General features: G+C 35.7%; 1 pseudogene; it reads left to right on the forward strand.

Annotated features, from left to right (window-relative positions):
- Positions 1-48180: 48180 nt before the first annotated feature.
- On the forward strand, positions 48181-49649 carry LOC118529514 (tubulin alpha-1A chain-like; annotated as a pseudogene).
- Positions 49650-72089: the final 22440 nt, after the last annotated feature.

Here is a 72089-nt window from a genome sequence, read left to right on the forward strand (position 1 = left end):
GACTACTATTATTAACTGACATTTAGGAAATATTGTTACACACTGAACGTTGTTTTGAGCTGAAATTTATGGACTGGATGTAAGAGAAAAAAATTCTGTTGTTTAAGACACTCAGTCAAGTTTGTGGAGATCAAGTTTTGAATAAAATTGGCTCTCAGTAAGAATAAGATGCCAGTTAATTCCCACACATTTAAAAGTGGATTTTCAGGTTCATTGGTAGCTTAGCAATGGTCATGAATAAATCAGGGAATTTAGAGCCAGGAAGTAGGTTACCTCCCTTCTCCAGAACCATGAGAGCTGAGACCATGCATTCTAGTTTTTAGTTTGGAAAGCATATTAAAAAACAAAAGTAAAAAGATATTAGGAAAGAGAAATGTATTATCAATACTATTAATTAAAAAAAAAACTTTTAAAACCTTATTTGAATGTGTTTACTTAATTTTGATAACATATCATTGGATTACAACTAACAATTATTTTATTACTTAGTAATTCTGTGTTGTTGTGACTGCTAAAATATTTGTTAAGTAGAGCCCTGGGGTGTGGGATGGTGAGCCTTGGTTCAACAAAAGAACACAGGGAATTGAAATAGAGAAGGTGCTGGAGGAAGTACATAGCAGGTCTCAAAGGGCCACTTGGGGAGGTCAAGGCAGGATGAAGGCAGAAACAGAGCAGGACCTGGATCACGTGCTTTTATTAGGGTCCGTGGGTAGAGTACTTTGGGGTTCTCAGGCTAAGGCTGAGTTGGTCAATTCAAACCACAAAAAGCAGGGTTTTGTAAGTTCTGAGACGGTCTTATCTAAGGAAGGTATGGGGGAAGGCCCTGGGAGCAAGGGGACAATGTTATGACAGGAGCAATTAGGAACTTAAATTTATGGCTCTGGGGGATGTTATCTAGAGCCTGAGTGCATGGTGGGGGCTCATGTCCAGTCAAGGCCCCTGCAGACTGCTTGGCCACACAAAACGAATGCCAAGGCAGCACTATTATGTAGTATTTCTGCTAAACTCTCAGCACGTGTGTATGTGTTTCTATTAGATACTGCACTTGGAAATAATATCTTAAAAGAATTACACTTGAAATTCAAAAACAATAAGCAGAGGACTTGAATACTATCCTAATAGAGATTAGTGAACTGGCTTTAGAACTAAAGCCAGTTATGTAAGTTAACACTAGGAAAGAAGATGGCGAAAGTGGTCATTTTATAAGATTAAAAGTTATTTTGTCAACTGAGTCCCAGAATCATACTTTAAAAATTATTGCAGGGTATAATTTTTATGCTAAAGCTTTAAATATGTAATATTTATATCTATATCATATGTAATATTTATGTCTTAAATAAAAAGTCAAAAGTGGAACCAACTTAGATTTTGAAAATGATATGAATTAAATTTCATGTAATGTTTTTAAGCTTGTTTTTCATTAAGTTTGTAGGAAATAGCATAATATATTACTTGATATTTGGACAGCAAATTTATTGGGCTTCTAACACCCCTTCAGAAGACAATATGACAAAGATAAATTGTTATGTAGAAAGAGTTAAATTGTTGATATAAAAGAAAGTCTAGGCATGTTTCCAAATGCCCATATCTGAGAATAACGTGAGGCAAAGAGGCAGAGATCTTGTTCTAGAGCCAGTATTGCCAGAAGAATCTATTCCATCAAGCCAGTGTCCCATATGGGACTCTGCTATATACATAAGCAACAGGAAAAGAGCACTCACTCAGGTGTTCCACTAAGCTGCACTTCATCCTAGTATATCCAACCCCAAAGCTGGAGCAAAGAATCTATGCCTTGTCTTGCCACCTGCTTCCATGTCCTTTAGGTTTGTTCTCCCCCAGGCATGTTCCAGGCTCTTTACTTACATTCTCACAAGACAATCCTATTTTATAAGTATTATTCTCCTATTTTATAAAGATGGAAACCATTCCTTTTTCCCTCCCTTCCCCTGTGGTCCTCCTCACTATTCCTTATGTTCCACATATGAGTGAAACCATATGATAACTGTCTTTCTCTGCTTGACTTATTTCACTTAGCATAATCTCCTCCAGTTCCATCCATGTCAATGCAAATGGTGGGTATTCACCTAAAACTGAATGGGAAGAAATCAGAGAGGGAGACAAACCATGAGAGACTCTGGAACCAAACTGAACCAAACTGAGAGTTACAAAAGGGAGGGGGGTAGGGGTATGGGGTGATCTGGTGATGGGTATTAAGGAGGGCACGTGTGGTGATGAGCACTGGGTATTATACGCAACTAATGAATCGTTGAACACTACATCAAAAACTAATGATGTACTATATGCTAGATAATTGAACATTAAAAAAAAAGATGGAAACCAAGGCTTAAGTTACTCATCCAAGGTCACAAAGAAAGTAAATGGCAAAAATGGAATTCAGAACTAATTCCCAAACCAATTCTCTATCTTTCATAAAAGAACAGCTAAGGGTATGCTAGTAAATCTCCACAGTGCCAAATACACACACACACACACACACACCTTTATCTCTATTTTCTCTGCTTGAGAATCTGTGCAGCTGTTTCAGATGTTCCTATGAGTCATCTTTACAGAATCTTAAACTGGGTAAGCCTTGAGCAAAATCATTAGATAAGGGAGTTTTCTGTTTTCTTATAAAGTCTCTAGCTTCTAATTTACTTCCCGTTCCTATCCATTAGTGATCCCTGATTTATACCTAAGCAACTTGTGTTGTGGTTTAGTTCTTGTCCTTTCTTTTTGTCCAACCATATTCTCAATTCAAGAATTAAAAATCAATATCAGACAATACAAATGACTAATATAAGCTTACTATCTTAACTTTGTGAGAAATATTTGCATTTAAAAGCTTTAAAACCACAAGATAAACAGTGAATTTGTAGGGGAATCACTCACTAAGCTTTGAATAAAAAAGATATTTTGTGATGGGAAATAACAGTCCCCTCAGGGAGGTCAGAACTGACATAATTCCATATAGCTTAATAGTCAAGCTCAAATTAAAACAAATAACTAAAAGTGGGCTACCCCTTTGGGTACTTCAACAGTGTGAAGGAAGGATATCAGTCAGTTTAAAAGTATTTATCTTTATGAAGTCCCAAAAGTTCATTTTTGCTTTTGTTTCCCTTGCCTTTGGAGACGTGTCTTGAAGGAAGTTGCTGTGGACGATGTCAAAGAGGTTACTGCCTATGTTCTCCTCTAGGATTTTGACGGATTCCTGTCTCACATTGAGGCCTTTCATCCATTTTGAGTTTATCTTTGTGTATGGTGTAAGAGAATGTCCAGTTTCATTCTTCTGTATGTAGCTGTCCAATTTTCCCAGCACCATTTATTGAAGAGACTGTCTTTTTTCCATTGGATATTTTTTTTCTGATTTGTCAAAGATTAGTTGACCATAGAGTTGAATATCCATTTCTGGAGACTCTATTCTATTCCATTGATCTAGGTGTCTGTTTTTGTGCCAATGCCATGCTGTCTTGATGATTACAGTTTTGTAATATAGCTTGAAATCGGGCAATGTGATGTCCCCAGCTTTGTTTTTCTTTTTCAACATTCCCTTGATGATTTTGGGTCTTTTCTGGTTCCATACAAATTTTAGGATTGTTTGTTCCAGCTCTTTGAAAAATGCCAATGATATTTTAATAGGGATGGCGTTGAAAGTATAGATTGCTCTGGGCAGCATAGACATTTTCACAATGTTTATTTTTCCAATCCATGAGCATGGAATGCTTTTCCATTTTTTTGTGTCTTCCTCAATTTCTTTCATAAGTGTTCTGTAGTTTATAGAGTATAGATCCTTTACCTCTTTGGTTAGGTTTATTCCTAGGTATCTTATGGTTTTTGGTGCTATTGTAAATGGAATTGATTCCCTAATTTCTCTTTCTACAGTTATGTTGTTAGTGTATAGAAAAGCAACTGATTTCTGTGCATTGATTTTGTATCCTGCCACATTACTGAATTGCTGTATGAGTTCTAGTAATTGGGGGGTGGAGTCTTGGGTTTTCCACATAAAGTATCATGTCATCTGCAAAGACAGAGAGTTTGACTTCTTCTTTGCCAGTTTTAATGCCTTTTATTTCTTTTTGTTGTCTGATTGCTCATGTTAGTACTTCTAGTACTATGTTGAACAATAATGGTGAGAGTGGGCATCCCTGTCCTGTTCCTGACCTTAAGGGAAAATCTCTCACCTTTTCCCCATTGAGAATGATATTCACTGTGGGCTTTTCATAGATGGTTTTTATGATATTGGGGAATGTTCCTTCTATCTCTACACTCTGAAGAGTTTTAATCAGGAAAGGATGCTGTATTTTGTCAAATGCTTTTTCTGCATCGATTGAGAGGATCACATGATTCTTGTCTTTTCTTTTATTAATGTGCTCTATCACATTGATTGTTTTGCAAATGTTGACCACCTTGCATCCCAGGAATAAATCCCACCTGGTCATGATGGATAATCCTTTTAATGTACTGTTGGATCCTATTGGCTAAGATCTTGTTGAGTATTTTGGCACCCATGTTCATCAGGGATATTGGTCTGTAATTATCATTTTTGATGGGATCTTTGCCAGATTTTGGGATCAGGATCATTCAAAAAACAAATAATCAAGTCAAAAAATGGGCAAAAGACATGAACAGACACTTATCCAAAGAAGACATGCAAATGGCTAACAGACACATGAACAAATGTTCAACATCATTAGCCATCAGGGAAATTCAAGTCAAAACCACACTGAGATACCACCTTACGCCAGTTAGAATGGCAAAAATTAACAAGGCAAGAAACAACAAATGTGGAGAAAGGGGAACCCTCTTACCCTGTTGGTGGGAATGCAAGCTGCTACAGCCACTCTGGAAAACAGTATGGAGGTTCCTCAAAAAGTTGGAAATAGAGCTACCCTATGACACAGCAATTGCACTACTAGGTATTTACCCCAAAGATAAAGATGTAGTGAAAAGAAGGGGCACATGCACCCCAATGTTCATAGAAGCAGTGTCCACAATAGCCAAACTGTGGAAGAAGCTGAGATGTCCTTCAACAGATGAATGGATAAAGAAGATGTGGTACATATATACAATGAAATATTACTCAGCCATCAGAAAGGATGAATACCCACCATTTGCATTGACATAGATGGAACTGGAGGGGATTATGCTAAGTGAAATAAGTCAAGCAGAGAAAGACAAGTATTGTATGGTTTCACTCATATGTGGAACATAAGGAATAGCATGAAGGACAATAGAGGAAGGAAAGGAAAACTGAAGGGGGGCGGGGATCAGAGAGGGAGATAAACCATGAGAGACTATGGACTCCAGGAAACAAACTGAGGGTTTCAGAGGGGATGGGGATGGGAGGATGGGGTAGCTGGGTGATGGCTATTAAGGAGGGCACATGTTGTGATGAGCACTGGGTGTTACACACAACTAATGAATCATTGAACACTTCATCAAAAACTAATGATGTACTGTATGGTGGCTAACTTAACATAATAAAAAAAAGTATTTAAAATCCTAAATATGTAGCTGATTTAAAAATTGATGTGAATAAGATCACCAAAATAATAACTGAGTACCCTAGGAATATAATAATAGGTTTTCTTCATATTTATCTCTCTTAAAGAATCCAATTTTGACATCAACATCATTTTATTATTTGAAATATAGAATAGTCTTTCTAATAACCATATAATACAATCCTGCCAGATTTACATAATAGAGCATAAGAGAGAAAAAAAATGTTAGTCAAGTAGACAGTTTCAAATATAAAATGCAAACAAAATCCTAAGACTATTCAATATCCTTGAAATTATTCTGCCAATCTTAAAGATGTTAGAGGTCAAGGTTATAAGCAGGAATGATACAAAATAGCATGCCAGTGTGATGCCACATACAAACTCAAATTACCATTGTAATACAAAAGAATCTTTAATATATGAATTGGAAGAATGATTAGATTCAAACAATGACTATGACACTAAAGAGATAGAGACATGGTATTGTAAGAATAAATGCATGTTATTGTTGGTTATGAAAATTTAGTATATATAAATATATTGAATTAATTTTCTTTTCAATTTATAATTTTATTAATGGTGTATCTTAAAACTGATGTTGATTTAGAAGCAAAGAACTCTCCCTTTTTGTTAGCAATTTTCAATGAGTTCTTGGGTTGTTTCTCTAAAGTTAAATAATTCCTCCAGCACAATTTCCATTAATTGGACTAGATGGACTTTTACTATATTTCAATGGAGTCTAGTACTGGTAAGAAGCAGCCCCAAAGTAATATCATTTCTTGGCCACTTTTAGCTTATTTATATTGGCTACATTTTATTCCAGCTAACTGACATTCTTTTGGCCACATAGCTAATTCTATAGCTCTGATCAGCAAAATCTTATCTATGTGTGTACATTGCTTTTTAATTCAATAATTAATGTTAGGTAGCCAAAATGATATTTGTGACTTTCTTAAAAGTCAAACAGCAGAAGCTTTGGAAATCAGAGTAGCCTTCACACTATGCCGGGCCTCCAAATAGAGTTTTTCTGATGACATATTAATGATGCCGTTATCCCTTCTAACTTCCACGTTTCTGAAATCACATACCGAGTATTTCACAATCCAATCATTCACGGCAATGACTGCAAAGAGAAGATTATAGGAATACCGCTATATGCTGTCTAACCAGTAATTAAATCTCTCTTTAAAATGAATAGTGCATTTTTAATAGTTTCACCGGTTTCATGAACAACATATGTTCTTTAAGCAAGGGCTCATCTTTCATCAACACCTAAATTCACACCAAAGCTCAGTGGCTTTTTTCAGTTGGACGCCTGCACATTATATCATTCATCATCCTGCCACAGCAACTGTAGTGGAAGAGAAGCATTAACCTGTCACAGTGTGATTCAGGAAGGAATGTGCTTTTCAAGGGAGCCTCAGCTTGGCTACCAGACCAGAGCTATAAAGTGTGGGGGGATATGTATGTATGTATACAAATAGGTCCTGAACAGGGCCTTAAAATTCACATTGACAAAAAGAATCTCAGACTATGGGAAAAACAGCTTGGAGCACAGATGAATGTTTAAGTAACTTAAACTTTTACTGACAAAGCTCATTCCCTATTCTGTAGTCTCTTCTTCTCTTGCTTAGCACATTTCTATGCACATGAGAGCCCTGGGCTAATTTCTACAGTTTATATGTGGACAAGGAAAATAGTCTCACAGATGAGTAATAACAGTTCGACAGACAAAGGCAGCCTAAGGTGTGCATGCAAAGGGGAAAACCATCCTTGGGACATGCAATAACAATATCCATTATTTCAACCCAGCTATGGGGCACTTTTGTTCTGTAACAATCTGAATGTGTAGTGAACTGTAGAAGGGTGTCAGGTGAAACCAGCTTTAATGTACTTGTTAACTAGTACAATTATTGATAGAAAGTGCTGAGTATTACTACTTTCTGGGGCCAAGAAATTGATCCATGAAGCAACTGCTTTGCTTAGAACCCTGGCCCTACCACTTCCTAATTATATGGCTTGGACAATGTACTTATGTTCTCTGTGCCTTTGTTTCCTTCTCATTAAATTAGGAATAATATCAGAACCTACCTCAGAGCTATGGAGAGGGTTATGTAGTTTTCTTTCTCGAACATAAGGCATACAATCCACTAAGCTCAAAATCACCAAATGGGAAGCAAAAATAGTTTCAGTGGCTTATTTTGTGTATAGTCTTTCCCTTTCCTGGTCACTGGATCCATGCATTTTAGCTATGGGGAAGTATTTAGGGTTGAGTTTTGTGCCCCAAAAAGTACGTTGAAATCCCAACCTTGAGGGGCGCCTAGGTGGCTCAGTCGTTAAGTATCTGCCTTTGGCTCAGGTCATGATCCCAGGGTCCTGGGATGTAGTCCCGCACCTGGCTCCTGCTCAGGGGAGGTTTGCTTCTCCTTCTCCCACTCCCCCTGCTTGTGCTCTCTCTCTCTCTCTCTGTCAAATAAATAAATGGAATCTTAAAAAAAAAAAAAGAAATCCCAACCTTGAGGACCTCAAAATATGATCTTTCTTGGAAATAGGATCTTTTCATATGTAATGAGTTAAGATGAAGTCATACTGGGGTAGAGCACACTTTAACTCAATATGACACACTTTGGTGTCCTTATAAGAAAAGAAGAGACACAAAAGGAAGGAAGAAGACCACATGAATCATGAGAGACTATGGACTCTGAGAAACAAACTGAGGGTTCTAGAGGGGAGGGGGGTGGGGGGATGGGTTAGCCTGGTGATGGGTATTAAAGAGGGCACGTACTGCATGGAGCACTGGGTGTTATACGCAAACAACGAATCATGGAACACTACATCAAAAACTAATGATGTAATGTATGGTGATATAACATAATAATAAACAATAAATAAAATAAAATATCATTGAGATATAAAAAAAAAAAGACCACATGAAGATGGGGTCAGAGATTGGAAGTATGCTGTCATAAGGTAAGGAATGTCTGGGGCTATCAGAAGCTGAAAGAGGCAAGGAAGGATTGTCCTCTAGAGGTTTCAGAGGGAGCTTGGCTTTGCCAACACCTCGAGTTCAAACTGTTAGTCTCTAGAACGGTGAGACAATAAATCTCTCTTGTGAAAAACCACCCAGTCTGTGGCACGTTGTTATGACAATCCTAGGAAACAAATACAGGAATTTTGCCATCTATTTGCTAGGGGTTTCAGGTTGTTTAAACCATCTTACAGCAATATGGTGGCTATATCAGCACTTAATTATATCTCAGTTCTGTGAGTGCTATCTTCTAACATAATGATGGAGTCAATTCGCTAGTAATCCATCAGTCTAAGTTTTCTACATCTTCCTGAAACATGTTCTGTTTTCCCAGAATACCATACAATTAATAGAGACATCAAAATGTATTAGCATAGAATTTTACATAGTGGTCTCTTTTAATTTATACATTTCTGGAAGACTGTGGCCTTTTTTTTTTGAATGTCATACCATTTTATATTTTTTCTTTTAATTTTTTTGATAGTAGTATTTCTTTTAAAAATATTTAATTGTGGTAAAAGACACATAATAGAAAATTCACCACTGTTAATCATTAACCAGTATACAGTTCAATAGTGATATATATATGTATAATATACATATATTATATATATATAGTATTTCTTTATATTTGGTTATTTATTTAGTTGAACTTCTCAAAAGTCTTGGGTATAGTTTTACATAGTACCTTATTTTTAAATTTTTTGGACATTTCTTTTTATTGAGGCAAAATTTACTTAAAATTTTTATTTTAAATATAGTGACTTTAGTTAAATATATGTCTTCTTCTTTCCAGAATTTGGAATTTTATGAATTTTTTTTTCCTTTAGGAATTCACTTGCATACATGTTTAAATGTTATAGACTTTGTGGGCATTTCCTAAATATATTTCATAGTTTATTGTCATTGATATTTGATATCCATCTAATAATAGCCCCAGTAATATTTCAAAATGGAGGATTTCTCTTTTAAGAAATTATGATGAATGTGAATTTTCAAACATAAGGTTACAAAATTTAATTTTATAGAAAGTCCTACTGAATTTTGAAATGTATTGACTTATTTGAAAATCATGAAAAAAATACATCCAGAACTAAAGAGAAAATGAATGAATTTGATTAAAAAAAAAAAAAAGAATAGAAAAGAAATTTAGACCTTAGAGGAGATGGCATTAATTGATAGAACTCCTGTTTGTTTTATTTTATCCCCAAGAATGTAATAGCCTTCATCTCTGCTCCTGTGGTATTTTTTGATGGTATTTTTCTTTGAAAACTGTTTTTGCCAAATAAATTAAAAATATTTGTATAATATATTCTGCTCTAGACTAACAGGACAAGTTTAAGAATGGCAATGTACAGATTTTTGCTATAATAATAATCAAAGCCATGCATATACATGTGATTCACTTAAGTAATGGATAAATAATCTTCTAAAATTCAATGACACTAAGGTAATTCCTCTTTTCTTTGCCTAAAACAAAATTAGTGTTTTTCATTTTTAACAAATTAATTGACAAATAGTTGACATACAATAAACAGCACATGACTTGTACAGTTTGATAAGCTGTGACATACGTATACAAATGTGAAAATGTCAAGATAATGAACATATATGTTATCTCAAAAGTTGATTTATCCTCCTTGATAATCCCCCCTCATACACCCCCCTGAATCTCCAGGAATATACTGAATTGCTTTAATAGCTTAATTTTCTAAAATTGTGTCTATATGTAATTATAGTATATAAGTTTTATGGTTTAGTTTCTTTCACCTACCATTATTATTTTAAGATTCATCCAATATGTTACATGTTTCAGTTGTTTGTTCCTTCTGATTTCTGAGTAGCATTTCATTTCATAGATATACCACAATTTGTTTTCCTATTCCTTTTTTAATGACCCTTTGTGTTAGTCCTTGTTTTTCTGGCAAGTACAAGTAAAGCTACATTTATTTATGAACATTCATTATGGACAAAACTTTTATTTCTCTTGAGAAAATACCTTGTAGTGGGATAGATGGTAAAATGGTAGAAACTGCTAAACTGTTTTTCAAGGTGTTTGTAAATTTTATTCTTCTACCACCAGAGTATGAGAGTTCTAGTTTGCACCACACCCTTGCCAGAACTTGGTATAGTGTATCTTCCAATTTTAAATTGTCTACTGGTCGTATAGAAGTATCACAATGTGACTTTACTCGCATTCCCCAAACATTGAATGATATCCATCTTCTTTCCATGTGCTTCTTTGACATCATTGTACCATCTATAGTGAATTTTTTGTTTGAATCTTTGTCAATTATTTATTGAATTTTTTTAAATTATTGTTATTAGGTGTGAGGGTTCTTTACATATGATAGGTACAAGCGCTTTAACATATATGTTATTTACAAACATTTTCTTTTACCCGTGGTTTGTCTTTTTATGTCCATAACCATGTCTTTCAAAGAGCAGAAGTTCTTAATTTTGTCGAAGCTCAATTTATTATTTTTTCCTTATATAGATCATGGTTTTTGTGCTTTATATGAGAAATCTCAGTCTAACACAGGGTCATAAAGATCTTTTCCTAGGTATTCTCTAGAAGTTTTATTTTAGGTTTTTACATTTAGGCCTATGATTCATTTTTTTTTAAAGATTTTATTTATTTATTTGACAGAGAGGGAGTGAGAGAGAGAGAGAGAGAGAGCACAAGAAGGCAGAGCAGCAGGCAGAAGGAGAGGGAGAGGCAGGCTCGCCACTGAGCAGGGAGCCCGATAAGGGGCGGCTCGATCCCAGGACCCTGGGATCAGGACCTGAGCGGAAGGCAGATGCTTACACAACTGAGCCAGCCAGCCGCCCCAGGCCTATGATGCATTTTGACTTAATTTTGGTATATGATGCAATGTATGGGTTGAGGTTTCATTTTGCTAATAATATCTGATTGATCTAGTATATTTTGTTGGAAAAAACTATCCTTTACTCATTGAATTATGTGTGCACCATTGTTGAAGATCAACTATGTACGTGTGCGTATGTGTGTATCTGGACTTTCTATTTTGTTTTGTTGGTATATTTGTATTTCTTGATGCCAATAACAAATTATTCTGACTACTGTATCTTTATAATAAATGTTGAAGGCAGATAATATAAATCCTCCAACTTTTTCTATTTCAAAGTTTTTCTGCCTATTATGACTTTTGCATTTTCATATGAAACTTAGGATCAGCTTGGTAATTTGTCCAAAAAGTTAAAAAGGCCTGATTTTGATTGCAATTATAGATCAGTTTGTGGAGAATTAAGATCTTAACAATGTTGACACTTTTGATCTGTAAGTAAGGTTTATATCTCCAGTTATTTAGGGATTCTTTAATTTCTCTTAGGAATGTTTTACAATATTAATGTATAAGCCTTGCAAGTCACTCCTTAGATTTACCCCTGTGTTTCATATTTTTGCACTACTTGATATATATTTTTTTCAATTTCTGATTGTGCCTTGCTAAATATAAAAATAAAATTGAGTTTTTGTATCATGCAAACTTGCTAAACTCACTAATTAGTTTTAGTAGATTTTTGGAGAATAAATATTTTTATGTAAGTGATTTATACAATCTGGAAATAACTGTAGTTTTCATTCTTTATTTCCAAAATGGATACCTTTTATTTCTTTTTATTTCCTACATTCAAACCTCCAGTAAAGTGGGAAATAGAAGTGGAAAAAGTTAATATCCTTCCTTTTTTATTAATATTAGTTGGAAAGTATTGTTTTTTTCATCAATTGTATCATTAGCTGTGGGTTCCCATAAATGCCTTTAATTACTGGAAGGAAACTTCTTTCTATTCCTCCTTTGTCAAAGGCTTTGTCATGAGTGGCTTTTTTTGGTCAAATGTCTTTTCTATATCTGTTAAAGTTGTTATGTGTTTATATTTTTTTTTCTGTGTATGGAAAATTACATTGTTTGATTTTTTTTTTAAGATTTTATTTATTTATTTGACAGAGAGAGACAGCGAGAGAGGGAACACAAGCAGGGGGAGTGGGAGAGGGAGAAGCAGGCCTCCCGCCGAGCAGGGAGCCCAATGCGGGGCTCAATCCCAGGACCCCAGGATCATGACCTGAGCCAAAGGCAGACGATTAATGACTGAGCCACCCAGGTGCCCCTACATTGTTTGATTTTTAAATGTTAAAACAACCTTGATTCCTGGCATAAACCCAATGTGGTCATGATTAATGATTCTTTTATATATGTTGGATTCAATTTACTAAATTTAAAAAAATTAGTTTGGCAACAATGTCTAAGAGACATATTGCTCTGCAGTTTTCTTTTAATGACTTTTTCTGGTTTGAGTAGTAGAGTAATGGAGACTTCATAAAATGAATTGGAAAATATTCTCTCCTCTTCAATTTCTTGAAAGATTTTGTGTAGAATTAGCATAATTTCTTCCACCAAAGTTTGTTGGGATTCACAAGGGAAAACACCTGAGCATGAATTTTTCTTTGTGGAAAGGTTCCTAACTAAATTTTATTGTAGTATTTATTTATTCACTTAGTGACAATGTATTCATAATTCATTACTATTATTTCCTGAGTGAGCTGGGGAATTTGTATCTTTTATAGAATGTATCCACTAAACCCAAATTGTCAAATTTGTTTACACAAAGGTTTTAATAGCATTACCTTATTATTCTTTTAATACTGGTGAATCTCCAGTGATATCTTCTCTCTCATTTCTGATATTGGTGATTTGTATTTTCTCCTTTCATCTACGGCAGTATAATTACATTATAATCAGAGAATATACTTGCATGATTTAAATTCTTTTAAATATATTGAGACTTGTTTATAGCCCAGAATATGATTTCCTTGGTAAATAATCCAGATAAGTATGTGTATTCTGATGGTGTTGATTGTAATGTTTTATACATGTGAATTAGGTCAAGCTGGTTGGTAGAGATTAAAAGGACTCTGTATACTTATTGATTTTCTGTCTACTTGCCTTATCAATTATTGACAGAGGTTGCTGAAATCTTCAATTCTAGTAGTCAATTTATATCTTCTTGCAGTTTTAACTAGTCTTCTTATCTTCCCCAGTATTCCAGATCCATCTCTACCAGTTTCTCTCTTTTTATAGCATTTCATAATTCTTTATTAGTTTTCCCTTGAGTTATTTCCTTGGTTGATACTTATAATTAGTAAGGAAGATCAGGGAGACAGGTCTATGCCACCTTTTTGACTGGAATTCAGAATCAATTCTGAAAATGAGTTCAGGTTAAGTGACCACAAAAGCACATCTGTTTCAGAATGATATTTGAAGAATGATTATTTCCATTACTCCTTACAGTAATGGAACAGAACAGAACAATATATTTCAAGAGTCAGATACACAAGCGAAAGTTAAAAAGGAATAATGAAAATAGATATTTGGGCAAAAAGAAAGGTGTAAAGTAGCAATGTATGTCAGAAAGGTGATTTACTTAATAGTGATCCTTGTGACAGAACCTTGGAACTCCCCAACCTTACCCCATAAAGGAAGCATGAATTTCTTGGCTTTAGTATAATTTTATCAAAGCTTGAGAAGACAGTATGCAACTCAGAGTTAGGACAGATAAATTTTTAAGTATGAAAATGCATTTGTTGCATGAAGAGAGTTTGCCAGAATCCTCTTATCAGTGGAGGTGGAAAAGTAAAACAAATTTTTTTTTGTTTTTCTTTTATACCACTTTGGTCAGTTTTCCAGAAAATTGAGTTACTCTCTTTGTCAAAATAAGGCTAACTGTGTACTCCCAGAATATCTTCAAATATTGACATTTTTTTCCTCTGAACTCTGGGCCTTTTCTCCTGGGAAGACTAGTTCAAAATCTAAGAATCCCAGGCCAAATCACCATTAACTGCTGGTCATGATCAAGTCTTTGCTATTTGGAAGGAAAAGTGATCCCACAGTTAATCCTCTCAAGCATTCTTTATTTATTCACATTTAACTAAAAATAGAACTTTTGTTAGCACCTTAGTTTGGATGTCAGAAGTAATAAAATGTTTAGGTATATTTCTGCTTTGCAGCTGTAAATAAATTAGTAAAACAAAATAATCAAATGAAGCTGATGATACATGACCTTAAACCAATGGAAAGCTGTGGTATTAAAATCAATATTTCAAAATTGCTGTAAACTAGAAATAATGACCGTTGGACTATCAGAAAGTTAATATTTAGTTGTTGAAGGCCAGATGCAGATACAAATTAAGAAATATCAGAACACTGTTCTTTTCATGTTAAGAATCTTTTGTGAAGTAGTTGAGCTTAGATAAAACTAAATAACTAAATGATGAGCTCCCTTCTTTGGAATCTTCCCAAGTACACTCCAAAGTACTTCTTATTCAAACATAATATGTTATGTGGCAAGACATCTATTCAAAGTTGGCATCAGAGAAAATGATGTATGAATAAGTATGCTAATTCATAAGCCACCCTCCCTGTTCTTGATGTAACAGTGGGCCCTGGGCTCAGTGAACAAGGTTTTTTTAACACCTAATTTCCTGAATTAGAGGGATCAGGATGGAAAATGAAGAATATTCTTACATTTCCACATGGTAGCTCCCAGTTGTGAAATTTTTCTTTCATTTCAAGAGTCAAAGCAGTTCACATGAAACAATGAGTGAGGCATCAGTATAAGTGGCTATCTTATTAAATAGAAATATGCTGAAAAGCTCATTTGAGTAGTGTAAAATATCAAGACTTCTGCTCAAATAGTTAATGCAATCCTGCATTCCTTGACTTTTAGTAGCCCATTATGACTATATCTATCATGTGATGCACTGCTCATAAAAGCCACTCTTTCAGATTGAGAGAGAAAAAGAAAATGTTGGGTCACCCATAAGCTTTATGTGTATGTGTGCATATACTAAAGTGTTACTTTTAAACACAGACATAATTAAAAGTACATTATATAATCTTATTATTCCAATGTGTGGAAGACAGACAATAAGGTGATCCACATTAATTTCTACCTCCTGACTCTGTGTAATTGCCTTCCTTTGTGTGTGGGAACACATATGTAATCCATCTTCCTAATTGACTCACATTCTCTCTCTCTTTTTTTTTTCTCTGCTGGCTTTAAAAAAGCAAGATGTCATGAAATAAGGAGCACCCATGAGTAGATGCCCATGTGGCAACAACGTTTAAGGAATCTCCCGGTGACCTCCAGAACAAAGCCGAGACCCGTAGTCCTGCAACCATAGGAAATGAATTCTGTCAACAACTAGGGAGCTTGGAAACATCTTTACTCAACTGAGCCTCTGATAACACTGCAGCCCCAGATGCTAACTGAATTGCTACAGTTCTCCATTATTTGCTTATTTTTTGTTTTGCTATTTCTTGAACATGTTAATCACAATTATTTAAAAGTTATTTCAGGATAAATCTCATATCTGGATTGCTTATGGTCTTTGTATTTGTTTTCTTGGATTTTATGTCATATGACCCTATACATTGGAATGTGCGCTAACCTTTTAAAACTGTAAAATATTGTTTATAAAACAAATAAAATACCACAGAGGGTCTAGATGTTTCATCTTCTACCAGAAAGAGTCCAGCATTTTTTCTAGTAGGCGGAGAGATGTGAACCTGGTTACTTTCATTCAGACATGGACTGATGTTAGTCAAGCCTGTTAGAATATTAGTAAATTCACTCTGCCTTCTGTTAGATTCTGCTCCCAGGATGTAGCCCTCTATAGCTGTGGAAAGAACCATAGTCCTTGTGGTCACCAGAAATCCTTCCCCTATGAAGACTTTAGCATCATTATCTTCTCTGCCTTCTGAGAATTCTATTCTGTTTTGAAATGCTTTCTGCTGTGTTTTAGACACTTGCTTCATTTAGTTCCAAAATTCAAATACATATTGATAGAAAAAGCAGGCACAGATTTGAGGGCTCTCAAGTTTCCAACTTTGTATGTCCAGCTCTTCTTAGGGAATATTAAAAGCTCTGCTGATTTCCTTGTCATTCCAGGAATGGCCTTTGTTTGTATATATTCTGGATTTGAAAATTCTTGGTTCTCAGCGTTCTGTCACGTGTGCAGAAATGGAAAATTTTTCTAGGGAAAAGTGTCTACACAGTGGCAGCTTAACTTTTCATGTTCTTTCTTCTCCAGACTCTTGGCCCATTCTTTCTTTATGTTTTAGAATCTCTCTGATGTCTTTAAACAGATAATTAGTATTTTCCTATCTTTTTCTAGTTATTCTAAGTGGATGCATTGGTCTGCTGCAAGCCACTCCAAAGTGCTTAAAAGTAAATCACTTTCATATTTATTTTCATTTCCTAATAAATAGATGACAGTGAGACAGACAGATGGATGGAGAGACAGAAAGAGAGAGAGAGATTTTTCTTGCAGACATGAAATAATGATATTATTTTCTTAAATGTTGTACTGGTACTTAATACTTACTCATAAATTCTTCAATGAATTTATGACATACTTACAAATCATTTTTCAAAACACTGAAGTGTGTTTTCTACTTCTTTTATTTCCATTTATATTCCTAAGAAATATTTACACAACACAACATCCTATAGATTTTGATACTTTCTTACTAGATTTCTTAAGAGATATTTTGCTAAATTGTTTAAGTTTTCTCATTTTTTTTCTTGTGATTTGGATATTTCTTATACTTTTTTTTACTCTACTAGTAATTATATATTTGAAAGCATATGTTTTTTCCTGTGTTAAAATAAAATACTAAAAACAGGAATAAACAAGTAAGTAAAATACTAATATAAAATAATTTGAGTTACTTTTTGTTTTTCTTGGAAAACCCTGTGACTTTAGATGCAGATTATTATCATCAATTTGTTTTTAAAAATTTTGTACCTTACTTTGAATACATGATGCTTCTTAACATATGTTCTGTTTATGATCACATTACAGAGAATAACTTATATATTAACTCTTAAGTGTTATTGTTTTTTTAATATTCCCCACCATTTCTTTTAAACTTCACATTTCACACTCTTTGGTTCTTTATGTGATTTCTTTCTCAAAATGCTAGAATACTTATCTGACATATTTATTGATCAGAAATGTAATACTTTTTGCTCCTTGTATTAACTTCTTTCAAAAGTACATATTAGCCTGGCTGAATATATAATTTTTTCACAATATTTTTTGGGGGTTGAGGGGAGAACTGCTGTAGATATATGGTTCTATAGTGCTCCCTAACCACCACTCACCATCCTGATTCTTCGCACACTTGAAAAGTATATTACTTTCTCTGAAATGATAATAGCAGTACAAAACAGCAATGGTTTCTAATGCTAATTTTTTTTCTTATTTTTTTAGATTTTATTTATTTATTTGAGAGAGAGAAAGCACACATGCAAGAAGAAGGGCAGAGGGAGAGGGAGAAGCAGGCTTCCCACTGAGCAGGGAGCCCAACATGGGGCTCCATCCCAGGACCCTGGGATCATGACCAGAGCTGAAGGCAGACACTTAACCAACTGAGCCACCCAAACACCCTAAAGCTAACTTTCTACATAAAGGGGAATTCATTAGATAATATGGGGAATTTGAGATTAGTAAAATTTCCTGGGAGTTTCACTATGTCTCCTCTTTGGTATTTAAAAAAGAAAAAAGTAATTGTCATGGATTATTGATTCGGATTCTTTTGTTTACAAAGGAGAAATTCTGGATATGTGGGAGGGATGGGGGTTACATGTTATTTTTGGTGTGTAGGGGAGGAGAGTTGCATATTATTTTCTGCTTGGATCCTTAAGGGAGTTTCTCTTTCATTCTGAAAAAAAAAAAAAAAACCATAATATATCTGTGTTTAAAACATGTTGACTGATCATTTGTGACACCTTTAGAGCTTTTTCATATTGGAGAAATTTTCTTCTATAGCTTCTTTAACAACTGCTTTTTTTTCTTTTCTTTTTTTTTTTTTAAAGGTTTTATTTATTCATTTGTCAGAGAGACAGAGAGAGCACAAGCAGAAGGAGAAACAGGCTTTCTGCTGATGGGGGAGCCCAATGTGGGACTCCATCCCAGGATGCTGGGATCATGACCTGAGCCGAAGGCAGACGCTTAACTGACTGAGCCACCCAGGCGTCCCTAACAACTGCTTCTTTTATGCTGTTTTATTTTCTTATTGTTTAAATATTTGTATAAGTAGCAGAGTTTTCCTGACTTTCCCCACATATTTTATATTTTTGAATGTCATTTTAATCTCTCCATGCTTTGCCACTAAACATTTATTGAACACATTTTATAAATTACTGCTTTCTTCTGTATGGTATCTACCTGATTTATATAATATTATTTATTGTAATTGATTCTCTTAAGGAGTATGTGATCTTTCTTTAAAAAGAGCCATTACCCAAGTTTGAAATCTTTAGTAAGACATTTTGGCTTCCCCTTCATGCTGTGAGTGAAGTATAGAGAGAATGAGATGTTACCAGCAGGCAACTGCGGAGTGTACGAGCAATGGTGCAGATACTGATGACATTTGCTTTACTTGCCTTCACATGTCCTTATTTCAGCATTGGCTTATCCCCGGTTTCCCAGAGCTTATGGTTTTGGTAGTGGTACTGGTGGAGGGGAAGTTCTCTTTGGGAGAAGTCTCTATCTTCTCAATTCCCAGGCAAGTTTTCCTTTAGCAAGTGATTGGTTAGTATTTCATACCAAGTTCTATTTGAACTGAATAAGAATGTCTCAACGTTTCTGGCATATTCAGTCATTTTTCAGTTTCCACGCTAGATTTAACTTGAAGTAACTGGAATCAAATGTGTAGGTTCATATAGGAACCTCAAAATCTAATTGTATGCTTTGTTTGTTTGTTTATTTTGTTTAGATCTGATGTTGATAGATATACCAGCATCTTATACTAATATAAAGATGAATAACCATGTCCTTTACACTTATATTTATGAAAAGTCAGAAAATAAATACATAGCTTGCAAAGGAGTAAAGAAAAAAAATAGTGTTTTTTCTGACAAGGATGACTGTTGTAAGGATTATGAAGTATAGAAGTTTAATTAATTAATTAATTCCACCAATATTTATTATATAAACTATGTATAAGGCACAGTATAAAGTACTGAAAATATAGACATAATACTATCTTCACAAGTAACTTTGGCACTGTCATTCAACACATATAATTTGTTCATTGTCATTTAACAAACCCCTTTATGTACTTTAAGACTTAAGATTTTGCCATCTGGAAATCATAATTATGTTAATAATATTTTACTGAATATTCTTTATCATTTTTATAGTTTCATTTCTTTCAGGAATAAGATGATTTATTTTTACTACTCACCAGTTAACACCAGTGGTATTCTGTGTGACTTTTACTTTAAACATCCCTTTCTTCACTTGCTTGTTACTTACTTGTATTATGTCACAGTTATGATGACATGTTTAAATAACTACCTAACAAAATTGGTATATAGATCAATTCATTGGAATATTTATTTTTAAAATGTGTATTAGAGATACTGATTTGAATCACAGGTCTATTTTGAGGACATTTTGGATTCAATGTCTACATGATTTGACATTGCTTTTTAATAGACCCAGCTCAAGGATCATTTTGTAAGGCTCCTATGTTCCAGGCATTGTCAAAGTTCCGAGAATACAGTTGTGGAAGCTAAGTGTCTCCAAAATATTGGGGGTAGACAGATAATCAGAAAGTAAATCTGTGAAGTCAAGTCACCAATAAAATATGACAATATAGTACACAGTAACATGGAATGGGGTGAGGTTACTGTAGATGCGCCCGTCAAGTCAAGAAAGGTCCTTCTGAAAAGATAACATCGATCAGAGAACAAGAATAATAGGAAAAAAATATCCATTAGAGAATCTAGGCAAAAAACATTCCAGACAAAAGGAAGAATATTTGAAAACATTCTTAATTAGGAGTAGCTCAGCAGATGTGGAGGTCATAGAGGAAGACACTATGAAACATAATGTGCAAGGGGAGGAAGATGTGAAGTGAGAGTGTAGACCCAGGCAAGAGATGCACATGTTTTTATGCCATGATAAAGATTTCGAATTTAATTATAAGTGTTACGAGAAGTCATTGAAAGATGACATGTTAGATAGTGAGATGATCTGATTTATATTATTAAAGATTAGGTGCAAGAGAAGTTACAGAGAAGAGTGAATGCAGAGAGACAAGAGATCCTATTGCAGAAGTACAGATGATGGATAATATTGGTTTATTTTATGATTATGTCAGTGGGGATAGAGAATGGGAGAGAGAAAACAAAGGAGTCCACTTTGGTGTTGAGGCAAATGATTTCCTGAGGAATTGGATTTAGAAAGTAAAGTGGCGCCTGGGTGGCTCAGTCAGTTAAGCGTCTGCCTTCGGCTCAGGTCATGATCCCAGGGTCCTGGGATCGAGCTCCACATCGGCCTCCCTGCTCAGCGGGGAGCCTGCTTCTCCCTCTCCCTCTGCCTGCCTCTCTGCCTACTTGTTCTCTCTCTATCTCTCTGTCAAATAAATAAAATGTTTAAAAAAAAAAAAGTGAGAGTAAAAAAAGAGAAAACAAAGATAATCACTAAGCTTTAACTTGAGCAACTAATTCTCTGATTGTGAAAGAGACTGAAAAAGAAGGATGAAGTGTTGGAAAGCGGTGAACGAATTAATTTCGCAGGGACGCCTGGCTGGCTCAGTCAGTTAAGCGGCTGCCTTTGGCTCAGGTCATGATCCCAGGGTCCTGGAATCGAGCTCCGCATCGGGCTTCCTGCTCGGCAGGGAGCCTGCTTCTCCCTCTGCCTGCCAGTCCCCCTGCTTGTGTGTCCTTTCTCTCTTTGACAAATAAATAAATAAAATCTTTTAAAAAACGAATTAATTTTGCAGCCATTAACTTTAATATAATGGTCACATATACAGTGCAGTAGTCAGGGGGCTATTGGATCACAGGACTGGAGTCGTGGTATAAATCAGTGTAAATCCATGGCACTGTTTGAGATTCTCAAGGGGTAGTATATAACAGAGAGAAAAAACAAACAAACAAAACGGGTCTAGATAGAATTCTTTAATTTGGAATATTATATTAAGAGTTGTATAGGCAATGTATTCTGAGTATCATCTGAAATTAATCAAATTGCTATTGATTTAATATTTTGTGATCCTGTTTCTTGCACAATAATTACTAAAATATATGGGAAGAGTATTATGTGCCCAGTGCCATGCTAATTGGTTTATTCATTTTAACTAGGCAAAGTTCTGTGGTAAGTTCTAAAATTAGTTCCATTTAAAGGATGTAACAACCCAGGCTAAAGACAAATAACTCTCTCAAACATGCTCAGCTAGTAGGTGGTAGAACCAGCATTAGAATCCAGGCAGTTTCACACAGGTGCTCACCCACCTTATTTTACTTCAAAAGTCATTATGTTTGCTTAATACATATATTGTGCTTATCCTTCCAGAGGCGAGCAGTAAATTTCCTGGAGACACTAGGATTTTTGGTGAATTGGTTAAAAATCTGGCCCCAATTGTCTGCCTATATCCATGTCTGCTGAAATGTGATTTTACAGTTTAGTTCCTCACATCAAGAGGTGATACCTATTTACCTCTGCCCCTTGAAACGTGAAATCCATGCAAAAGACTTTGGCTAGCACAATAGAAATAGAATATTCCTTTTGAAATAGGATCACAAATATTAGGTCAATGTCAATTTGATTGATTTCAGATCCTACTCAGAATTCATTGTGCCTATAGGCTCTTAATATAGCATTTCAAATTAAAGAAAGGTATACGGGGAAAGATAAAGTTAGAATTAATTAGGATCAGGACATATTTTGAGAATAGTCCTGATAGCATTTGTTGTTCATGTGAAGACTTTTGGGATTAACTAACATAGAAAACTATAGAAGAATAAACAGATTTGAAAGGTATGTATCTGTGAATCTAGGTCCTACTTTGGGTTTATTTTGGTATATAGAATCAATTTTTCTGAAAGATATTTGGGTATATGAGCCTAAAAATTAATAGAGAGGCCATAGCTAGAGAAAAATACTTAGGGACCATCTTACTTAGACAGGCATATAGATAAAATAGTCAGAAAGAAAGTCAGGATAATGAAACATCCTAACTTTTAATGTCATTAGTTGAGGAGAAAAACAATTTGCTACTCATACTAAAAGAGAACTATTTGAATAGTGAAAGAAAATGGATAAGACACATCATAGCAGAGAGAAACTCTCGCTAAAACACCATGTTAAGACATGGTGTTGGTTCTTGTTAGAAATGTTTCAGTGCAGGGGTGGGGGAAAAGTTGGATCGGGTGGAGAACTGGATTAGAGAATGGATTGGAAGTAAAGAAATTGAGACTGAAAGATGCAGAAGTCGTGAAAATGAAAAATTTGAGAAAATTGTATATACATATATGATTTATGATGTATATTGAATAATTTCACATTCTATATTTTCCTTATTTTTATATTTCTTCTGTGTGTGTGTGTGTGTGTGTGTGCACTACTTTGTTTCCAAAAGGTAGACTGAAAAGAGGAAAAAGGGAAGCTGGAAGGGAATGTGGGATTATAATACCTTTTTTTTTTTAAATGGGAATGTCATGAATATATTTATAGACTGATTTAAAAACAATGTCATTAAGGACAAATTGTTAAAAGTAAAAAAGAGAGAGATATAACTGATAGACCAAATACTTGAAGAAGATGGGAGTGGGTCAGGTGAAATCACTGATTGAAGAAAGTGTTAGTTGCAGTCAATACTGAATATGCACCAAATAATATGCAAGGAATTTTCCTATTTATTTGATGCTCACAAAATTATGATACTATCTTTGGATGTATGGATTTAAAAAAAAAACAAGTTTTATTGTGGTTAAACAATGTATTGAAGATCAGAGAGCTTTGTAATGATAGAGCTTGTATTACAACTTAATGCTTTTTTCTATGTGCTCTTCTATCAATTAAGTAATTTTTAATCTAATTCAGATATCTGGTGGAAAGTAAACTATTATTGAAATAATTTCTAATTTACTTTGGTCCATCAATAATTGCTTATTTCCCAGGAGCCTAAGAATACAAAATTCAAAAGAACAAGAAGTATATCTTTCCGAAAGACATAGAAGTGTTGTCTTAAAATAATTTTTTTTCTCATTCCTTCTGTTTCACTACAGAATTCTTTCTGTTTTACTAAGCTTACTACCTTGTCTAAGGAAAGGAGAGACTTGAGAAAAGTAAGACCGAAAAAAGTAATTTTATATATATATATATATATATATATATATATATATATATATATATATATCATGAGAAAAAGAAAAAAAAATAAGGGCTCATTTTCTAAGGAAAAAGTTTTAAATGTTAAAATAACAGAAAAGAAAATGTTAAGATATTATATGTATTTCAAGAAGTAGGTAAAAAACGGTCCATGCATTAAACACAAAGTAACAAAACTGCTTTGTAGGAATTTCACTGACATTATTAGTAATCAAGTCTTAGATCTATTAGTATAAGATTCTTAAATCTTTCTCTCTAGTTTGGCTCTTCTGAATACAATCCCTGTTGGTCATTGTGGGCTTTATAATGGACAGTGAGTTTCTCATACTTAGGGTTTGCCTGCATCATTAAAAGAGAAAATGTTCCTACCTCAAGGGCTGTAAACCACTGCAAAAGAAATAAAAAGCTGAAAGTTTTCTTTTCCCAAAACCCTTACCATCTGCAGAGACATATTACAGTGAAGTGTTATGTGTAGCTCTTTCTAGAGGTAGGAAATACCTGAAATGCTCTTACTAAAAGCTACAGCTTGATGGATATAAATGGACCTATACAACACTATGGTAGGATGGAAAAAAAAAATAAACAAATGGTAGTGTCTCAGACTTAAAGAATAAAGACAAGTAAACACTGTAAATGATAAAACTGTACTTGTATTAGGGTAAAGTAAATAATTTTTAGCTACTAGACACTTAATTTAGATTGTTTGTTAAGATGAATAATACTAACAATACCATTTAAATCACTGAGGCCTAACTTTTCAAGAAGTTCTTGCCATATACTGTTTTTTTTTTAGAGAGACAGTGTGTGCACAAGTAGTGGGGGAGGGGCTGGGGGAAGGGAGAGAGAATCTTAAGCAGGCTCCAAGCCCAGTGCAGAGCCAGATGCTGGGCTCGATCTCACAACCATGAGATCATGACCTGAGCCAAAATCAAGAGTCGGTCGCTTAACTGACTGAGCCACCCAGGTGTCCCTACAGTTACTATTAAAAAGAAAATAAAAATAAATCCTTATGATTCTATGTGTCTTTCTGAGATGATATGGACTGTGTTATAAGACAATAGCCATCAATACCACATAATGTGGAAGTAGTACTGACATTCTCAAAATCTCATCTTAATGTATTTAATATGTGGCTTGGAAAAGCAGTAATATAGTATTGAGCAGAATATTTGGACATACTGTAACACAGAACAGAGCTATAATTTTCTAAAAATGATAGATCCTAGTGTTAACAAAACATCTCAATTGTTAGAAAACAATGAACTTTTATTGTGAACAAAAATTACTGTGCTAGTATTTTTGTATACTTTGGGTAAATCCCTAGTAGTGCAATTGCTGGATTGTAGGATAGTTCTATTTTTAACTTTTTGAGGAACCTCCATACTGTTTTCCAGAGTGACTGAACCGGTTTGCATTTCTCCACATCCTCACCAACACCCATTGTTTCTTGTGTTGTTGATTTTAGCCATTTTGACAGGTGTGAGATGGTATATCTCATTGTAGTTTTGATATGTATTTACCTGATGGTGAGTGATGGTGAGCATCTTTTCATGTGTCTGTTGTATGTCTTCTTTGGAAAAATGTTCATATCTTCTGCCCATTTTTTAACTGGGTTGTTTGTTTTAGGGGGTGTTGAGTTTTAGAAGTTCTTTATATATTTTAGATACTAACCCTTTATCAGATATATCATTTGCAAATATCTTCTCTCACTTCATAGGTTGCCTTTTAGTTTTGTTGATTGTTTCCTTCACTGTGCATAAGCATTATCTACAATAGCCAAGTTATGGAAACAGCCCAAGTGTCTATCAACTGATGAATAGATAAAGAAGACGGGATATATATATATATATATATAAAATATTACTCAGCCATAAAAAAGAATGAAATTTTGTCATTTGCAATGACATGGATGGAACTAGAGAGTATTAGGCTAAGTGGGAAAAAAAGCAGTTAGAAAAAGACAAATACCATATGATTTTACTCATATGTAGAATTTAAAAAACAAAACAAACAAGCAGAGGGGGAGAAAAAGTGGGGGGGGGGAGAGAAGAGAGACAAACCAAGAAACAAACTCTTAACTATAGAGAACAGATGGTTACCAGAGGGGAGGTGGGTGGGGGATGGGTGAAAGAGGTGAAGGGGATTAAGAGTACACTTATGATGAGCACTGAGCAATGCATAGAATTGTTGAATCACTATATTGTACACCTGAAACTAATATTACACTGTATGTTAACTAACTGGAATTTAAATAAAAAACTTTTAAAAATCAGTGGAATCCTCAAAATATTATAGCCAATGGCCTAGAGTATGTAACTAATTTTTTTTAGTGATCTGAATTAAAGGAACCTCTAGCTTTGTGTTTCAGTTATGCTTCCAAATAATCAATCAGTAATCCTCAGTCTCTGAGCTGGAACTTTAAGAACAAGTCTTGGGCATTGGAATGGATAGACCTGTGGAGTTCAGAACACAGGACAGCTCTCTGGTGTACTCCAATAGAAGAGTTATTGTGCAGGTACTATATTTGGTCATGATTAAGCATTTGACTAGCCAGATGTTCCTCCCTCCCTTGCTCAATCTCACAGTCCATCAGAACCACCCTCACTGAATGATTATTTGTGAAAGAACTGCATCAGCCACATGTGAAGTGAATTCCCAAAATTATATAATTTAGTATGAATGTTCTTGAAGTTGCCTAAAGTTGAGAACATACTGAAATATAATTTTTATTCTTGCTAGTTTCCAATAGTTATATATTTCTTTAAAATGTTAAAAAAAATGAATCTGGTTTTAGAAGGAGCAATAATGTCAACTACTTTCCAAATTAATGCACTTGTTCCAGTCATTTGAACAGAGCACCCACTCATCTAGCAATTACTACTGTGCCTAGCTGCCACTTAAATGATGAAATCAATAACTAATCACTCATAGAGTGTTTAGCTATGGTTTAAATGGACCTGAAATTATTCTCAACACTTTGGTAATATACATTACAAGCACATACAGGCTTAACAAATTAATTAAATTACTATAAACTTCTTAATATTAAGGATTTCTTTCTTGCAGTTTGTAGATTTCCACATGCTACAAAATTTTACAAAAAAAAGCTTTATTGTTTATAAAAAGGAAAAAAAATGACAAAATATAGAAGCAATTAAAAGAAACAACGGTACATGTAATGGAAGGCACTACATTTTGCTGTGATTTCCTGACAGATAATGGGAACTCATAGGTTTATTTAGTTCACATTGTATTGCCATTGTACAGAAATTCTTTAGTATGGGCATTTTTTGTGGCATAAAAGAAGTTAACTTTAAATATTTTGACTTTTATAAGTAAAACTTATCCATAAACATTTGTCAAATAAAAACAAATCTGGACTTAGTAGAGACTTTATTCAAAAAGATAATCGCAAGGAAGAAAAGGGGTTCTTGCAATAGGGGGAATACGGTGCGAGCTTCTGAAAAGTTAGTGTTTTGGGTTTTTTGGTTTTGTTTTCTTGTTTGTTTTCATAGAGAGGATTCAACAAAGCTAGAAAGAAACAGATGTGAGGAATAAAACAATGGAGTGATTGGATAGTCCATGAGAGAATGTTTACCCAGAGACTAGCCTTTTCTTAGGAGGGACTGTATGCTGGCTTAAATCCAGGAATTTGTGGGAAGAAGAGAAGCCTAAACATAATTCAGTTAACAACTGTTTTCTTACCATTGATCAGTGGGGACAAGCAATTCAGCTAATCATTCATGAGGCAAAGACTGGGAGTTTGAAGAGTCTTTGGCCTGTCATAAGTAGTCAAGAAGGGCCATCTGTGATTCTTATCTAAGTCCTGTGGGGGAAGGGTCAGTCTTGGCAGTAAGCCATTTCCCAGCATACAAAGGGTAGGGGGCTTTCTTAACCTCTGCTGTCTTCTAGGATCACAGGGCCTGGGTAACCTTCAACATTGTCACATTGTAACGTTCTTCAAATGACATTTTTTTTTAGTGATATTGTTAAAGTTGAAGACAATATTCATTTTAATTTTAATAAAATGTTTCTGATGAGAAGTAAATACACTGTAATCTAAGTACTTTCTTTTTAATTTAATAAAGGGATTTTGGATAATCTAGAGTGATAACCAGTTAACATGTTGCAATGTTCTGAATGTTGCAATGTTCTGAAAAGTAATGTGTTGTAATATGTCACAGAGACCCATTTTACCATGTGAGGACCTATAAAGAAGGCAATGGCTATGAACCAGGAAGGAGGTCCTCAGCAGAATACAATCATGCTGGTGCATTGATTTCAGACTTCACAGACTACAGAACTGTGTGAAAAAACTTACTGTTGTTTATAAACTACTCGGTTGGTGGTATTTTGATATAGCAGCTCAAACATACAAAGTCATATGTTTATAATAATCTCTATCTCAAATATCAAATTAACTCAAATAAGCATTTGGCAAATGCTAGGTTGATTAAATTAATGGTTGAGTTCTCTGAAAAACATTTGAAATGCTGGAGATCTGTGTTTTTGATTGGCAAGAATTTTATACGTTTTATGTCCCATATTAAGAGAAATAAGGTTTTATTTGATTAATAGTATTTAAAAGTTTGATATATGTCAGAAAATATTTTGAGGAAATGTTCTTTTGTTCAAAGAGTGATCACTTGTGTTTTCTAAGTAGGAAAGTAGTATTGTTAAATTGGATTAAAAAATAAAAACAGCAGTGTGGAGTTTATATTGTAATAAAAAGATTTGTGTGACATCGATTCACATGGGGATACTCTCATTTAAAAATGATGGCCAGGGGTGCCTGGGCGGCTCAGTTGATTAAGCATCCGGCTCTTGATTTCAGTTGAGGTCATGAGCTCAGGATTGTGAGATCAAGTCTCACGTCAGGCTCCATGCCCAGCACTTAAGATTCTCTCTCCCTCTCCCTCTGTCCATCTCCCCATCTCTCATGCTCTAAAAAAATAAATAAATGAAAATAAAATAAAATAAATAAAAACAATGGCCAATAAAAACACCTTTCTGCCCCCCTCAGATAAATAAATCTGATTTTCTCACATACCTGTATACATGTTTAACTGAAATTCCAGAATTCAGTGTCTTATTAAATGGAATTTTTTTTTTGCTAGAAAAATAAAAATTAACCTTCAAGTTCCTTAAAATAATCTTGGCATGGACTCAATAGTATGCCTAATTTTTCCAGGGCCAGCATATCAATGGGCCTTAAATAATCTACTTCACAACCTTTTATTGAACATGCATATATCATTCATGGGAGATGCTGGTGAATGATTTACTTCTTAAAAAATGGCCAAGTAGTGCGCAAGACTATTGAATCAGAGATCTGTACCTCTGAAGCAAATAATACATTATATGTTAAAAAAAAAATGGGGAAAAACACAAGCTTTGGTTGAAAATACTGTGAGTTCAAATCCACATTCCCCCTCTGGATGATCTTATTTCCTGTCTCTGAAGCATGGTTTCCTTATCTATAAATGGGACTACCAACACTTTTGCCATGTTTGCATGTTATAAGTACCAACATCTACCTGGAAGACAGGAGGAGCCCACTAAATACTAACTGCCAAGTGAGCTATTATTTTACTTACTACGTATTCCCCTTCTACCCTCAAGTGTCTTATTTTACTGTAACAGGTGAAGATCAGTAAATAGAAAACTTCCTTTCAAAAAAAAAAAAAAAATGGCCAAGTAAGTCTGGGACAGGGAAGTAATGATAGAAATGTTAACTGGAATAAGATTGTTTTCTGCTTAGAATCAACAACATATACAACCAGTCAGATGGAATACAGTAAGGACATCAGTAATATGGCTGAATAAGATGTCCATTGCTTATACCCACTTCAATGACAACAACTTGGCATCCACTGAAGGACAAAAGTGACTTTGTGGGATCTGGGGATCCACATAGAAGACTGTGAAAACTCAGGACAGTCCAAGACCGAGGTAAACCATATGGGGAACACAGCCTCATATCCAGGCAGCTGACACACCAACTGTGGTCTCTGCTAGAGACCCAGAAATAGCTTGATGCCCCTGAGGACTCAGCTACAGGTCTGGCTTGATCCTGTCACCAGCACCATATGCCAAAGGACCTGGGAGCAGTCATGTTCATCCATACATCAGGTGATAGACATACAGAATTCAGGCTGCGGACCCTGAAGTGGTCTGTAAACTGGCCCCAGCCCCTCTCGGCCACTGTCCCAGAGCCCCTAGAGGCAAGCTCACCAATTTCAGTTAGAATGTAGATCCTGACATTCCCCTGCAACTGGACTCCTGTCCCAGCTTCAGTCCATAAAGAGTTTTGCTGGCACAGAGTGCCTGAAGGAGACAGTACTATCTATGACCCTGGAGATCCTGAAAGGGATCTAGATGGGGGCTCCAGCTTCCTCACAGCCACAGTCTGCCAATCTGCCAGCAGTCCTGAGGGTCCAGGGTTCCAGTGGAGATATTCCTGTCTGTTTCCAAAGATCCTGAAAGGTCCCTATACTCAACTCCAGGATCCTCTTAGCCATAGTCTATGAAGAGGCCTGCTGGCACCGGGACCCAGCAGGAAAGACTCCTGCCTGAGCCCCCAGAATTCTGAAAGGGCCTATTACAATGCACAGCTGTCTCCCAGCCACAGGTCACCAGCAGGCCTGCCAGCACAGGGACCAGATGGGAGACACTCATGTTTGTGCCTCAGAGAATCCTAAAAAGCTTCTGCACAACAAAAGCAACAATCAATAGCGTGAAGAATAAAACTATGGAATAGGAGAAAATATTTGCAAACTATATATCAGATAAGAAATTAACATCCAAAATATATAAGGAACTCAGACAACTCAATAGCAAAAAAAAAATTTTAAAAAATCCAAATAATCCAGTTAAAAATGGGCAAATGACCTAAATAGACATATTTTCCAAAGATGACATAGAAATGGCCAACAGGTGCATGAATAACATCACTAATCATCAGAGAATGCAAGTCAAAACCACAATAAGATATCACCTCATACCTGTTAGAATCGCTATTACCAAAAAGACAAGAGATAACGTATTGGCGAAGATGTGGAGAAAAAGAAACACTTGTACACTGTTGGCGGGAGTGTAAATTGGTACAACCCCTGTGGAAAACTGGAGTATGACGGTTCCTCAAAAAATTAACAGTAGAGGTAACATTTGATATAGCAACCCCATTTTGGTGTATATATCTGAAGGAAATTAAATCACTATCTCAAAAAGATATCTGTATCACCATGTTCATTGTGGCATTATTCATAAAACCAAGACCTGGAAACATCTTGAGTATCCATCAACAGATGGATGGGTAATAATAAAAGTGTGATATGTAGACACAATGGAATATAATCCAGCTCTAAAAAAGAATGATATCCTGCCATTTGAAACAATGTGGATAGACCTTGAGGGCATTATGCTAAATGAAACAGTTGAATAGAGGAAGAAAAAAACTATATGATCTACTTATCATGGTGAGCATTGAGTAATGCATAGAATTGTTGAATCGCTGAAACTAATACAACATTATATAGCAACTATACTTCAAAAATAAAATAAAAAAATAAAAAAAATAATTTCTTCAAGTAAAAATTTATTTAAAAAAATCACATGAGTTCACTTACATATGGAATCTTAAAAAAAAAAAAAAGCCAAACTCATAGAAACAGAGGAGAATAGAATGGTGTTTATTAGGACAAGGAGTGGGGAAAATGGGGAGATGTTGGTCAAAATGTACAAACTTCCAGTTATCAGATGAGTAAGTTCTGGAGATCTAATATTCAGCAAGGTGTCTATACTGTATTATATACTTGAAAGTTCCTGAGAGTAAAGCTTTAATTCTTACCACAATCACATATGCACACAAAAGGTAATTATGTGAGGTGATGGAAGTGTTAACTACCCTAACTAATCCTATAATGGTAATAATGTGGTAATTGAGGCATGTATCAAATCAACACTCTCTACACCTTAAACAATGTTATATGTCAATTGTCTCTCAATAAAGCTGGGAAGCAATTAATAATAAAAAGAAAGCATTGATGTTTAGTCTGAGGTTTGTGGCTTAAATTAGTGGGAATGATGTTCCTGAAGACATAAGCATTAAAGAAGGAGCAGGTGAGGTGGGCCTTCTACAGCAAATGGTGTGGGGAGGCAATGGTATTTCCACTTCAATGACATCTCTAGCATCTATTGATTCCTCATTGCCCCTATTTGGTTCTCTTGGTCCAAGAAGATAACAAAGTCAATATCAGGGATCAGGAGATGGCATAGCTGCTTGGCATAAACCAAACCAGGCAGAAGTTGGAAGGTTGAAGAAAATTGTGTTGCATGTTTTGAGTTTTCTATTTTGATAACAATCACTTTTAAGTTGCATTTCTTTTGTCCTCCATTTTGATTATCTTCTCTTACTTAACCTTTTTGCCTGTTCCCCTCGCATTCACTGTTAATATTCCGATTGAATTCTATTTTTCAGCCTTATTTATCACACTTAAGAGTAAATAATAATTCTGTAGTTATGTTAGTTTAGAATCCTCAAATTGTTTCCTTAGCTTGTCAATTTCTCTTTTCAACTCTGATTCCATTTTGCTTAAATATTACATCTTTGAGCTTTTATTTTACTGATTTCAGGATTTTAGTAATTTATTTCTACAGCATGTAACAACTTATTATTAATAAAACTAGGGTTTTTATTGTCTCTGCTTCTTACTCTTTAGATTACATTTCCCTATAGCCTGAATTTTCCATCATCTTTGTAAACATCAGTTTTTGCCACTTGGTTACTTTTGCATATTTGAATAATTTTCATGCTATTCTTCTTAATTTTGTTTTTGTTTAAAGTGGCATGCCCTATCTAATCTCCCCAGTCGGTCCCCTGTAAAACAAATGTATATTATTTTATGTCCATGTTTTCAATATAGTATGAGGGCCGGAAATTGTGTTAAATCTACCTTTTTAGAGTCCAGGAGCATAAACCACTTCTTGAGGACCTGACTTTGAGCTCTCTTTTGAGATGTTTTTTCTGTGTTATATATTAGATGTCATTTCATTTCTTTTGGGATATTCTACCACAAAGATTGATACTCATAAGCCTGAGGTAAATTCCTAATGTGGCATGAAGCTTTGTAGCCAATGCTTACCTTAAAGTATGTTATCATTATTCAGCACCACATCATTTCTCTCCACCCGTCATTACAAGCTCAAAGAGCAAAAAGCTTAGGGCACCTACTGGTTTGGACACAGTTTTTATTAGTACGTTGCAGGAATGGAGAATTTCACCTGGAGCTCTCAATGTGTCTCCTTGTTTCATATTCCTATTCTCTCTGGGGATCCCAGTACATTTATTTTCTCTTGTCCACAGTACTTTTCAATTATTATTTCTTGTGGAAAGAATTAGCTCTCTGTAGTTATGATAACTGCATTTTCTCTCTGCCTGCCCAGAAAGGAAAGATAAAGTTTTGAGCAGCTACAGTTCCTTCTCCCTCTGTTGAGATAGTTTGGTATTGACGATAAGAGATTTTTCAGGGACACTCCCATGATCATTATAATGGGGGATGTTTCTGGGTATTGTCAACCTATCTTCTTTCTCAAGTGCTGAGAGCTTATCTTCTTTAAATTAAATTATCTTCTTTAACTTAAAAGAAGAGCTCATCTTCTTTAAATTAAAAATGGTTAAAGGGCTCCTGGGTGGCTCAGTCAGTTAAGCATCCGGCTCTTGATTTCAGTTTAAGTCATGATCTCAGGGTCCTGAGATGGAGCCTGGCATCAGGCTCCTGGCTGAGCAGGAAGTCTGCCTCTCTCCCTCTCCCTTTGCCCCTCCCCACCCTTGCTCACTGGCTCTCTCTCTCTAAAATAAATAAATAAATCTTTAAAAAAAAAGACTTCAAAAAATTAAAAATGGGGGGCGCCTGGGTGACTCAGTCGCTAAGGGTCTGACTTCAGCTCAGGTCATGGTCCTGGGGTCCTGGGATCAAGCCCCACATAGGGCTCCCTGCTCAGTGGGAAGCCTGCTTCTCCCTCCCCCACTCCCCCTGCTTGTGTTCCCTCTCTCGCTGCATGTCTCTCTGTCAAATAAATAAATAAAATCTTAAAAAATTAAAATTAAAATAAAAAATGGTTAATAAAATGAAATACTTCACCACTCTCTTTCCTAGTTTTCCTTGAAGCAACACTTAGGATTATTTTATCTCAGGAGGCTTCCTGTTAAGTTTACACCTTAAGATCTGAACCTTCATACAGGCTTAGTTTAAAATCTCAACAACTAACTTTCACTATTTCGTAGAAATATTTAGACTTAACTAGTTTTGGTTTCAGCTGAATTTTTTTTGAAAAATTATTTTTAGTGGTTTACCAAGATTTATTTTTGTTTTATATCAAATAAATACAGTCCTTCAACTGCCCAGAGATTGGTCAAAAGGAAGGCACGTTTTTATTCTTCTATGATCTAGAGATACGTACTGTGGTGGGTTAAATTTTGGCCTCAAAAAAACAGGTCTAAGTCCCAACCCCTGGAACCTAAAAAAGGTGCCATTATTTGGAAAAAGGTACTTTGTACTTGTAATTAAGTTAAGAATCTGGAGATGAGATCATCCTGTGTTTTTATACGAGAAGCAAAGGGAATGTAAAGATTGCAGACATGCTGCCATAAGCCAAGGAATGCCTAGAAACACCAGAAGCTGTAAGAAGCAAGAAAGAAATCTCCCCTAGAGCCTTCTGGCCCCCAGAATTATAAGATAATAAATTTCTGTCATTTTAAGCTATGAACCTTGTGGTAATTCATTGCAGTAGCCTTAAAAAAATCAATACCTGTCCTTTAAGTGGGACTTTCTACCAGATGCAATGTGATTAGTAGGCCATGAATTTCCTACTCCTATAGAGATGCCAGCAAAATCTATCCCCATACCTAATTTATTCATTCTTATTAGTTCTGCATTTCAGATATTTGGGATCTCAAAAGACAGCATACTGCAGTGATATAACCACAAACTTTAGAGATAGCCTGACTGGGTTCAAATTACAGCTTTAGTACTTCTTAGCTATGTGACTTTGAACAGATTATTTGCTATCTCTTTACTTAAGTTTCTTCTCCACAGAATGGGAATAATGATGGTACATATCTTATATGTTGCAAGAAATAAATGACTTAATGAGATGAAGGACTCAGAACAAGATCTAGCACATAGTTGCTGCTACATAGCTCGTATGGTTATTTAGCTTGCATGGTTTTATAACCAGTTGGAAGGTCAGTTATAAAGAATAAAAATTTCACGGAGGATGAAAACTATCATTTTCCATCTTGTTTAGCATAGCCAATTGAAGAGTAACTGTTTATTAAAAGTTAGTAATGTTGTTAGAGATGGTAGATGAAAACTATCCTCTGCCTATGCAATGGGATGATATTTAACATTATAAGGATATAATGAGAAGTGAGTTTGAAAGAAGTTGTCCTATTTGATCCTAAGGAAATGGATCATGTGAAATAAATCTTCTTAATCCACACATCTTATAGATGAAATAGACCTAATGCCAACCTCAGAACTTACTTACTTTAAATATCTGGCATATATTCTAAATATATTTTGATATTATTAAATTCAAAAAAAGTCTATTGGATTAAAGACACTTAAACAGTTAATGTTTATACTATTAGGGCTAACCTATCTTTTGGGCATAATTTCAGAAAGTTGCATCAACCTTTAGAAGAATTATTTTGCCATATGGATAAAATAATGTAGGAAAGGCCCCCAAATGTTAGCAGACAAATTAATAATAACATATACTTATCTACACATCTAAACATACATTTATCATACATATCTAAAACATTGTAATTTTAATATATTTTAACACAATGGACACTACAGACAGTAATCCTCATAACAATGTTGCAGGATAGGATTGCATGTTGTTGATAATAAAACATGAGCCTCAGAGAGGTAAAAAGACTTGTCAAGGAATCCAAGCCCTCTGAATCATTAGAGAAAATCCTCTGTTAATTAACCAGCCGATTTATCTCACTTCATAGAATGGGAAGAGTACAGACTTCGAATTAATAGGACAAATAGACTATAATTCGGATAGTGATGCAATCACAGGGAATGACATTCTTCTATTCAGTTACCTTTGCGCCAACACTTATTACTCTCCTGGATAAAAAGCATGGAGCTAGAATGAATTACAAGGGGCTATCACTTTAGGTGGGGTCTGGAAAGGAGAACTTGTATGAACACAGTTCTCTATATCAAGCAGATTGGGCTTAAAGCAGGATCTGAATGAAGCATCAGGGAATTGAACTAGGAATAAAGGCTAAAAGCCTCTGTTTTGGGAGAGACTGTTTTGTTTTGTTTTGTTTTCTTTCATCCACTCAACAATCATTTATTGAGGACCTACTAAGTATCAGAAATTTAACATATATATCAGAGAGAGCAAAAACTTTTTTTTTTTTTTCCTGCCAATTTGAAACATATAGTCTGGCAAGGAGCTACTGGTGTAATCACATCATTTTGTGTCCAGCTGTTCCGACCAAGGTGTTATGAATGCAAATGCTGAACAGTTGTCCTTCGGTACCTCTGCTGTGAATGTTATCTGCTCGAGAGAAAAAAGTCCTTTAAAAAAATAGTCCTCTTGAAAAAAATAAAGCAACTAAGTTTGGACCAAAATGAGAAAAAAGGTTTCAGTTTGGGCTTTGCCAAAAAACTTTTTTCTCATTTTTTCTTTAATCCATAATAACACTAATCATATTAAGAAGTTGAAAGAATAATACAATTAACACAATTATATTTACTATCTAGAGGTGTTTTTTTTTTCATTTTTTTTCTTTACATTTGTTAAACTGAGTCTCATGGTAGGAAAGAAAAGTATGATTTGATTTGTAATGTGCATATTTTAAAATCATGTAGAAATGAGTACAAACTTCCAGTTATAAAATAAATAAGTCACAGGGATAAAAAGTCACAGCATAGGGAATATGGTCAATAATATTGTAATAACATTGTATGGTGACAAATGATAGCTACATTTATTGTAGTGTGCATTGTGTAATGTGCAGAATTGTCAGCTCACTATGTTGTACACCTGAAATTAATTGTATGTCAACTATACTTCAATTAAAAAAGGTGAGTAGTCATCACAAAGAAAATCAGAGACAAAATCAAGTAAATGTTATTTCTTTCTCCTATTACTGGATTTTGGAGCTTGTGATTCAGCACAGCTTAAGTAACGCTCATTACGCTAAATTTAACAGTATCTCTTTTGGTAACATCCTCAATAAACTAAAACAGTAGATTCATGGGCATGCTGCTTATGAATATTTTGAGAAACAATGATCTGATGACCTATTGCTGCACAACAAATTATAGCAAATCTTAAAATCACAATCTATTATTGTTGTTTACAATTCCATGGGTTGACTGGGCTCAATGGAATAGTTCTTTTTTTTTTTTTATTTAAATTCAAGTTAGTTAACATATAGTGTAGTATTGGTTTCGGGAGTAGAATTTAGTGATTCATCACTTACATATAACACCCAGTGCTCATCCCAACAAGTGCCCTCCTTGACCCATTTAGCCCATCCCCCCCCCCGCCAATCCACCACCCCTCCAGCAGCCCTTAGGTTCTTCTCTATAGTTAAGAGTCCCTTATGGTTTGCTTCCCTCTCTGTTTTTGTCTTATTTTTCCTTCCCTTCCCCTATTTTCTTTCTTAAATTCCACATATGAATATATCATATGATATTTGTCTTTATCTGACTGACTTATTTCACTTAGCACAATATACTCTAGTCCCATCCACGCTGTTGTAAATGGCAAGAGTTCATTCTTTTTGATGGCTGAGTAATAATGCAATATGTATATATATCCAAGTGGTGTGTATATATATATACCACTTCTTCTTTATTCATCAGCCAATGGACATTTGAGCTCTTTCCATAATTTGGCTATTGTGGATATTGCTGCCATAAACATTGGGTGCATGTGTCCCTTTAAATCAGCATTTTTGTATCCTTAGGATAAATACCTAGTAGTGCAATTGCTGGGTCCTAGGGTAGATCTATTTTTAACTTTTTGAGGAACCTCCATACTGTTTTCCAGAGTGGCTGCACCAGTTTGCATTCCCACCAACAGTGCATAAGGGTTTCCCTTTCTCCACATCTTCACCAACATTTGTTGTTTCCTGTTGTTTGTTAATTTTTGCCTTTCTGACAGGTGTGAGCTGGTATCTCATTGTGGTTTTGATTTGTTTTTCCCTGATGATGAGTGATGTTGAGCATTTTTTCATGTGTCTGTCAGCCATTTGTATGTCTTCTTTGGAGAAATTTGTCTGTTTATGTCTTCTGCCCATTTCTTAATTGGATTATTTGTTGTTTGGGTGTTGATTTTGATAAGTTCTTTATAGATTCTGGATACTAATCTTTTATCTGATATGTCATTTGCAAATATCTTCTCCCATTCCATAGATTGCCTTTTAGTTTTGTTGATTATTTCCTTCACTATACAGAAGCTTTTTATCTTGAAGAGGTCCCAGTAGTTCATGTTTACTTTTGTTTCCCTTGCCTCCAGAGACACATCTAGTAAGAAGTAGCTGTGTCTGAAGTCAAAGAGGTTGCTGCCTATTTTCTTCTCTAGGATTTTGATAGTTTCCTGTCTTACATTTAGGTCTTTCATCCATTTGAATTTATTTTTGTGTATGGTGTAAGAAAGTGGTCCAGTTTCATTCTTCTAGGTCACTGTCCAGTTTTCCCAACACTATTTGTTGAAGACACTGTCTATTATCCAGTGGATATTTTTTCCTTCTTTGTCAAAGGTTAGTTGTTCAGTGGAATAGTTCTGGCTCAGGGCTCTCATGAGATTGCAGCCAAGTAGCAGCTGATGTGGAAGTCATTTATTAAAGACTAGATTCACCTGAGCTGCATGTGAGTCATGAGGTCACATGCTAGACGTTGATACTGAGGTCATTGGCCAGGAGCTCAACTGAGGCTGTTGACTGGAGTAATCCCATGTGTCTTTCCATATTGCTTGGGCTTCTCACAGCATAGCAGCTGATTCTAAGAGTGAGGATTCCAAGCGACAGGAAGTGGAAATTGATAGTCTCTTAAAGATAGGTCCAGAAATTTAAACGGTGTCATTTCTCCTATATTCTATCAGTCACAGAAGTCAATAGCCTGTCCGTATTATAAGGGGAAAGATAAAGCTCACACCTCTCATGGGGAGAGTTGTCAAAAAAAATGTCATCATTTTTAATCCACAACACACAGAGAGGTTATACACAAAGGTATATGCTATAACCTTAAATATTTCCCTATACACCTTTTACCCTGACAATATCAACTATATATTCCCTCATTTCCACATGTGTTTCTAAAGGCTATTTCCTCTGCCTGGAATATTTTACTCTTTCTCCTTCCTTTTTGACCTAATTCATCCTTAAATACCTGGGTTTAATAGTAACTACTATATATCTATTAATGAAGTTATAAAATTTATGAGAAAACAAACAAGAATATAAAAGGAATAAAAAAGTTAGAGTCTAATATTAGACCTATGAATCACTATTACTCTTCCTAATATATAAAATGTATGATGGCCCTTGCAAGCCATAGCTTCCTTTTAAATGTTTTCTCTTAGCTGTTTATTCAATCTGGGTTTAATAATTAGAAGTGTAGTAGAGTTTTCTTGTTCACACTAGTTAGTAGAAAACAGTGGTTGACAAACTCTTTTTTTAAAGGGCCGGATAGTAAATGTTTTCTGCATTGCAGGTCAATATAGTCTCTGTCACATCATTCAGTTTTGCCCTTGTACCATTAAAGCAGACACTAATAATACATAAATAAATGGGTATAGCAGTGTTTAAAAAAAAACAAAAAAACTTTGGTTATCAAAACAGATAGCAAGCCAAGTGAGATCTACAGACTCTGCCTGGAATATCCCACAGCTATAGAATAACCCCACATGTGTTGAGAAAGACATTGCAATCAGTTCACATAAATTAAAGGAAGAGGTGGGGAGATCACAATTACCATGAGAAGAGAGGCAAATAATATTATTTAGGATACTTAGGATTTTCTTTCAAAGTTTTTTTTTTTTTCCCTAAGAAAAACAAAATACAAAAAAAACCTGTCAGCAATGTTTTTCTTTTTACTTTTTAATTTCTATAAAAAAGTGATTTAACATAGTACATTTGAATGGATATTTGATATTGAGTTAAAATATCTAGCTTTAAAATATGATTTCTAGCTACTGATATTAAGGTGAGTGTTGGAACATCATCTTATCTACTTAAGTTTTTTTTTCTTTTGTCTTCATAAATACAGAGTAGTTGTGAGCTTCAAATGAGATGCTTTTATGAAAGAAATTTTATTCATAAAGTTGTTCCAAAGACATTTTTAGTATTTTATATAGTTTACTTATTTGGGGAAATACATCAGTTGAAAACTGATAGACAATTTTAAAAAATCGATGTAAAAGTATAATAAATAAAATTCAAAATAATAGAATTGGGCCTAAGAATATCTCTGTCCATCATGTGCAAAAATGAATGGAAAAATAGCTTAACCTAATGAAATCATTGGTATTTGTCCCACACAGAACCTCTGCTCATTCATTTCCTACATAAAGAAGAGATAAAGAAATATCATAGAAAAGCAGCGAGGTTGTACACATAACAAGATTGTCTTATTTTTCTTTCTCTCCAATTTCAATAGCTATACTTCATACTTCATATAGGTTTAAAAAATGCTACTGAAATTATTATTATAGAAAATCAGAGTGCTCAGAAATCTGATAAACTATCAGAACAAGTTTAAAACATTAAAATTTTATAGAGATAATCAAAATAGCTAAAGGTTACCTGTTACAGCTGTGTAGCATTAAACAGAATAAAGAATGGCTAATTACAATAATTAAAGCAGGAAATTAAGAGGTAACAGCCAGGTATATAGGGCTTATTATTTTATTTAAAGATACCTTCTAAATGATCCATTAAGGATTATTTAATTACGAAGAATAAAATTTCATGATGACAAATTTGAGTCAAATTAAGCAAAGAAACAGCCATATTGAAATTGCTATTGAGTTAATGAAACCAAAGCTTATCCAGGCACAATATGAAGAGATATTCAGGTTCCAACTCAGTTTCTCAGTTTATTAGTTACATGTTCAATTACAGAATTTGTACAGGCGTACCTCCTTTTATTGTACTTTGTTTTACTGTGCTTTGTAGATAATGGCGTTTTTTACAAGTTGAAGGTTTGTGCCAACCCCGCATCAGGTAAGTCTATGGCACCAGTTTTCAAACAGCGTTTGCTCACTTTGTGTCTCTGTATCACATTTTGGTAACTCTCAAAATATTTCATACTTTTGCATTATTATATTAGTTATGGTGATCTGTGATCAGTGATCTTTGATGTTACTATTGTAACTGTTTTGGGATGCCATAAACCATGCCCATAGAAGACAGTAAATTTGAATGATAAATGTGTGTGTTCTGATTGCCCCACCAACCCTCAGTTCCTCGTCTCTCTCCATCTCTTCAGGCCTTCCTTTTCCCTGAGACACAATAATACTAAAATTATGCCAATAAAACCCTACAAGGGTTTCTAATTGTTCAAGTGAAAGGAAGAGTTGCACATCTCTCACTTTAAATCAAAAGCTAGAGATGAAACATGAGAGACTATGGACTCTGAGAAACAAACTGAGGGTTCTAGAGGGGAGGGGGTGGGGGGATGGATTAGCCCGGTGATGGGTATTAAAGAGGGCACGTTCTTCATGGAGCACTGGGTGTTATACGAAAACAATGAATCATGGAACACTACATCAAAAACTAATAATGTAGTGTATGGTGATTAACATAACATAATAATAAAAAAAATGGAATCTTAAAAAAAAAAAAAGAGCTAGAAATGATTTAAGTTTAGTGAGGAAGGCATGTCCAAAGCCAAAATAAAATGAAAGTGAGGCCTCTCACACCAAACAGATAGCCAAGTTATGAATACAAAAGTACTTGAAGGAAACTAAAATTGCTACTCCAATGAACACACAAATGATAAGAAAGTGAAGTAGCCTTATTTGCTGATATGGAGAAAGTTGTAGTGGTCTGGATAGAAGATCAAACCAACTACCACATTCCCTTACACCAAAGCCTAATCCAGAGCAAGCCTGTGACTCTTCAATTCTAGGAAGCTGAGAGAGGTGAGGAAGCTGCAGAAGAAAAGGTTGAACCTAGCAGAGGAAGTTTCATGAGATTTAAGAAAAGAAACCATCTTCATAACAAAAGTGCAAGGTGAAGCAGCAAATTATCCAGAAGATCTAGCTAAGATCATTAATGAAGGCAGCTATACTAAACAATACATTTTCAGTGTAGATGAGATAGACTTATACTAAAATAATATGTCACCTAGGACTTTCATAGTTATAGAGAAGTCAATGCCTGGCTCAAAGCTTCAAAGGACAAGTTGCCTCTTGTTAGGGGTTAATGCAGCTGATAACTTTAAGTTGAAGCCAGTGCTCATTTACCATTCTGAAAATCCTAGGGCCCTTAAGAATTATGCTAAATCTACTTGTGCCTGAGCTCTCTAAATGGAAGCCTAGATGACAGCACATCTGTTCACAACATGGTTTACTGAATATTTTAAGCCCACTGTTGAGACCTACTGGTCAGAAAAAAGATTCTTTTCAAAATATTATTGCTCAGGGATGCCTGGGTGGCCCAGTTGGTTAAGGGTATGCTTTCAGCTTGATCCTGGGGTCCTGTGATGGAGTCCCACATCAGGCTCCTTGCTCAGCATGGAGCCTGCTTCTCCCTCTGCCTGCTGCTCCCCGTTTGTGCTCTCTCCCTCTCTCTCTCTCTCTCTGACAAATATGTCAATAAAATCTTTAAAAAAATATATTATTGCTCATTGACAAGACACCTGGTCACCCAAGAGTTCTGATGGAGATGTACAAGATTCATGTTGTTTTCATGCCTGTTAACAAAACATCCACTCTGCAGCTCATGGATCAAGGAATCATTTTGACTTTCGAGTCCTATCATTTAAGAAATACACTTCATAAAGCTATTGCTGCCAGAGATAGTGATTCCTCTGATAGATTTGGGCAAAGTGAAACTTTATGGCAAGGATTCACTAATCTAGATGCCATTAAGAACATTTGTGATTCATGGGAAGTAGTTAAAATGTCAACATTAACAGGAGCTTGTAAGAAATCTATTCCCTACTTGCAGGTAACATGAGACCCTATCTAGGAAACCCAAAAGACTCCACCCAAAAACTGGTAGAACTGATACACAAATGCAGTAAAGTCACAGGATACAAAATCAGTGTAGAGAAATTTGTTGTATTTCTGCAGATTTCTCTTTTCAAGGAGAGAGAAATCAAAGAATCAATCCCATTTTCAATTGCACCAAAACTCATAAGATACCTAGGAATAAACTTAACCAAAAAGGTGAAAGACCTGTACTCTGAAAACTACAGAACACTGATGAAAGAAATTGAAGATGACACAAAGAAATTGGAAAACATTTCATGCTCATGGATTGGTAGAACAAATATTGTTAAAAGAGCTATGGTACCCAAAGCAATCTACAGATTTAATTCAATCCCTATAAAAAGGCCATCAGCATTTTTCATACAGCTAGAACAAACAACCCCAAAATTTGTATGGAACCACAAAAGACCCTGAATATTGTACACCTGAAACTAATATTACATTGTATGTTAACTAACAGGAATTTAAATCCAAAAAGAAAAAGAAAAAAAAAAAAGAAGAAGTTGATTCCAGCCCTCTTAGATGACTTTGAGGGGCTCAAGACTTCCGTAGAGGAAATACCTATAGATGTGGTGGAAACAGCAAGAGAACTAATAGTGGAGCCCAAAGATGTGACTGAATGGCAGCAATCTCCTGATAAAACCTCAGCAGCTGAGGAGTTGCTTTTCATGGATGAGCAAAGAAAGTAATTTCTTGAGATGGAATCTACTCTTAGTAAAGATGCTGTGAAAATTTTTGAAATGACAACAGGGAATTTAGAATATTATACCAATCTATTTGATAAAGCATCAGCAGGGTTTGAGAGGATTGACTCCAATTTTGAAAGAAGTTCTACTGTGGGTAAAATGCTATCAAACAGCTTCACATGCTACAGACAAATTGTTCATGAAAGAAGAGTCAATTGATGCGGCAAATTTCACAGGCTGCCTTATTCTAAGAAACTGCTACAGCCACCCCACCCTTCAGCAACCACCACCTTGATCAGTCAGAAGCTATCAACAATGAGGCAAGACCCCCCCACCAGCAAAAAGATGATAACATACTGAAAGCTTAGATGATGGTTAGCATTTTTTTTAAGATGTATTTATTTATATTAGACGAAGAGAGAGTGATGAGTGATGGGGAGGAGTAGAGGTAGAGGAAGAGAGAGAATCTCAAGCAGTTTCCTTTCTCAGTGCAGAGCTTGATGTGGGGCTCAATCTCACAAGCTTGAGATCATGACATGACCTGAAATCGAGCTGGATGCTTAACTGACTGAGCCACCCAGGTGTGCTGATGATTAGCATTTTTTAACAATAGAGTATATTTTAATTAAGGTATGTATTTTTTTAGACATAATGCTATTGCACACTTAACAGACTAAAGTATAGTGGAGACATAACTTTCACATGCATTGAGAAATGCAAAAAATGATTTGACTTACTTTATTACAATATTTGCTTTATTGCCATGGTCTGGAATTGAGCCCACAATATCTCTGAGGTATGCCTGTACCTTTTCCCAAACCAATCAATTACAACCTTTCTTTACTGCAACACTATTCCAGAAGTTCTTAAATTTTGTCTCTTCATAACATCCTTAGGGTCTCAATTTTTTTTTTCATGATATTCATAGGCCAAAAGAAATACTCAACCATTCTGTTTATTTAATAATTAGTTTCTTAAAACTTAATGTTTATATCTTTAAAGTGTAGTAGCTATTTGAAAAATAAATGTGCATAAATGGAAAAAATATTTTTATTTCACTCTTAAATAATCTCACTAACTTATTAATGGGATGTGTGTGCCCATTGAGTGCTGCACTACTTGTTAATCATCTTTGAATTAGATTGGATGTTGCCACCCTCATTTTCTCTTTCAAATTGATTTTTGCATGGTAATTGCTTTTAAAATGTTTTTTCTTAAGACTATTTTTAGAGCAGTTTCAAATTCACAGCAAATTTGAGAGCAAGATACAGAGATTTTCCATTTCCCCCATGCCCCACCCAGGCGTAGCCTGCCCTATTATCAGCATCCCCTACCAGAGTAGTACTTTTATTACAGTTGATGAACCTATGTCAACACACTACAATCACCCAAAGTCCATATTTACATTAAGGCTTACTCTTGGTGTTTTACATTTTATGGGTTTGGATCAATGTATAATAACACGTATCCATCATTATGGTATCATATAGTGTGTTTTCACTGCCCTCAAAATCATCTGTGCTCCATCTGTTCATCCCTCTCCCCTCCTCCAATTCCTGGCAATCACTAATCTTTTTGTCTTCATAATTTGCCCATCCAAAAATTTCATAGAGTTGAAATGACATAGTAGCCTTTTAAAATTGCCTTCCCCACTTAGTAATATGCATTGACATTTCTTCCATACCTTTTCATGACTTGATAGCTCATTTTATTTATTTATTTATTTATTTATTTATTTATTTATTTATTTATTTGGAGAGAGCAAGCAGGTGGGGGAGGGGGTAGAGGGAAAAGGAGAGAACCTTAAACAGATTCCCTGTGGAGCACAGAGCCCAAATAGGGCTCCATCTCAGGACCTGAGATCATGACCTGAGCCGAAACCAAGAATCGGATGCTTAACGGGCTGAGCCGTGCCCCACTAGCTCATTTCTTTTTAGATCTGAATAAGATTCCATTGTCTAGATGTACCACAGTTTATTTATTTATTCACTTACTGAAGGACATATTGGTTGTTCCAAGTTTTGTCAATTATAGTTAAAACTGCTATCAACCTCCATTTGCTGGTTTATACATGGACAGCTGATTTTAACTCCTTTGGGTAAATACCAAGGGGTATTGAGTGCTGGATTGTATGGCAAGAGTAAGAGTAGTTTTGTAAGAAAGCACCAAATTGTCTTGCAAGTGACTGTACCATTTTGTATTCCCACCAACAATGAATAAGTTCTTGTTGCTCCATATCCTCACCAGCATTTGGTTTTGTCAGTGTTCTGGATTTTGGCCATTTTAATGGGTATGTAGTGGTATTTCATTGTTTTAATTTGTATTTCCCTAATGGCATATGATGAGGAACATCTTTTCATATGCTTATTTGCCATCTGTGTATCTTCTTTGGTGAGATATCTGTTAAGGATTTTGGACCATTTTTTAACTTAGATGTTTTATTTTCTTATTGCTGAGTTTAAGAATTCCTTGTATTTTTTGAATAACAATCCTTTATCAAATGTGTCTTTGGTAAAACTTTCTCCCAGAAAAGTTCCAGAATTAGAACTTTTCTAATTCTCTTGATGCTGTTTTTTGTAGAGCAGAAGTTTTTAATTTTAATGAAGTCCAACATATCAATTCTTTCTTTCATGGATCATGCCTTTGGTGTTGTATCTTAAAAAGTCATCACCATACCAAGGTCATCTAGGTTTTCTCCTATATTATCTTCTAGGAGTTTTATAGTTTTAAGTTTTACATTTATATCTATAATTGATTTTGAATTAATTTTGGGAAGGGTGTATGGTCTGTGTCTAGATTGGTGGTTTCTTTTGACCACAAAAAAACACCAGAAACCTAGCTTAGCAAACATGTTATCATCCAAAAGAATGTAGCACAATATAATACTGAAACTGTAAACTTCCTCAAGAAAGTATTTTACACAATGTTCAATAGGTGTTCTGTGTTGCTGAATTTCCTTTGAAAATGTAAAATGTCCTGGAGCACACCTGTGAAATCAATGAGGTATCCTGGAGTGCCTCAGGACAGTTTGGGAATCAGGACTATCTGCCATCGATGGAAAAACCAAGGTATGTAAATGTATAAAAAAATAAACTACAGAGGATATTTGTAGTTATATAACACAAATATAGAATCAATATCTAGGATATATAAAGAAATCCTACAAATCAATGATAAAAGAGAAATAATCCAACAGAAAAATGAGTAAAAATCTTACATAATTTTCAGAAAAAGTCCTAAAGTATTTCATAGGGGAAACATTAAAATGCAGTTAATCTCATTAACAATCAAGTAAATGCGAAGTAACACTATAATAGATACCATTTCATACTCACTGTAATCAGTATCTATTACATATATTTAATACATTAAAATTATAAATAATTCTATTCCTCCAAAAGTGTAGAGCAAAGAAATTTTTATATACTGCTGGTAGGAGTATAAACTAGCACATTGACTAGGAATGAGTTTGGAATTGTCTGGTCAAGTTAGAAATTCACATATCCTATCAAATATGATTCTACTCCAAGTGTACACTCTTGATAAATGAATGCACAATTACCCTAGGATACATATGTTGGTCATATTGAGAAAATGAAACAACCCAAATCCCTGTCAATAATAAATAATTAAATTGTATATTCATGAAATGGCACACAATATTGCAAGGAAATGTGTAAACTATGCATTTGAATTTAAATAGTATCATGTCAAGTGAAAGACACATAAAATATACAGTATATGATTCCATTGATATAAATTTCAAAAATGGACAAAATTAGGGACACCTGGCTGGCTCAGTCAGTGGAGCATGCAATTCTTGATTTCGGGGTTGTGAGTTCGAGCCTCACTCTGGGTGTACAGATGACTTAAAAATAAAATCTTTAATTAAAAAATGGACAAAACCAGGGGTGCCTAGGTGGCTCAGTGGTTAAGTGGCTGCCTTCGGCTCAGGTCATGATCTCAGGGTCCTGGGATAGAGCCCTGCATCAGGCTCCCTGCTTCTCCCTCTCCCTCTGCCCACTTCTCCCTCTGCTTGTGTGTGCTTTCTCTCTCTCTCTGTCAAATAAATAAATAAAATCTTTAAAAAATAAAATAAAAATTTTTAAAAATGGACAAAACTAGTCTATACTATTTGTAATGCATAGATGGAGACTAAACAAAACAAGGGAATGACTGTCACAGAAGTCAGAGCAGTGGTATTTTATAGGGAGTAAGATGCTATGGAAAAGGGACAATTAGGAATAATTTCTGAGATTCTAACAATGTTATATATTTTGACCTAGGAGATGTTTACCCAGTGTTCAATTTGTAATCAGGCATTTAAGTGCACATTATTTTATTTTATGTTTTCTATGTATGTATTTTTTATCCTAATTTAAAAAATAAACAGATAGGTTCTCTTACATCATCTACCACCTAAGAGTCACCCTGTAAAAAATAGCAACCTCTCCCTTTTCTCTCCGCCATCTGCTTGGCTGCCACAAAGCAGCAACCATGTGTGAATGCATCCCCATCCTTGTTGACCAGAGTGGTGTCCAGACTGGCAATGCCTGCTGGGAGCTCCATTGCCTGGAACATGGCATCCAGCCTGATGGTCAGACGCCAAGTGACAAGACCATTGGAGAAGAGATGACTCTTTCAATACCTTCTTCATGCTGGGAGCATGTTCCCAGGGCAGTGTTTACAGACCTGGAGCCCACAGTCATTGATGAAGTTCGCACTAGCACCTACCCTCAGCTCTTCTACCCTGAGCAGCTCATCACAGGCAGGGAAGATACTGTCAATAAACTATGCCTGAGGGCACTACACCATCAACAAAGAGATCATTGATCTTGTCTTGGACCAAATTTGGAAACTGGCTGCTGACCAGTGCATAAGGTCATCAGGGCTTCTTGGTTTTCCACAGCTTTGGAGGGGGATCTGGTTCCAGGTTCATCTGGAACATCTCTCTGTAGTTTATGGCAAGAAGTGCAAACTGGAGTTCTCCATTTACCCAACCCCCCAAGTTTCCATAGCTGTGGTTGAGCCCTACAATTCCAACCCTCACCACAAACACCACCCTGGAGCACTCTGTGCCTTCACAGTAGACAATTTGGCCATCTATGATATCTGTGGTAGAAAATTCGATATTGAATGCCCAGCCTACAGTAACTTGAATAAGTTGATAGGTCAAACTGTGTCCTCCATCATTGCTTTCCTCAGGTTTGATGGAGCCCTGAATGTTGATCTGACAGAACTCCAGACCAACCTCATGCCCCATCCCTGCATCCACTTCCCTCTGGCTACATGTGCTCCTGTCATCTCTGCTGAGAAAGCCTACCATGAACAGCTTTCTGTAACAGAGATCACCAATGCATGCTTTGAGCCAGCCAACCAGATGGTGAAATGTGACCCTTGACATGGTAAATACATGTCTTGCTGCCTGTTGTACTGTGGGGATGTGTTCTCAAAGATGTCAATGTGTCCTTGCCACCATCAAGACCAAGCGTACCATCCAGTTTGTGGACCGGTGCCCCACTGGCTTCAGAGTCAGCATTAATTACCAGCATCCCACTGTGGTACCTGGTGGAGACCTGGCCAAAGTACAGCGAGCTGTGTGCATCCTGAGCAACACCACAGCCATTGCTGAGGCCTGGGCTCACCTGGACCACAACTTTGACTTGATGTATGCCTAGTGTGCCTTTGTTCACTGGTATGTGGGTGAGGGCATGGGGGAAAGAGAGTTTTCTGAGGCCCGCGAGGACATGGCTGCCTTTGAGAAGGATTATGAGAGGTTGGTGTGGATGTGGATTCTGTTGAAGGAGAGGGTGAAGAAGAAGGAGAAGAATACTAAAGTTAAAAATGTCACAAAGGTACTGTTTTACAGGGAACCTTATTCTGTTTTGAACATCGAAAAGTTGTGCTCTGCTGAAACTGCTGAATCACAGACCTGTACCTCTGAAACAATATATTATATGTTAAAAAAAAAAAAAAGAAGAAGATAGTAGGAAGGGAAAAATGAAGGGGGGGAAATCAGTAGGGGAGACGAACCATGAGAGACTATGGACTCTGAGAAACAAACTGAGGGTTCTAGAGGGGAGGGGGTGGGGGGATGGATTAGCCTGGTGATGGGTATTAAAGAGGGCATGTTCTGCATGGAGCACTGGGTGTTATACACAAACAATGAATCATGGAACACTACATCAAAAACTAATGATGTAATGTATGGGGATTAACATAACATAATAATAAAAAATAATAAAATAAAATAAAAAAAGAGGAAATGTAAAGAACCCATAAATTAAATGAAAAAATGTTCAGCCTTAACCTTACTAGTAAATAGGATGAAGCAGATTCGAACTAAATGATATACCAAGTCTCTCCTTCCAGATAGGTAAAAATAAAAAAAGTTGAACAATAAAAAAAAAAAAGTTGTGCTCTGATCAGTTAATTTGTATGTAGCAGTGTACACTCTCATATACAGTTACTGACCTATGCTTTTAAAACATGGCACTTTGTTATAGACCCACGCTGTCCATTTCTCTGATGGGTTTGAATAAATGTCTTAAATGGAAAAAAGTAAATGGATAAAAAAAAACTAGAAAATACAAACTCAAAATGGCACTTGCCTTGGAGAGCTAATTAAATGGAACTCAATATATTCATGTTGTTTTTGTTTTTCAAGAATTAGGTTAAAGTGTAAATGGCAGCGTTTGTAATTTTGGATGGAGAGAAATGAGTCTTGATTGTATTTTCTGCTTTTCCACTCTGTTTTTTTTTTCCTCTCCAAGAAACATCAACAATAAACAAGCAAATCAAAAGAGGTCATGTAAACCAAGAGTACACACTTACTTTCAATACCGTCTGTAGTTGTCCCTACTGCAGAGGATAAAGATGTTTCAAAGGTTGTTTGTATAGGTTTTATAGGTTGTAGAGTCCCATGAGACAAAAGCAAGCAAGTTCTGTGAATCAATAGATGGAATGACCTATTGAGGGTGGAATGCATAATAGCAAATGGTATGAATGGCAGGTCTGATTGGTAAAAGAAAAAAAGATTTGGGAATATGTCTGTATAAATAAATTACATAGGTAAAGATCAGGTTGTTTCATCAATACAGAAAAGTTAGAAGAAAAATCTATTGTATGTGAAATTTGTTTGCTAGGCTACAGATAGGGAAGATCTACATTTTGAGAGTGCATATAAGATGTAAATTTCATAAGTATTTATAATCCAATGAAACAATTATAATCATTTGTGATCATCTAGACTATGATTGTCTTAATCATATAAGACATATAATCATATAGTTTGACATATATATGTCATATATATATCATATATATCATATAGTTTGATGTATATATATATTTAAAGATTTTATTTATTTGAGAGAGAGAGTGAGCATGAGCAAAGGGGGAGGGGCAGAGGGAGAGGGAGAAGCAGGCTGCCTGACGAGCAGGGAGCCCAACTAGGATGCGGGGCTCGATCCCAGGACCCTAGGATCATGACCTGAGCTGAAGCCAGATGTTTAACTTACTGAGCCACCCAGATGCCCCTGAAATATATTTTTGAAACAATTTCTGGAATGGAAAATTGATTTTATTATACATTGTGGGACATATGAAAACACTTGTATTTTACAAATTTGTTCTGTCTTGTTTTATTTCTTAGGGGGGAAGGTGCAGAGGGAGAGGAAGAGAGAATCTCAAGCAGGCTCCACGACCCGCACCAAAATCAAGAGTTGGAAGCATAAGCTACTGAGCCACCAAGGCACCCCTAAAAATGTTTTTTAAAATAAAATTCTTTGTTGGGGCACCTGGGTGGCTCAGTCGGTTAAGCGTCTGCTTTCAGCTCAGGTTATGATCTCAGGGTCCTGGGATCGAGTCCCACATCGGGCTCCTTGCTTAGCGGGGAGCCTGCTTCTCCCCTGCTTGCCACTCCCCCTGCCTGTGCTTGCTCTCTTCCTCTCTCTCTGTGTCAAATAAATAAAGTCTTTAAAAAGAATTCTTTGTTAAAAACATGTTCATATACCCTAAAGAAAAAAATGTTAAATATTTTATGTATTGATAATATGCATAATCATGATTTTTTTTACTTGAATTATAATAAATCTACCCTAGGACCTTTTCTATAGTCCTCTTGCAAAAGTGGTCATGCTAAGAGTAATGCCTTTCCATTCAAACCTATTGTTTCTGGATCAGAAATAGAAGAACATATAGACCAGTAAAAAGAAGTTGTTCAAGGCCTCTGTCAGCCTAGAGGTAAATCTTTTTTATCAAAGAGAATCATGGCTTCAGCCCCACCTGGATCACCCCACCCCCTACATCTCTCAAGCTAGATGCCTTGTAAAATATGTAGTCTGTAAAACTACATGCAATGGATGCAGGCAGGCTGGTTCTGAGAACTCAGAGTGGGGTCCCTCAGGACCACCAAGAGGGTCCTTGGCTTCTCACAGGATAGAAATCAGACACAAGTTAGAGAGACTAAAAGCAGAGTTTAATGAATAGTGTGAATGACAGAGAATAGCAGACAGTGTCTGGGAGACTTGGAAAGGAAAGAATAATGAGTCTCCCCAATGCATGGGGTTAGGAATTTATATTGGAAAGGGGTCCAGGTTATGTGTTTCTCCAGGAATCCAGGGTAGGGTCTGATCAAAGGTGAGTGTCAGATGAATAATAAGTATTATTCCATAAATCACTAAAGGTAGGGGGTATTGATGCCAGATTCATTCAAAGCTAATGTCTTTGAACATGTTTGGGATCCAGCACTTCTTAGATATTATCAGGTGTTTGGGAGCCTAAGACAAAACTGGGAGAATGATTCACTTTCTTACTTCCTCCTTGACTGGGAACATAACTTCTTTAGTTTTTACTCAGATGTAAGTTGAAATAGAGAACATGAGTAAATAGGGCCTAGCAGAAAAAGAGCAGAAATGGAACTTTTCTAAAATGGAGTCCTTTCAGCTTCTCTATCTCACAATCACTCCAAAGACAAGAGAATCCAGGCTCAAGAATTATTTTAAGATGATACTGCTTAAGCCACTAATTTGACAGTTATGTTAAATACTATATATAAATATATTATATGTAAATATATATATGAAATCGTTTATTTAAAACATATAAAAAAAAGCTTCAGGCTTATTTAATCTATGTTCTAGTGAGAGATCAATATTATTAAATGTTTTACTAAGTCTTTTTATGTGAAATACTATTTTCAACAATTTCTGTTTGGACCAACAGATCACATTGTTTCCCTTCCATCTTTTTTGAAGAGTCTAGTATCATAACTATGTTGTATAGTAATTTATTTTCCTAAGGTTTCCTTTGAATATCATGAATTCTGTTGTTTGTGATTCAGGACAGATATTTTTAAATGTTGAATATTTTATAGATGAAATAATGTACTGAATAGAGCCAGTGTGTCTTACATGAAAGCAATATTACTTCAAAATGTTGCTGCAGCCAACTATTTCCTATTTTAAAACCTAAAGAAAAAAAAAGTTTACAGTACCATAAACAGCATGTAATAAATAGTTTTCATGATGTGACTACGTGACTATGGTCCCAATAAATACATTATTGTCCCAAGACTCACAGCTCATTAGAGAAATGCTACCAGCTTGTAAACAAATAAGCAAGCCATCAAGTTTTCAGGTCAACTTTAATCACTAGAAGAATTTTAATCAGAAATGGCTGAAATCCCAAATACCCCAAATCACCGGCATGAAAAAATAATAATGTGAATTAGAAGCTTTGGCATAGAGGGAAATTTTTCTTTCATTGATTCCTTAAAAAAAAAAAAAAGCCAAAGTAAATATTTTTGTAAAGAGATCAAATAAATTTATTTTAAGCCCTTCTATCTATAATAGCTTGTTTGTGGCTTCTTAGAAGGAGGCTAAAAGCAGGTATGATTGACTGATTAGGATTGTTTCCATAAAAAATAACAAATATTTGCTATTAGTAATCATAAAAACAGAGACACAACCAGGAAGTTGTTTTTAAAGTCTCTATTTTTGAAGCCAGATTATTAAGGCAAGTGAAATAATATGATTAAATTCCTTTTTTAGACTGCAATACGGAAAATTTCATCATGCCAGATCACTGGTTACTCTCTACAGTACTAATTTTCCAAATATTCTATGATGTAACATTCAGTACTTGAGTGTTAAATTTTATAGACTCTTGTTTCTGAGTAGATAATCTTTTGGTGTTCCTTAGAAAATGGTTTTTCAATTTTTTGACTGAGAAACACAAGAAAAAAAAAAGAACATTTTCCATTGTGATGCAACACATGTATGAGTGTGTATGTGTAAGCATAAACAAAAATTTACACACATAAATGCGCACACACACACACAATGACCTTATTAGGTGAAATAAGCTTGTATGTGATCTATTCGATGCTGTTTGATCTATTCTGTAATTTTCATTGATAATAATACCATTCTATTATTTTTCTATTTTTCACTAAGAACAATTAAGAATCATTAAGATCTCACATCTCCCCGATTTTACTGACTATACTGCAAGCTTGAGAAACATTCCCTTTGAGTACCTAAATCTGGACTGTTTAATGGTTACATAGCAAGGAACACTCAATAAATACTGATGAATGAATAAATGGATGGTATTTAAGATTTCTCATTTGCAATTAGAGTCCAGCCCTACCTTCCTGAGACAACATCCCACCCAGTATCTTTGATTGGGATTTTCACATGTTACTCAAACATCTTAGGTTCATTTAAACCCACTCTCTGAGCTACTTCTGCAGGGAGTTGTAGCAGCTAAGTGGTCATTTTACTACTACAAAGAAAACAAAAAACAAATTAAAAAACATGCCTTTGAAAGAGGACCCAGTTTTTCCCTTAACTGCCTCCATTTCTTACCTCAATGTGTACTTTCTAAATGATCAAGTTCTTCTTCTTTTTTTTTTTTTTTTATTTATTTGCGAGAGAGAGAATGAGAGACAGAGAGCATGAGAGGGAGGAGGGTCAGAGGGAGAAGCAGACCCCCCGCTGAGCAGGGAGCCCGATGTGGGACTCGATCCCAGGACTCCAGGATCATGACCTGAGCCGAAGGCAGTCGCTTAACCAACTGAGCCACCCAGGCGCCCCAATGATCAAGTTCTTCTTTCCAGCTTCTCTTTAACTCAGGCAGAAGACCTAGCAGGCAAAGCGTCCAGGGACGAGAACCGAAACTACCCCTCCCCTGGCACCAGCAAGACCCCACTTGTTTGACCCCAAAACCATGATCAACCTGACTTTCATTGCCCAACTGCACATACCCACTGACCTTTGTCGCACATTTTCCTTATATTAACCTAGAAGGTTTTTCAGCAATTTGGAGACACACTTCGCGACACTAGTCCTATGTCTTCCTGATGCTGGCCGCACCGAAATAAATTCCTTTCTTGTTTCACCACCACTCACCTCTCTGTCTTTGGATTTTGTCAATGGCAAGTGACTTAATCTGGTCTGTTTGGACCCCCCAGAGCCAGGGACTCTTGGGCCCTGAGCCCCAGCTTCATCTTGAAGCCAAGACAGTCAGAATTGTGTTTAGATACCAGCTCTACCATGCAATATCTGTTAATCTCTGAGATTGCTTCCCCAATTATAAATCTATACTACTAATAATTAACATGTAGGTTTGTTATATAGATTAAATTACACGATGAATGTGAAGCACTAAATTTCTAGAAAAGTCAATACATGTTAAGTGATGTTAATGCTGATGGTTATCTTGTAATACACAGTATTTCTTCTGCAAACAATTTTGTCTGTGTTCTGTGGTCCCTCTTCTTCCTTTGTTATATTTTTCTCTCTTTATTTTAGCCTTATATACTTAGCCAATTTAAACAACTGCCATGAACCCACTAATATGAATCAAGTGCTCTGATTAAAATAATTTCTCTGTCAAACGTATGATCACAATTTTAACTTTATCAGGTCAGAAAAACTTTGTTATAATGCTAATTAAAACAGTGACTTGATTACACAGAACTTCTAAAAAATTACACATGTGTGACTTTATTAGACATATACAATATGAGTGGTCTCTGGTAGAAATACCAAAAGGTAGCTATCATAGGATTGGTATGTTACATCCATTCAAAAATTATTTCCCATGCTTCAAAAAAAAAAAAAAATTCCATGATCTGTCCACTTGTCACACATTAAAACATATGTGTTTAGTGAAAAATAAGAGAAAAAGGATATTTCATTAACACTTACTCAAATACAAAATAGACATTGTGGTATAGTATTTTAAAAATCCTGATATTATGTTTTCATTTTAAAATTTCACATTTGGGAGATGGCAACCTTCTGCTTCTGACTATGATGGAGTAGCTTATGTCAGAGGAACCATTCCATTAAGAACAACTAAAAAAGCTGAATAAAAATTATAAATTAAAAAAAAAAATTCTTTAAAGGCAGTAGAGAGTAACTAGGACATTTCTGTACCCTGAGTGTGTTCTGAGTTAGGCAAAACAAAGACAAGTGTCTTGCCTGAATCATTCATGTGCATATAAACACAATTCCTTGATAGTAAGCCCTGCTCTGCACCCTGCAGGTACAGGGAACTGCATCCTAGCCTGGAAATGTAGGCTGGTCTTCAAGACGACAGCACACCAGGGAGCACAGTGGCAAGGGCAAGCAAAAAGGCTATAGTGCTTCCCAGTCATTTTTAAGTTTTCTTTTTCTTTTTTTTTTTTTAAGATTTTATTTATCAGAGAGAGAGAGATCATGAGCAGAGGGGGTAGGGGAGAGGGAGAAGAAAAAGCAGACTCCCCGCCAAGGAGGAGCCCCGCACGGGACTGGATCCCAGGACTGTGGGATCATGAGCTGAGCAGAATGCAGACACTTAACCGACTGAGCCATCCGGGTACCCATAAGTTGTCTTTTTCTTGACCAAAATTTGCAGGACCTTGATATATTAAAATGCTGCTTCTTTAAGTTGGAGCAATTGAAAATGTGAAGGAGGAAACAGAGTCCACAATCTCCTTACACTGCCACCCCTGTCTAAAGATTTGTCTTGGAAGTATTTCTTTTTAAATGTAGGTATTCTTGATAAACTGCTTGAAAATCAGTGATGTAAATCCATTTTACGAAGAAATAGAAGGAGGCTCAAAAATATGAAGTAACATTTTCTGACACCACTGATATGAAAAGGCAAACCTGGGACCTAATTCTAGGTATTCTGGCTACTTTTATGCTGCTCTTTCCACCATGCTTTTCTGTCATCTTTCCCCTTCCCTCCCCCTTTAATCAACAGCTATGACACCAATGAGTTTCCATTTAATTTTGAAAATAACTATAGGCATGAAATAACAGGAAAAATGATAAGATTGGTAACAGAGTATTAAGAGAACTCAGACAGATCAATAAAATACTAAGCAGGTCAACAAGAATTAAGGTGGAGCAGTTCTAGAATAAAAACTAAAATTTGGTTGGCAATATGTACTAGTTTGTACATCCATGTTCTCCAGCTTTCTATCTAGTATACTTTCTATTGTCAAAGTAATACTAATTTTGCTGTTTGCCCAAAAAACCTGAAATAATGAAATTGTAGTGGTATACAATACCCACAACTTGACTTTATATGAATTTTCTACGAGTCAAAAAAGTTCTACCTCTTCTTCCAATTAGACATAGATTTCCAATTCTCCATTTAGACTTATGAGGTTCCTGTACCTATAAAACTCTGCCCACCCCCAAATAAACATTAGCTCTTTGAATTATCAAACTTCTCTCAAGGAACTTCAATTTAATGCATTGGAAATGTTTAAACCCACAGTTATCTTGGCTTACTCTGAACTTTACACTATTAATATTTGTGTCATTTACTATTGTATGTAGTCTGCCTAATGCTCTTGGTCTATTATTTTACCTAATTAACTTGAGCATATCAGACATTTTATAAACATTACTTGCTGCCATGCTACTTTTGATATTTTGATGCTGATTTTTTACCCCAGATAAGCCTCCACAAATTCACGCAACAAACTGATAACCAAATTTGGCCAAGTGGCAACTAAAACCACAATTTTACAGATGCTATTAAAAATAGACAATATATGCTTCTTATTGCTTTATAAATTTTCCTATTGTAATAGTAATAAATGATAGCATTGAAGGGATTCAGGTCAGGACCCTCAGAATGTGCCACTTTGGCATGAGGATTACTTTGAGCTGAAGGCACTTGAGACCATGCGGGCTCAAGAGAAACTTTTGGCCCTCTCTTAACTACATAGAAGGATCTAAATTGGGAGTAATCCCCAGAATAAGAATTATTAGCAGAGATGAATGTTATCTGAGTGACCCATCTGTATGGCATGGTGAACATCTAATTACCAAATATCTGCTCCTCTTACTGTCCTGTGAAGTTCATTCCTTTCCCCTGAAGTCCCAGACCCTTATCTGTTCTCCTTGGTTCAGAATGAAGTATATATATATATATATATATATATATATATACCTCATTTTGCCTGTCTTTGGAATTTCCATTTCTATGTGGATTCCGCATATATACACCTATTAAATTTGATTTTCTCCTGTTAATCTGTCTCATGTCATTTTGATCCTTAGTCTACCTAGAAGGATCTAGAAAGACGACAGGAGCTCTTGCTCCCCAAGAAGGAGACAAGGCATTCTTGATCCCTGACAGCATAGATCAAAGTACATAACCAAGATACATTTTCATATATCCATATGATCATATTTCTATAGATTTAAAAAAAAGCAAACTTGTTTTTCTGCCCATATCTTTATACACAGGCATTGAATTGGTGCATCGTTTCATAAATCTCATTGGAGATAATAATTTAAAATTTGTTCACCTTCATAGAATACAGATATAATATGAGTTTAAAATCACTACAGGGAATTTTAAAGTGATTTCTACATTTATTCCAAAAGCAATGGACTTCTCTTGAATATGCTAAAGATTTTTTTTATCATGTCTCCTAACCTTTTTGCTTTATAATCATTTCTCACACCACCTAAGCTCTCCACAAGTAACATGACTTACAAAGATTGTCTAAATACATATAAATGTGGAAGATATTGCCATTTCAATTCATTCTGAGATTGTAATAGCACAGTTTTCTAGGGATTCCATTGTCTGTTCAAAACTGGAACTTCCTCAAAATAGCTTTGCACTGCTATTCAATATTCATTCACTGGAAATGGTACAATGAGAACACCATATCATGAAATGTTGTGCAAAAGGAACCAAATGTTCTATAACTCAGGGAGAAAAAGTGAATTTTAAAGGATATGCACTAAATAAATGAGGCATGCATTTCCAAAGATTTCTTTTACATTTTGTATGGTAGTGTCTCATACCACTACTTTAACTAGCCATGATTCACAAAATGCTAATTTTTATGGTGAGTGAAAAAAGCAGGTGTTCTCTGTGAATACTGATCTTTACTGCTCTTCTCATGTTAATTACATGAATAAAGCCCAGCTGCATTTACACTCCTGTTTTACATTAAATTTGCTGGGAAAGGATTTTTAACATGTAGATGATATAAACTGCTGGCATAGATATAAGATCTTCTATTTCTTTGGGATTTGTTTATCCTTAGAAATAACAAAGCCTTTCATTTTTTTTGTTGTTGTTGTTTTGCTTTGTTTTGTTTTTAAAGTATAAAGGAGTCTTACTGTCAATGCAACAGGGAAATCACCCAGGTATTTTTTTAAGAAAATACCGCCCCAAATTCAATCACACTCTAGAAAAATAATTGAATTGTGTCAATTGGTTTAATGGACTTGTTCTTTTATCTTTATATTGCCTTTGAGAATGGTAGTGAATCAAGACATTTGGTTTCAGGGGTCAAATTTTTGATGACCATGTGTGACAAACCTTTTTTTTGATGGAAGGCCTTTAGCTTGCTATTTTATGAGTTTATTCAGTCAATTTCTCTTCTAGGAATTCAACTTTTCAAAGCTTTGTAATAAAAACAGGAAAATTTAGAACTAAAAGTTTAACAATGACATGAATGTCTGATGCATTTCAAAAAGCAATTAACACAGGCCAGAATTTGATGGCTACCACAAACACCAGATTCCTAAATTATTTAGGTATGATATTTTCAGATCACAGCTTTCTGCTTTGATAATTATTAATTTAATGATGAGAATGTGAAGAGCCTAAAATGTTCCCAATATTTATACACCAGTAGAAGCTTTCATAGTATACTGAAGCATCGTTTTCAATTGATAAAGGAAATTTGTATATCAGGACCCATAAAATGGACAGTGCCCCAGTGGTAGGGCCTACATCACAAATCTAAAGCCAAGTCAGCCTGCACTTAATGGGAAACACCTCACCATCTAGGTAGGAAACTTAACATAGAACTAATCACAATCCTCCAACTCCAACTCAGCTTTAGCTAGCTCACCTTACGGTATAAAACAGGACCTGCTAGGGGCGCCTGGGTAGCTCAGTCTTATGCCTCCACCTTCTGCTGATCCCAGGATCCTGGGATGGAGCTCCTACTCCTGCTCCCTGCTGAGTGGGGAGCCTACTTCTCCCTCTACCTCTGCCCCTCCCACCCGCTTGGGCTCCCACTCCTGTGCTAGCTCTCTCTCTCTTTCTCTCTCAAATAAATAAATAAAATCGTAATAGAAAAACAAAAAATCAGAAAATAGGACCCTAGGCTAGCCTCAGGAAACTGCAACATCTTAGCCAATCATGTCCTGTGCTTTTAATGCTCTATAAACCCCAGATCTTGCCCCAAATCTCTCCAGAGTGCCCCAATGCTTGTGAGGCAATGTACTCCCCCCAGTCCATGGATCATTTTCCCCTAAACAAAGGACAGCAACTGATTACTTGGGGCGCCTGGGTGGCCCAGTAGGTTAAGCATCTGTCTTGGGCTCAGGTCATGATCTCCGGGTCCTGGGATCGAGCCCCACATCGGGATTCAGGCTCAGTAGGGAGTCTGCTTCTCTCTCTCCCTCCCTCTCTCTCTCTCTCTCTCTCTGTGTCTCTCAAATAAATTAACAGCTTTAAGAAAAAAACCAAACTCATTACTAAATTGTATTATTTTTGTCACTTGATACAATATACTTAAAACTCTGCTAGTAAAACCTATATCGTTACTATGTTATCATGCCCACAGGGTAGGTTAAATATAGCTTTTAAAACAGCATTACAGAAACAAAACCCATCATTTGTGATATCTGTTGGGGCTCAGGGCAGCCTGCCCCCAAGATATGCCACACTGGTATATCGATTATTTTGATTTAAAGTTACAATCAACAAGCAGCCAGTACAAGAAGAGCATCTTGACCCCTTGTCTCCCTGAATGCAGGAAGTAAATCTCCTGGATGAAGGGTGCTCCCCCTCCATCAGGAGACTGAGAGAAGCCATCCTTATCACCAGAGATGGGAATTTAGGGCCAAAGAAGCCTATATAAACAAACTTCGTTACTTTTATTAATTTACTACCCCAGCTCAAATTCTGTTTAGAATCTCTTACAAATTGAAGCTCCCAAACATAAATGTTCTTTGTCTTGTCAATTCCTCACAGATTTACACTACTTGGTCTAAAAAGTATAAAAGCTGCCTGCCTTGGTCACTTCTTAGGTCCCGTATCTATGAGACATCCATACCTGAAGAAAAAAGGATTCTTTTAGGATTTTTTTTTTTTTTTTAAGAAACAACAGATAGATAAAAAGTTCTGGGAAGTGAGTAGAAGTTACCCTTTTGTAAAAGACATACATTTATAAGGGAAATCTCCATTTGTAAGGGTGTCTCCCTCCTTGTCCCAGGTAAGGAAAGATGTCTTTAGAATCTCTGGAAATCCTTACCAAAGGAGGCAGAGACTTAAAACTGCACAGCCTGAGCGGCTCAGTCCCTTAACTGTCTGACTCTTGGTCTCATCTTCTTTTGTCTTTAGCTGGAGATAGTATATAAGGTGATAGCTCAGGCCATTCAAGGAGTTACTCCGTTTTCCTGGATATTTCCCACGTACACAGGAGTTATACAGTTATTAAACTTCTGTTTGTTCTTCTCCTGTTAATCTTTTTATTAGAGGGAGGTCTCAACCCAAAACTTAGATGGATAGAGGGAAACTTTTTTCTCTCCCACAAATCCTCCTGTTATTCTTTTTTTTTTTTTTCCTGGCTTTTGTCTTATTTTATTCAATATACTTGGAATAATCACAAATTTAACGTATCCTTAAAAATAGGCACCACTTATTTTAGTATAATACCATTATGTAGAAAATAAACCCTTTACATATTCACACTTAGGTAAGTACACAGAGAAAAAAGCATAAAAGGATATATATTATTAAATGCAAACACTGTAACCTGTGGGAGGGTAATGTGAGGAGAGAGCATAACATTTTACTACATATATTTCAGTAGGTTTGAATTTTTCACAACAAATATGTATTTATGAACTACTCATATGACATTTTCATATTGCCCCACAGGCCTCTGAAGCTCTGTTTATTTTTTTAAAATCTATTTTTCTTTTTCTTCTTCAAATTGGATCATTTTTATTGATCTAAGTTCAAGTTTACAGACTTTTTCTGGTTCTCAATTTTTGCACAGAAAGATAGGTCAAACGGCATAATATATACTTTCTTGCTTAGAGGCTGACTAATTTGCTGATACCAAATATTTTCCCTGATGTTTATTAATGGCTGCTGTATTTTCAAAAGGTAGGATGTTTGTACCCAAGGTAAGGTTCTCATTCTGGTATCATAAGACAAAGTGACTTTTTATTTTTTTTAGCTTCATACACTTTCAGTATCGGCCTCTATTTTGAGTCCTCTTTGTAGAGGCTGCTTTTAGGCAAACAGGCTTGAGCAATGGAATGTCAGAAAGCTCCCACAGCAAGACCCCCTGGCTGCACACAGACAGGCCCGACAGGCGACCCACCTCAAAATATCCATAAGCCCTAACTAACCCATGGGCTACTTACAACCAGACACAGTTACCAAAAAAGGGAGAATTCCACACGGTGCTATACCTCCTCACCTCCCCCACTTTAAAAACGGCCCCCACCCACTGCCTCCTGGCAGACAGCTCCCCTCTGCAGGCCTGTCCAACGCTCCCTTGTGGTGCATTCAATCAACTTCTATCTCCTTTTTTCCGCCTTGGATGGATCCTTTCCCCATCCGTGCCACCTGATTCCACCTGATCATAGGCCCACATCTGGGGACCCCTATCCAATCAAAAGTGACCCCACACTCTATATAACCTTTTCCTTCTTTTTTTAAGAATTGAATTACTTCATCACTTTTTTCATTTCTTCTAAAGCTACTTAAAATTTTGACAAAACCTCTGGGTGTTGGTGAGTTAGAGATACATTTTTTTTTATGTCATCAGAAAGACTAGATTTTATTTTTGGTCTATGTAATTTTCAGGTAAGGAGAAAATTATGGCATTTATATTCTAGAACACTAGCTCAGTGTTGCTCATAATTCCTTCATCTAAAGATGATCTGTAATTTTTATGGTTCCCCTACTCTTTTCCCCCTCTACCCACAATGTGTGGTGGTAAATTACCTGTTTAGTAGTAGCTCCTGATCTTCATGGTAATTCATCGCAACTTTATTTTTTAAGCCTGCTTTTCAGATCCCTCTCTCAGATGCTAATGTCTGTTAATCTTGTTGCATATTAAAGAATTTGTCTGGTCTTTTTCCCAAGTTCTTTGGGAGATAACCTCTACACCCTTGGAAATTTCTGAGTGATAGAAGTCTTTTTTTTTTTTTTTTAACTCAAGACATGTTTATTCAATGAATGGATGAATGGATAAATGAATGTACACATGATTTGGTGAGTATACTCTTGCTAATGACAGTTGTTTAATAATTTAGGACTTGCAAAAAATAATTTCCACTTATCAATATCAAGTCCATTCCAGTTTTATCTACTAGCCTAAAAGCTATAATACTCACTGCAAACAAAACAAAAACAAACAGAAAATTCAATATAGAAAAAAAAAAAGTAGAAGCTGAGGTAAAAAAGAAAAAAAATGCTAAATTAATTTAACACTATTAATCAATTAGCTGACTCTATATTTTAAAACAGCAGAAAGCATCAGTTATAGAAAATCCTTAAGGTAGAGACACTAGCTGAGTGTAGTGTTAGGCATAAAGTTTGTGGATTAGTGGACTAAATAGCAAATTATTTAGGAAAAGCCAGGTGTAGGACTTTATTGAATTAAACAGATCTGGAATTTGCTACAATTTCCACACTGTAATATTCACTTCCATTACAGGAAAGTTATTTTCTCATGGAAAATTAGGAGAGGCTCCCTCATGTCTACCACAGAAAGTGTTTGATAAATAATTGGCTCTTCTCTCACTTCTTCCCTATCACCATATCAACAGATTTACAGTTAAAAGTATAATTGCAGGCTACAGAAAGAAAGCAAGGCTAAAATGATCCACTAATCCTCTACAAGTCCAACTTCTCAGGCTATTTTGATGCTGTTTCCTCTACACTACGTAAAAATCACAGTAAAAGAGGGAGACACCCATAAAGCTTATAGAAGGGAAGCAAACATGATATAAACTGAGTGATAGATGTCTTATGTCATCAGAGAGCATATGGTGGACTGGTCCACCACATCTGAGTTTATGCTAATGAGTTCACTCACGATGGTGGCAGGCCAGAAAGACCAACCACCTGTGAGCCAGGTGATATCAACCTAAACTCCTCCAGGGAGAGGAGGAGGGCTGGAGATTGGGTTCAGTCACATGACCAGTGAATCAAGCAATCATATAAAGATAATGAAACTCCAATCAAAGCTCTGGACGCTGAAGCTTGGGTGGACTTCCTGGTTAGTAAACACAACAATGGCTGAGAGTGTGACTCATACTGACTTGACGGGGGCAAGAGCACAGAAATTCAGACTTCTGGACCATCCCAGACCTTTCCCATGTGTCTTTTCTTCTGGCCAGTCCTGATTTATATCCTTAAAAATATAACTGTAATTGTGAATATATTAGCACTTTTCTGAGTTCTATGAGGTATTCTAGCAAATTGTTAAATCTGGACAGGTTGTGGGAACCAATTATTATAGCCAGTTTGTCAGTGTGGGTGTCCTAGGGACTCTCAAATTTGTGGCTGGCACCTGAAGTGAGGACAATCTGTTGGGGAGTCACTTAATTTGTGTACTCTGTGCTAAATCTAGGTGATTAGAATCAGAATGGCATTGTAGTATTACAATCTGTGAACCATTTTTATAATTATTAAATTTTACCAGGAAGACATGTTACAATCCTTATGTATAAGCCTTATCTTTTTTACTCACAGTTGTTACTTATGAGAGTAAAATGGAAAAATGTACTTAAAGCACATTCAATGTTTAGCATTTAATATACATTCAGTGAGTGGGAAACATTTTTATTCTTATAAGTTATTAGCAAATTTAGGGCTTGCAAGACATCAATCCCCACCTCTTTTGGAGGTGTGGAAGATTGACAGTATTGACAACAACATGGCAGATTATTCTGCTCACCTATTTGCAAAAGGTTGAGCTGTTCTGAATTTAGAGCTTTGAATTCATTCACATTTTATACTCTGATCACCTGCATGCATTATAAAGTTAAATGGGAAATTAGGTAAGTATATAAAATGAGGTATTTCTCAGTTTGGTAAAGCTAATGAAATTGAAATATATAGTATTCTCACTGAAACTTTGAGTGCAGGGAAAGAATAAGGAAAACAGAAAATCATCATCAGAACACACAGTAATTATTGCCATGAACTAGATTTACCGTTGGTTGCTAAAATTAGTATGCAGAAGTTTGAGCAGAAGCAGAATGCTTGTCTCAAAGATCTATGCCTCAAAGATTTCTCCCATGAGGCATGATGACTAGATGCAAAGTGAGATTGGAAATTTGCTCCTGGAATAAAGAGGGGACACTGGTGGAAAAATTGTCGAAGTTCCAATAAATTTTGTTGTTTACTTAGGAGTATTATACCAAGGTTAATCTCCTGGTTTTGATCATTGTTCTATGACTATTTAAGATGTTAACATGAGGGGAAGCTGGATGGGGGATATGCAAAAACTCAGTATTATGATTGCAACATTATATAATTCTAAAATTATCTCATCATTTGGAATATTTTCTAAAGGCATAGCTTATTACTAGTTGCCTTGTGCAGGGGTAAGAACATTGACTCCAAAGGACACAGGGAACTTTTTGGGATGATGAAAAATGAAGAAGTGGATGACACTATTGGCCAAGGTCCCTATGTATGGGTTCCTCCAACAGCCAATTATGTCACTCCCAATTGTATACATACACAACAGGGAAATGAGAAGCTGGCAGTTCTGTGGAATCTCACTATAAGAAGAATTTTACACAAATTCACTTTTACCCTTATCTCCATCTGTCCCCACTATAAACTGAAGAGCTATAATGTTCCAGGTATCCATGTATCAATGTCAACTCAGATCTTGTGTTCAAAATCCTTAAAATGTTTGAATATTTTCCTTTCCCATATAAATTTTAGTTCATCGACTTTTTCTAGTTATTACCACAAGTGTGAAGCTCCTTTAACATCTTTCTCATCCCAATGGAAGCAGACATCATCCAGTTTTTTAACCACTAGTTGGTTAAAAATTAATCAAATGAAACATCTTTGCATACCAAAGGTTCCTAACTGGTCGACTACCTCAGTGTTCATTTGTTTTCACACTTTAATGGTCTCTAAATTTGCTGTCGTCCTTTGGCTCCTGATTTTTCTACACATGTTCTGCTAAGAAAACTTCCACATCTGGTCTATGCTCTTTCAAACTTTTGTTCTCTGATAACATCTGCCCCAGTTTACATCAGTGCATTTTTTAGTAGGGTATAATTGAAGCTTACCTATCTCATTTGGTAGTTGTATATTTCTAAAGGAGCAAGCACACTTGCTTAAGTTAATTTAAGCAGTCTCTTGGTTCTCCTTGCTGTCTTTTAAATGTCCCTTCTCCAATTCCTTACCTAGTTGGCTAAGAAGAAAGATACATAAAATGGTCTCCACAACTCAAGGAATCATTGATTATCTTTACTGCATATGAGCTATATAAGCTTAGAAAAATATTCTTATCTATTAAATGAGGATAAAAATAGATCTCTTTAAATGATGTTATGATTTAACTGTACAGTATATGACAAGTGTTGATTACATATCATATTTGATTGACTTTAGGGCATACATTTTTCACTTTTTAAGACCTCAGAAATTAGAATTAATTTTGCATGGTGTGATGTTTAAGGTTTCTGCTAGCCAGTTCACATTTGTCATTTACTTTTATGGAAAAGTATATTACTACCCTCTAGTAAAATATTAAAAATATACATCAATATATGTTTGATTCAATAATACACAGAACAAGATAGAATCAGACCTATAAATACAGAGAACTGATGGTTGCCAGAGGGAGGAGGGGGGGGAAGGGGCAAAATAGGTAAAGGGGAGTGGGGCTTCCAGGTATGGGATGAATAAGTCATAGGAATAAAAGGCACAACATAAGGGATATAGTCAATGATATTGTAATAGTGTTGTGTGGTGACAGATACTTGTGGTGAGCACAGCATAATGTATAGAGAAGTTGAGTCACTATGCTGCACACCTGAAACTAATGTAGCATTGTGTGTCAAAACACTCAAAAAAATTAATTAAAAAGTACAAGATGCTTGTAATAGTTGAGATTTTTTTTTATGTCTCCAAAGATATACAAGGCAAGTTCGAATGGACTAAACAAAGAAAGAATTTGTTGACATTCAGAAACGGAAGTTTAGATGCAGGATCATCATCAGACACAGCTTTATCTGGTAGTTCAAACGATACCAACAGGGCCAAGGATCTCTTTATCTTTCACCTCGGCCTTCCTAGGATAGACTTACTTTTTATAATATATATGGTACCTCCCTATCCACCCCCCTCCACTACACACCATACCCAAACTAAATGGTGACTTCAAGATGTTCCCTTACTATATAAACATGATAGCAGCCAAACTGGTGATTACCAGAGCGGAGGTGGGTGGGGGCAATGGGTGAAATAGTTGATGGGAATTAAAGAGTACACTTATGATGAGCACTGAATAATGTATAGAATTGTTGAATTACTATATTGTACACTTGAAGCTAATATAACACTGCATGTTAACCATATTGGAATTAAAATAAAAAAATAAAAAAACAAATGATTGCAGCTCTTAAATGATCATAGCATGATACTGAGAGTAAGAGACTCAGATGCTCTTTCACAGAAATTCATAGACATTTTCACAGAATAAATGTCACCTTGTTTGTTTTTTACCCTGGTATGGCTTGCTTCCCTTCCTGGAGCCATTTATTTTGGCTAGGAAAATGGACAGTCCTGATTAAGGTAAGTAGGGGCTGCTCTAGAACTAACATTGGGCTAAATCCCACACAAAATTTAGTAAATTCATTAATTCCTTTATTTTATTCCCATTACTCTTTGAAAGCACTCTAATCGAGGTTATCAAGTACTTCTATATAACCAGTTAATTTGTAGTCAGTTAATTTATAGTCCTCATCTGATTTGAATATTCAGCATAATTCCTCAAAGTTTATTACTCTCTCCTTCTACAAATACTTGTTTACTAAATTTTCAAGACAAAACACTCTCCTAGTTTTCTCCCTATCATACTTGATGCTTCTTCTCATGCTCAACGAAAGTTGGTTTTTGTTTGTTTTTGTTTTTGTTTTTTTCAGAAAAAGAAGTCACAGTGACAGCTTTTGCACATTTTTCTAAAGGACAATTGTTTGGAGAGCCTTAACGCTAGGTCTGTGATCCTCTCTGCCATCCATTTATGCTTATTCTACAGGTGGCTTCATGTGGTATCATGACTTTAAATATTATCTCAGCACTAATGAATCCCAAGTGCACATAACCATCCCTGACCTCACTCTTGAACTACAGATTGATATAGCCAATATCTGGCATGACAAATTCACTTGGAAAATAATCATGTTTTAAACTCAATATAACAAAAATTTAATTCTATGTTTTCACCATTTAAAATGGGCTCCCATCTTCACTATTACTCCAATCAATAAATGTCATCAACATTCACTCATTTGCTCATGGGCAGAACCAAAATTCTAATTTGTAAATCCTATTGACTCTATAATCAAAATATATTCTAAATCCTACTGCAAGTCACTGCTTGCCCAGAATTCACTCTAGTCAGTCATCATTTCCTTGGATGAAGTCAACTGATCTCTCCTGAACAACTCATAGAGTGTATTCTACAAAGGGTCAGAATAACCATTAAAAAGTGTGTGTCAGATGATGTCACTTTTCTGTTCCAAATCTTCCAGTGACTTCCTAATCACGTTTAGAATAAATCCAAAGTAATTTCTGTAGCCTACAAGCAATTATATGATGTGCACCCTTTTCTAGTATTATCCCTTATTTCCTGTGCTCTAATCATACTGAGCTCCTTGCCATTTCTTTTAAATACCCTACTTACTCCTACCATAAGGCTCTACGATTGTTGTTCTTTTTGCTTGGAAAATTTGTGCACCCCCAGAATTGAATGTTTTATAACATTCAATTTCTGCACCACCTCAGAAACGCCTTCTCTAATAGTTTTAAATAGTATCCCATTTTATGATTTTCATCACACCTATCATTGCCAGTCATTATATTGTAGAGGTATTGTTCATTTGTTTATAGACTCATTGAGTAAACCTCAGGACATGAGGGAAGGAACTTTGTCTCTTGTGTAATTCTCTATCCTCAGCACTTAAATATATGTATGCTACCTAATAGGCACCAAATACATATTAGTCAATTGAATATATGGTATTTTTTCTATATTCCAGGTTAATTTAAATGTTATTTTAAATGATTATTATGGTAACCTGTAGGCAGCATACCTATCTTGTATATTTGGAATATTGTTGGAGCTTAAATAATTTTTTCCTTGTATCACTGTTGAATAAGGCAAGCATAATTATCCCCACCATTTACAGACATACAGTTACAGTAATCTGATAGGAAAGGGGGAGTGAAGTTACACTTTTTGACTACTACATGAAAGTAAAGGCACAAGATACATTTCACTTAATTCTCACACTAACCATGAGAAGTTGGTATAATTATTTATAGCTAATAGAAAATTGAAAACATGATTTAATTATAGATCTTTTATTTTATTTTTTAAAGATTTTATTTATTTATTTGAGAGAGAGAATGAGAGAGAGAGAGAGAGAGCGCACGAGAGGGGGGAGCAGGAAAGGGAGAAGCAGACTCCCCGCTGAGTAGGGAGCCCGATGCAGGACTCGATCCTGGGACTCCAGGATCATGACCTGAGCCAAAGGCAGTTGCTTAACCAACAGAGCCACTCAGGCGCCCTCTTTATTTTAAATTATTCTTTTTCTATCATTCCATGATTACCAGTAACTGAACCACTTTTATTACAGCGTATTGTCTCCTTTTAAATGGCTTTTGTAACAGCCACTAAAAATGTCAATTTTGTAGAGCTATATATTCAACCCCCCACCACTACTTCTTCTCTTCCTCCTCCTCCTTCTCCTCCTTTTTCTTTTTTAGGAATATAAAACCATGTTTAATTTTTTTAAAACAGTAAAAAGATTCATTATTTAAGAAAAAATCTTTCTCTTAATCTCTTGTGAGAGAAAGGAATTATGAAGAGGGCAGAAATTATTAGTGACATTCTCCCTATGTAATTCACCTTCAGGATTGAAAAATCTTCCTGTTCCCATTCATTTTAGACCAAGTGAGATCCTGAAGACTTTTATGTCAGCTTTGCAAGGACTGGTCAATCTCTCCATGAAGTGACCATTGGTAGTTTTAGCACTGTGAACAAAATGTCACTAATAGTGACATCAAACTCAGCTGTCAGTTTTAATGGCTTCTTCAATACCATTTGGTTTTGTGAATGCTTCTCGAGGTCAGAGAACACTGTTCTTCATTTCTATCCTGCCGGAGAGGTAAAGACACCCCGAAAGATGCAATGCTCTGCTTCTAACCAAAAAGCACTGGGATTTTCCTCTCTGGCTGCAGAACAATCCTGTTGTCCATCCATAGGACTGATCTTTTCCACCCAGGGGTCTAATCGCCTTTCATGAAGCTGAAGGGAAAGGAAAAGCTACCTCAGATGCTCCCTGTGTCTTCCTAAAGTTTGTTTAAAATATGGATCACATAAAGCTCTCTACGTCTGATGGCCATTTTGGAATTTTAAAATTCAGTGGCTGAGTTGGTTAAGTGACAGACTCTTGATTTCGGTTCAGGTCATGACCTCAGGGTTCTGAGGTTAAGTCTTGTGAGGGACTCGTGCAGCACAGTCGGCTTGAGATTCTCTCCCTTTCCCTCTGCCCCTCCCCCACCACACCTAAAATAAGTAAAGAAATCTTTAAAAAATTGTCTTAACATAAAAATATTTCTTTTCCAAAAATACCCCAGGCTTTTTCTAAGTATTTATTTTTCTCCTGTAAAAAGACCCCCTGCCCTGTCTTCTTACATAAAGCACTGACTATGTGCTGAAAGTGCCCTTGAGACCTAAGTCCTGAAGGAACTACGAGAAAGGGACAGACAGAGAGTGGTGGGCAAGAGGTGATGGGGGAGAGGAAGAGGAAGGCAGTAGGGAAGAGAGAGGGGCAAGAAAGCTGTCTATCAAAGATTTTGTCATGGTGTCCAGAAGACTGCATCTTCTGAGGGTGTACTGCAAATCAAGACCACACCAAAAGAAGGAGAAAGGTGGATGGGGCAGACAATGGGAAAGAAGCAACAAACCAAAAACAGTTTCCATCTCGGACTGAAGGTCCCAGGACGACAGGATTCCAGTCAATAGAAAAACCACTGACAAAGAAGCTTCTAGAGAATAGCAAGTGTTGGGATTACAAAGTTGCACATTTCATCTGTACAAACTGGTCTTTGAACATCCTTTGTGAGACCAACTATAGTGATCACATTGTTAAGGGAGAAAACAAACCCATCACATGGAGAAGAGTCCCCTCCCTTCTTTGGTTTATCACAGCATTTTTTTTCTTTTTTCTTTTTTGACACAGGTTCCCCACCCCTTTTGTTTTGTTTTGTTTCCCTTCTTTTCTCTTCTCAGACATCAGAGTCTGTTCTGGATGGAAACCAAACCATGCACCATCTAGCTGGTGGCTTCATGCTTCCCAGTCTGAATGTTCTGGATGGAAACCATTCTTTCCCCTTTGATATGACTGTGTGTTTGACCTTCAGCTTCATATCAAAGAGTCATATACCATAAAGTGGAGTCCCACCGGGCCAGCGACCAGCAACCCAAATTCCAACATCACGCTAGCAAGTGCTTCCTTTGATTCTACAGTTTAACTGTGAGTTGTGAAGCAAGGCGTTTGCATCCACATGCTAACCAAACATCAGGAACTTGTCTACAGGGTCGCTTTTAACCCCAATTGGAGATATTTGGCCAGTGG

This window comes from Halichoerus grypus, chromosome 5, assembly GCF_964656455.1.
Source record: "Halichoerus grypus chromosome 5, mHalGry1.hap1.1, whole genome shotgun sequence".
In the NCBI taxonomy this organism is placed as follows: Eukaryota; Metazoa; Chordata; class Mammalia; order Carnivora; family Phocidae; genus Halichoerus; species Halichoerus grypus.